Source organism: Oncorhynchus clarkii, chromosome 7 (assembly GCF_045791955.1).
Source record: "Oncorhynchus clarkii lewisi isolate Uvic-CL-2024 chromosome 7, UVic_Ocla_1.0, whole genome shotgun sequence".
NCBI lineage: Eukaryota > Metazoa > Chordata > Actinopteri > Salmoniformes > Salmonidae > Oncorhynchus > Oncorhynchus clarkii.
This window is the reverse complement of record NC_092153.1, coordinates 62,611,701-62,683,581: the sequence shown is the minus strand read 5'-3', so window position 1 is coordinate 62,683,581 and position 71,881 is coordinate 62,611,701. Positions and strand designations below refer to the sequence as shown.

General features: G+C 41.9%; 3 protein-coding genes across 10 annotated transcripts; 1 reads left to right on the top strand and 2 right to left on the bottom strand.

The window, feature by feature from the left end:
* Window positions 1-7,335: 7,335 nt before the first annotated feature.
* On the bottom strand, window positions 7,336-19,860 carry LOC139413644 (E3 ubiquitin-protein ligase NRDP1-like). Of its 5 annotated transcripts, none has more exons than XM_071161271.1 (8): window positions 19,719-19,860; window positions 19,214-19,344; window positions 16,332-16,414; window positions 14,973-15,088; window positions 11,276-11,547; window positions 10,820-10,955; window positions 10,548-10,651; window positions 7,336-9,999 (listed from the first exon to the last, which is right to left on the bottom strand). In XM_071161271.1, exons 2-8 carry the CDS (start codon window positions 19,258-19,260, stop codon window positions 9,645-9,647), a joined length of 1,113 nt encoding a protein of 370 aa, XP_071017372.1. In that variant the 5' UTR covers window positions 19,261-19,344; window positions 19,719-19,860; the 3' UTR covers window positions 7,336-9,644. The 5 variants fall into 5 exon arrangements, with proteins under 5 accessions (XP_071017372.1, XP_071017371.1, XP_071017373.1 ...); XM_071161270.1 differs by having other exon boundaries at window positions 19,762-19,833; XM_071161272.1 differs by lacking the exon at window positions 16,332-16,414 and having other exon boundaries at window positions 19,762-19,853.
* A 184-nt stretch (window positions 19,861-20,044) lies between these two features.
* Window positions 20,045-22,800, top strand: LOC139413646 (SOSS complex subunit B1-like). 2 transcript variants are annotated; one of them, XM_071161276.1, is made up of 7 exons: window positions 20,045-20,208; window positions 20,446-20,585; window positions 20,963-21,101; window positions 21,310-21,381; window positions 21,470-21,554; window positions 21,676-21,718; window positions 22,062-22,800. In XM_071161276.1, exons 2-7 carry the CDS (start codon window positions 20,507-20,509, stop codon window positions 22,223-22,225), a joined length of 582 nt encoding a protein of 193 aa, XP_071017377.1. In that variant the 5' UTR covers window positions 20,045-20,208; window positions 20,446-20,506; the 3' UTR covers window positions 22,226-22,800. The 2 variants fall into 2 exon arrangements, with proteins under 2 accessions (XP_071017377.1, XP_071017376.1); XM_071161275.1 differs by having other exon boundaries at window positions 20,050-20,208; window positions 20,446-20,591.
* Window positions 22,801-33,806: 11,006 nt separating this feature from the next.
* LOC139413642 (serine/threonine-protein phosphatase 6 regulatory ankyrin repeat subunit C-like) lies at window positions 33,807-65,906 on the bottom strand. 3 transcript variants are annotated; one of them, XM_071161267.1, is made up of 28 exons: window positions 65,738-65,906; window positions 64,624-64,707; window positions 62,666-62,744; window positions 62,287-62,357; window positions 61,876-62,076; window positions 61,572-61,659; window positions 59,096-59,238; window positions 58,700-58,912; window positions 53,129-53,207; window positions 52,721-52,835; window positions 50,345-50,427; window positions 49,992-50,109; window positions 49,824-49,892; window positions 49,552-49,692; window positions 49,407-49,466; window positions 48,820-48,931; window positions 48,226-48,297; window positions 47,703-47,904; window positions 47,446-47,533; window positions 47,152-47,269; window positions 46,699-46,918; window positions 46,470-46,557; window positions 44,483-44,566; window positions 44,200-44,345; window positions 43,868-43,950; window positions 38,732-38,814; window positions 38,342-38,489; window positions 33,807-36,282 (listed from the first exon to the last, which is right to left on the bottom strand). In XM_071161267.1, exons 1-28 carry the CDS (start codon window positions 65,762-65,764, stop codon window positions 36,223-36,225), a joined length of 3,075 nt encoding a protein of 1,024 aa, XP_071017368.1. In that variant the 5' UTR covers window positions 65,765-65,906; the 3' UTR covers window positions 33,807-36,222. The 3 variants fall into 3 exon arrangements, with proteins under 3 accessions (XP_071017368.1, XP_071017369.1, XP_071017367.1); XM_071161268.1 differs by having other exon boundaries at window positions 38,381-38,489; XM_071161266.1 differs by having other exon boundaries at window positions 38,398-38,489.
* Window positions 65,907-71,881: the final 5,975 nt, after the last annotated feature.

The following is a 71,881-nucleotide window of genomic DNA, read 5'->3' as shown; positions in this document are numbered from 1 at the left end:
ACTGGAAGGTAATACAGATTATTGCAAATCCTCTGATGACTGGGTTCTTTCTTGTAAATTGTTACTATGAAGTTGCCGTTCAATTGCTTTGCCATTATTATTGTATGAGGTATTATTGGTGGGGTTACCCCTGTGCTGTGACGTGGGTTGATATGGTGTGTTCTCTTTTCTCTCCACTGGCTATCTGGCAAACAGGCTACACTCTCTAGGCAGTCTCTTCTGCTGATGTGTGTGGGTCTGGTAGTGGTACTCTCTATTCCACTCTTTTCCTTTCGGCATGGTTAATATCTGCCTGGTGCCCGAACAAAATCGTTATAGTTCCGTATACACAGAAATCTTGCTTGTTTGTAGGTGACCAAATACTTATTTTCCACCATATTTTACAAATAAATTCATTAAAAATCCTACAATGTGATTTTCTGGATTTGTTTTCCTAATTTTGTCTGTCATAGTTGAAGTGTACCTATGATGAAAATTACAGGCCACTCATCTTTTTAAGTGGGAGAACTTGCACAATTGGTGGCTGACTAAATACTTTTTTGCCCCACTGTATGTAAAGAAAAAAGTATTTAATAAACATTTCATTCATTCAGATCTAGGATGTGTTATTTTAGTGTTCCCTTTATTTTTTTGAGCAGTGTACATCATATAGAAAGTACATTTCAGTCAAGTTGAAGTCATTTACTGAGCTGTCCAGGAGTCCGTTGCCATCTGTCGTAAAGTTTGAAAGTAACTGAAAGCAAAAGGCTAAGAAATGAGTAAATCGATAACAAATCCTTTGTTTCCACTCTCTGCTCCCTGTCTCTCCTCACTGGTGAAATGAAAGCAGCTAAAATATAAACTTATCGGGGAACACAAACTATCACCAATTACATTGGTGAAAAGACAGTAGGCTACTCAGTACTCACGTTCCAGTTTGTCTGGCGTCTCTTCCTCCTCCATCACAGAGAAGTAACATGACACATCTTTGAGGTAGACTTGACCTGAAAGACAAAGCCAGGAGTTTATTCAGATGTTTAGCAATTGGAATTTTATCCACTTCCTGCCCATATCAATAAAGGAGCCATTTACAGTATGCATCAAAGTATAACATATTGTTGGGCTATCGTAAACTCATGAATGTTCACATCAATGCAGTCACTTTTTAAGAGCAATTGATGGGCATTGAGGGTATACGTAAGATACAGTGCCTAGTGAAGGCAGGCAGGGGTCGATAATCCAGAGTAGTGGGGCAAAGATACAGGACGGCAGGCAGGCTCAGGGTCAATTCAGGCAGAGGTCGGTAATCCAGAGGTGGGGCAAAGGTGCAGGCAGAGTGGTCAGGCGGGCAGGGACAGGGACAGGACAGGCAAGGGTCAAAACCCAGGGAAAGAGACTGGGGAAAAGCAGGAGCTGATACAAAAAACGCTGACAAAGAACACTGGTATAAATACACGGGATAATGGGGAAGATGGGCGACTCCTGGAGAGGGGTGGAGACAAGCACAAAGACAGGTGAAACAGATCAGGGTGTGACAGTACCCCCCCCCCCTCAAGGGGCGCCACTTGGCGTCCTACCTGGGCGCACACCTGGTTGAACGGGGTGACGGCGGTGGACGTCAGCGATGAAGACTGGGTCCAGGATGTCTCTAGCGGGGATCCAGCCCCTCTCCTCCGGGCCATAAATCTCCTAGTCAACCAGGTACTGGAATCCCCTGCCCCGCGGTTGAACACTCTGGAGACGTCTCACCGTGTAAGTCGGTTGGCCGTCGATGAGACGGGGGAGAGGGGTGGGCCTGGAAACAGTAGACAAAGGGCTGTGAGACATGGGTTTAACTCGGGACACATGAAAGGTGGGGTGTATACCAAGGGTACGGGGAAACAGACGAACAGCAGAGGGACTAATCGTTTTGAGATGGGAAACGGGCCAAAAAACCAGGGGGAGAGATTGCGGGATTCCACCCGGAGGGGCAGATCCCGGGTGGATAGCCATACCTTCTGCCCGAGACGATGCCGGAGTCTGATAGCGATCCGCTTGTCGTTGATACCTGAAGGTGGTCTTGAGGAGGGCCGACCTGGCTCTCCTCCAGGTACGACGACAGCGGTGGACAAACATCTGGGCAGAAGGTACGCCGACCTCTACCTCCTGCTCGGTGAAGAGCAGGGGCTGATACCCCGGGGAACATTCAAAGGGTGATAGGCCCGTGGCAGAGCAGGGAAGGGTTGTGTATTCCACCCACACAAGCTGCTGGCTCCAGGTGGTGGGGTTGGCGGAGACCAGGCAGCGCAAAGTTGTCTCAAGGTCCTGGTTGGCTCGCTCCGACCTGCCATTGGACTGGGGGTTGAACCCAGAGGACAGGCTGGCCGACGACCCAATGAGGGTGCAGAACGCCTTCCAGAACCCGGGACGAGAACTGAGGGCTCTGTTCGGAGACCATGTCCATGGGCAGTCCATGGATCCGGAAAACGTGCTGCACCATGAGCTGGGCTGTTTGTGGTTGGTTCATATGAACGCATGTTCTGCCCCTTCCAGCCAGTGTCTCCATTCCTCCAAAGCCATCTTCACTGCGAGAAGCTCACTATTTCCCACATCGTAGTTTTTCTCCATGATGTTGAGGCGATGGGAGAAGGCGCAGGGATGTAGCTTCAGGTCCAGGGCAGAACGCTGTGACAGGACCTTCCCCACTCCTACATTCGACACATCGGCCTCCATCACGAACTGATGGGAAGAGTCAGCATGAACCAGGATGGGAGCAGTGGTGAAGCGGTGTTTGAGGTCCCGGAACACCCGGTCAGCAGCCTTGGGAAAAGTGAGTGTTGACAGGGGGGAAGCCAGGGTGCTGTAACCGCGGATGAAGCGGCAATAGAAGTTGGCGAACCCCAGGAAAAGTTGCAGCTGCACCCTGGACGGGGCCAATCCACCACAGCTCTCACCTTCCCGGGATCCCTCTGGACACTCCCAGCGGAGATGATGTACCCCAGAAAGGGGATGGTGGAGCGATGGAACTCACACTTCTCTGCCATAACAAACAGCTGGTTCTCCAGGAGGCGTTGAAGAACCTGTTGGACGTGGGGCATGTTCTTGGGGGGAGCCGGAGAAGACGAGGATGTAATCGATGTAGACGAAGATGAACCGGTTAAATATGTCACGGGGAACATCATTTACCAGAGTCTGGAACACAGCAGGGGTGTTGGTGAGGCCAAATGGCATGCCCAAATACTCGTAATGGCTGCTGGCCATGTTGAAGGCGGTCTTCCACTCATCCCCCTCCTGTATTCTCACCAGGTGGTAGGCGTTCCGTAGATCCAGCATGGAAAACACGGTGGCCCGCTGGAGCAGCTCGAAAGCCGAGGAGATGAGTGGTAGCGGGTAGCAGTTCTTCACCGTTATGTCATTGAGTCCCCGGTAGTCGATGCACGGGTGCAGGGTCTTGTCCTTTTTCACAAATAAGAACCCTGTGCCGGCGGGAAAGGACATATAAATCCTGCAGTACAGTTGTCACCGGGGCGGAATGGAGCTAGGGAGAAGGTCAATCCAGCAGTCATATGGTCGGTGCGGCGGAAGCGAAGTGGGCCGGGCGTTGTTGAACACCTCCCAAAGGTCCTGATACTCCGCGGGAATAGTGGAGAGGTCTGGGGAACCTTCCGAGCCCCCAGGAAGATGTCCCGGGGCAGGTTGCGCTGACTTCAGACACTGGGCGAGGCAGAACAGACTCCAGCCCATGATGGCACCAGTAGACCAGTTGATGAGGGGATTGTGTCGCTGAAGCAAGGAGAATCCCAATACCAAGGATCATCAAAAGTTGTGCTATAAATTCTCGGACAACCCAAAGATTCCTAGATGCCCTTCCAGACTCCCTTGGCCTACCCAAGCACGTCATAGTACAAAAATCAGTTAACCACCTAACTGAGAAACTCAATTTAACCTTGCGTAATACCCTAGATGCTGTTGCACCCCTAAAACAAAAAAACATTTGTCATAAGAAACTAGCTCCCTGGTATACAGAAAATACACGAGCTCTGAAGCACTCTTCCAGAAAATTGGAACGGAAATGGTGCTACACCAAACTGGAAGTCTTCCGACTAGCTTGGAAAGACGGTACCGTGCAGTATCGACGAGCCCTCACTGTTGCTCGATCATTATATTTTTCCAACTTAATTGAGGAAAATAAGAACAATCCAAAATGTAATTGTTGATACTGTCGCAAAGCTAACTAAAAAGCAGCATTCCCCAAGAGAGGATGGCTTTCACTTCAGCAGTGATAAATTCATGAACTTCTTTGAGGAAAAGATCATGATTATTAGAAAGCAAATTAGATTCTTCTTTAAATCTGAGTACTCCTCCAAAGCTCAGTTGTATTGAGTCTGCACAACTCTGCCAGGACCTAAGATCAAGGGAGACACTCAAGTGTTTTAGTACTATATATCTTGACACATTGATGAAAATAATCATGGACTCTAAACCTTCAAGCTGCATACTGGACCCTATTCCAACTAAACTACTGAAAGAGCTGCTTCCTGTGCTTGGCCCTCCTATGTTGAACACATATCCACCGGATGTGTACCAAACTCACTAAAAGTGGCAGTAACATAGCCTCAGTTTGAAAAAGCCAAACCTTGACCCAGAAAATATAAAAACCTAAATCGGCCTATATCGAATCTCCCATTCCTCTCAATAATTGTAGAAAAAGCTGTTGCACAGCAACTCGCAGCCTTCCTGAAGACGCACAATGTATATGAAACGCTTCAGTCTGGTTTTAGACCCCATCATAGCACTGAGACTGCACTTGAAGGCGTCAGACCGAGGCTCTGCATCTGTCTTCGTGCTCCTAGACCTTAGTGCTGCTTTTGACACCATTGATCACTACATTCTTTTGGAGAGATTGGAAACCCAAATTGTTCTACATGGACAAGTTCTGTCCGTGTACCGACAACTACTGATCACAACTACTGGCCAAAATGACTGACCACAATCACTGACTACAAACAAAAACAACAAAACTACTGACCACAGCTACAGACCAGATCTGACCACAACCACAATTTCTGATCAAAACTACTGACCATAACCACACAAATACTGACCACATAACTACTGACCACAACCACAAGACTTCTGACCACAGCTACTGGCAACAACCACACAACTTCTGACTACAACCACTGATCACAACCACACAACTTCTGACCAAAACCTCAACTACTGAACACAATCACAGAACTACTGCCCACAACCATACAACCACACAACTTCTGATCACAATCACACAAGGTGGCTTATGGTTGAGAAATTAAAATTCAATTCTCTGGCAACAGCTCTGGTGGACATTCTTGCAGACAGAATGCCAATTGCATGCTCCCTCAAAACTTGAGACATCTGAGGCATTGTATTGTGTGATGAAACTGCAGAATTTAGAGAGTGGTCCTTTAAAGTCCCCAAGCACAAGGTGCACCTGTGTAATGATCATGCTGTTTAATCAGCTTCTTGATATGCTACACCTGTCAGGTGGATGGGTTATCTAGGCAAATGAGAAATGCTCACTAACAGCGATGTATTTGTGCAATTTAAACAAAAAACAGAAATACTATTTTTGTGCGTATTTAAATATTTCTGGGATCTTTTATTTCAGCTCATGAAACGAGACCAACACTTTACATGTTGCGTTTACATTTCTGTTCAGTGTAGATCCGTCTCTTTACACTACCATAAGTATCTCTTGGACCTAGTTTGTGTCGTCAAAGTAGTGTAGTGTAAAGACGCCCTTAGATTCAGACTCTATTGTGTTCTATGTAAGCCATTGTTACAAATATTTATACAACTTGAGTTGAGAAAATAAAAATAGATACATTCAACTGAATTATAAGTGAATTGTATATACATTTAAACAGGCATAACAGTCATTATAAGGGAATAATACTTACATGAGTATTAATAACAGCCTACCCATCACCATTATTAACTTGTTTTGGAACATCAAATTACACTGTAGGTTAGTGTCCAAAATCAGTTCTAACCTTGTTAGTCAAACAAGTCCAAGGCGTCGTGTTAGATAGGCGCCATAGCCTACACATTGTGTGTTATCGGCAGATGGTCATAGCTCTTTCACTAGGCCACATTTGATTACAGGTGGAGATTAATCAATTATAAGGGAATGTAAGAACAGCTTACTTTGCATAAATACCTTGAAGTAAGTCCTAATAGATGGCAAAGGTGACGAGGGACAAGTGGACCTGAAAGAAACCCTGTGTCCTGTTGGGGAATAATCAGAATTAGTTGGTAACATAGGTAAGATGTTTTATATTCATCATATGTTTGTAAGTTACTTCTCATCAGAATGTGTTTGTATAATACTGTGGCGGGGTTGCAGTATCTGTTCTATGTCAAGACTAAGTTGCTTGGGCCGGAGAGAGAGGAGAGGTCAAGCGTGTATCTCTTGGCTCCACAATGTCTGTGTGCCAGTCAGTGTGTCTCTGTGATCTTGTCAAGATAGGATGGATTTGATATATGCCTGTTGATATGGAGGATTGGTTTATGGTTCTGAGTTTGAGAAAAGAGCATAGTTTAGGAGACAAAGCTGAACGATATATTATGCCTATGCTGTCTGGCTATGTGTGTCTTTTGCTATTAAAGGATCTCAGTTGCAATGTGTAAGGGACTCTCAGAGAATTCATTGATAGACACGGAATTGATCTGAGAGTCACAGGGTTGTGATAGAGCTCATATAATTAAAGATGGACTTTGTGATAACTAACTCTGACTTGTGTGTGGTTTGCTCTCATGATTTGGTAAATAGAGGAAATTTCCACGACAGTCCACAGCAGAATTCAGCCGAACATGGATGAAGTTAGGTGGCCATAGCAGTAGCGTAGCCGTCCTAAGTGAGTAGATGTTTTTAGTGTATTAGGGCCTTACATAAACGGATTTAGTGGGTGGGGAGGGGTTTGCCGCCAGCTTGCAACAAGTTACACTAGCACCACCTTGGTGACAATATAGGACGGATCCTACGTATATATTTATGCGATAAGGGGTTAAAGTAATCCATTGGGACAGGAGGCCCTTTTTGCAGTTGAATTTGTCTTTTGACAAAGGATAACTGACAGAATACTCCAGATTAAAAATACAAGAGCCACAGAATCACTGTCATCAAGAAGAGTGGATAGGTTAGAAAGGATACAATGTAGCTTCTCAGGGCACAGCAGGTAGAATATTTCCTCATCAATACATGAACAAGTTGAGACATGGTTTAGGCCATTACAATGTAATGTTTTTCATTGGGGAAGATTTCCCCTTGTATTTGGAAATAAAGTGTGTTGTTATAAAACAAATTAACACAATACAACAATCCAAACCACCAGGAATTCTTATCTGCTTTTAATGAAAACATATCTCGCAAAATAAAACTATGGATAGATACTGAACTGGAAGTGCATCAGTATGTGAATATTGATATATGATGGACATTTACAATAAATGTGTAATTCTAACCCAGTTGTGTGGTATTATTATCATCAAGTCAGTATGGCATCATCACAGTAACACACTAGTTCACATGAATAAGCAAAAAAGGTAGACAGGTGCAGCCCAAAACCAATTTAAAATATCAGGGATACTTTCAGTTCGATTAAACGTTTGCTACGGTGTGTGACGGTTTGTCCTCAAAAACCTTCTACTTTCTTGAACCAACTTTGATGTGCGTTTACTCTGATTGGTAGGGTGTGACTTTTTTTTTATTTAACTAGGCAAGTCAGTGAAGAACAAATTCTTATTTTCAATGACGGCCTAGTGGTTTAACTGCCTTGTTTAGGGGCAGAATGACAGATTTTTACCTTGTCAGCTCGGGGATTCGATCTTGCAACCTTTCGGTTACTAGTCCAACGCTCTAATCACTAGGCTACCCTGCCACCCCATGAAGCAATGAGTGACGTATTTAAAAGGGCAGAGGCCATGCTGACTGAGTTCCCCAACCCAATCGCTCCCCGTTTATTCAACTGGTCGTTGAAAAAAACAGCACCATTTCCATTTAATTGAATGTTACACACCATTTCCCCCCGTACTGAATGCAGCCCAGTTCCTGACTAGTCCACACCATCAAACTGTAGCAAAACATTTTGCAACGAAAACTAGCATTTCTTACTGGATAAGTTCAGGTTCGTCCCTTCCAATATTAGGAGAAGCTACATGATATACAGTGATGTGTTAGTGACATGCTAGTTGACAACGATTAAAATAAACCAAACCTAAATAATAAAATAAAACAGAACAGACTTTTGGCTGATGTTATTTTGTACATAAATGCTTTGGTAGCCTCTGAGTCTTTATTTTCATACAAATTGGACCCACTTCAAACCAACTACATAAATATCATAAGAAAAACAGTTCAAACACAGGACTAACTCAGACAAATCATATACAACAATAACATCACAAAAAACACAATGTGTGAAACTCAAACCAAAAGAAAGTTCCAAGTCTTCACTGTCCATCTACTACTCCTACCAGAAGTGACATTCCTGATTAGCTCTGCATCCCGAGGATGAACAAGGGCATTCCTGATTAGCTCTGCATCCCGAGGATGAACAAGGGCATTCCTGATTATTTCCGCATCGCGAGGATGAACAAGGTCTGTTGTTGACAAAGGGGAAGGTGAAACCATATTAAATGTGATACTGTAATGATGGAAAATGTAAATTGGTCCTTCCCCACCAAAATGTGATAAAACACACTGCATTTACATTCAGCGCACCCCCCCCCCCCCCCCCCCCCCCGCATCTATGTGCATACTGGGGCTCACATACAGCAGAGCACATCCAATAGGATTCACTTAACCAATCCAAGCATGCATTCCTTCTCCTGAACAGGAAATAATCCACATTTCTCAGCCCAGGGAGGAGAGAGAGTGCCATGGAAATAGATACAGAGAGCATTGATTATGCAAGAATGGGCTGTCATCAGTCAGGATGTGGCCCAGAAGTTGATTGACAGCATGCCAGGGTGGTTTGCAGAGGTCTTGAAAAAGAAGGGTCAACACTGCAAATATTGACTCTTTGCATCAACTTCATGTAATTGTCAATAAAAGCCTTGGACACTTATGAAATGCTTGTAACTATACTTCAGTATTCCAAAGTAACATCTGAGAAAAATATCTAAAGACACTGAAGCAGCAAACTTTGTGGAAATTAATATTTGTGTCATTCTCAAAACTTTTGGCCACGACTGATTGAGACACGATCACAGCTCTCTTTTTTTATTAGTGGGAATTCAACAGATTTTTATCTGAATTCCTGGTGATTTTAGTATTTTTTGGACCAAAAAACTAAAATCCCCCCAAAATTGCTAAAAGCCCCCCAAAAGCCCCCCCAAATTGCTAAAAACAACACTTGAAGGCTAGTTTTGGCTCGTGGGCCACCTGTTGCCAACCTCCTGCCCTATACCAGTCTACTGGTGATGGTGTCATATCTCCCTAATCCCTGCTTTGTCATTGGCTCTTCCCCTCCTCTTACAGGCACCCTATTCCCTTTATAGTGCACTACTTTTGACCAGGGTCCATAAGGAACAGGGTACCATTTGGGATGCAACCGTAGTGTTACAGCATCCCCTGCTCCCTCCTCTACTCAGTTCAGGTCAGTCAGAAGTCTCCCCTCTGCTCTCCACCACCTTCAGCCGGGTCATAGTATCTCCTCCACCCCGTGGGCGAAGATCATGACCAGGCCTGGCTCCAGGATCATGTCCTCACCCATATGCTGGTTCTCACAGGCCATCACCACCACTGCTTGTTTCCCGGGGATATGCTTGGCCACGTAATTCTCATAGTAGCGCCGGTTCATCTGCCGCGTCTCCAGCGTGGCCAGGCCGGCGGGCCAGTTCCTCTCGTGGGCGTTCTCGATCAGGTCGTTGACGATGGAAGGCGGGCAGCCACTGTCAATGAGTGAGCGCTTGATGACCGCCTGGAGGACAGCGTCCGGTGTCGAGATCATGCCGCCCCAGCGGGTGACGCGCGCTGGCTGGAGGGAGTTCACCCACCTAGGAGGGGAAGTTGAGGAGAGGATGAGGGGGGGGGGGGGGACTGGGATATTATGATGGCTATTTCAATCATGTAATACCAACTAGATGTGTCCTAATACGTAGTTATTATAATCATATAGAAATGGGACGATAAACCGGAAGTGATCAACACCGACCATAAAGAATACTTATCACAGGCCTTTTGCTGATATTGTTCATTACAATAAGTATCCTATACTTGATAAATGTGAAGTTTGAAATGAAATAAGTTGATGGATACCACAACCATCAGACTAATAGCTAGAAATAATTTAAAGGGAAGAAAAACTAAAACTGGTGCACATTAATGTTATAAACTTATTGTTCCATTTATCGTTATCGCATCAATTCAAACAATTTATTACGATAAGGATTTTTGTCTATATCGCCCAGCTCTATAATTATCACTTAAATTAATTATGCCTAAAAAAGGTGGAAAATGATGCAGCGTAGTAAGTTAAACTGTCTGATTGTAAAGTGTTCTGTGCAATTGAGTATTGCACCACAGTGCTTAATAATCCACTCACTCCAGGATCTCATTGTACTCAATAGTCTCTTCGAGGTTCTGCAGGTTGGGGTTGGCACTGCGGATGGCTCTCATGTATGCCTTCAACAGCTGGATGTCCCGTTTCTGGAGGCAGGGAGGAGACATCACACTGGGCTTGCAGACCACGCTGCCGCAACATTACACAAACACTCGGATGTACAAGCACTGACACACACGCGTGAAAGCATACATACGCATACACAAACACACCCTGACGCACACACACGTATAACTGCAGACACACACGCAGACCTGCTCTGCTAGCTGGTGCTTGTGTTCAGCAGCAGTCTTGTCCAGGTCGGTGACCTTGCCCTGCTGTTGCTGCACCACGCTGCGCAGGTGTTTGATGCAGTTGTGGCTGGACACCTCGTCTTTAGGCATCTCCAGTCTGAAGGGACGTAGGGAGGACATAACAGCTGCTCAGCCGACTCACCTACAGCCCCAGTAAACTACAACCTTTAGTCAATACCCTACCCCCACAGCCCTGTTGACCCACTAACCCAGAGCTACTGTCGTAACACCACTCGCCTACAGCAGAGTTTCCCAATCCGATTCTTGCGCCACTCTTGGGGTTGTGCTCATGCTCCCTCATATAGATGAAGTTTACAGTTAAACAGCTTTGCCTACATAATTTATATAAAGGATTAACAAAACATGCTCTAAAATAGAGCCTTGAGGAACCCCTTTGTTGGAGCCAACCCCACTCACCCGCAGCCCTGCTCGCACTGGAAGGGCCTCTTGGGGTTGTGCTGGCAGTCCCTGAGGTGCGACTGCAGCTGGTCGAGGCGCAGCACGGCGGTGCAACCGAAGCCAGCGTTGTCGCAGGTGATCTGCAGCTTGGACAGCATGTTGCGCATGATGCGGGGCACGGGGCGCAGGTGGGCCAGCGTCACCACGCTGCGGTCCACGGGGCATATCTGCTGCTGGGAGAACCACTGGGTGATGCAGGCATTGCAGAAGGCGTGCTCGCAGTGAGGGGCCTAAGGATGGAAGGAGTGTCACACACGTAGGAAGAAAGGGACAGCAAACAAAGACCCGCTCCGGTGAAAAAGCACTGTGTTGTTAGAAATAGATTTTCAGTTGATAATATAAAATGTATAATATGACAATTCTTCTGTTAAAAACATGTTTTGACAGCGAGAGACATGCCGATTCAAATGTCAAATTATTGGAATGACTAGATGTAGGGTTGGGCGATATTGCCTAAAAATCATACAGATTTTTTCAAACTTATGGGCGATTCACGGAATACACTGGGTGTACAAAAAAATAACCTGTCCTTTCCATGACATAGCTTTCACCTTGATTCACCTGGTCAGTCTATGATCCCTTATTGATGTCACTTGTTAAATCCACTTCAATCAGTGTAGATGAAGGAGAGGAGACACGTTAAAGATGGATTTTTAAGCCTTGAGACAATTGAGAGAGAATGGACAACACAAAAGATTTATAAGTGCCATTGAAAGGGGTATAGTAATAGGTGCCAGGCGCTCCGGTTTGAGTGTGTCAAGAACTGCAACACTGCTAGGTTTTTCACGCTCAACAGTTTTCCGTGTGGACTAAAAATGGTCCACCACATAAAGGACACCCCACCAACTTTACACAACTATGGGAAGCTTTGGAGTCAACATGGGCCAGCATTCCTGGGGAATGCTTGACACCTTGTAGAGTCCACGGCCGATGAATTGTGACTGTTCTGTGGGCAAAAGGGGGTGCAATTCAATATTAGGAAGGTGTTCCTAATGTCTTGTACACTCAGAGCAAGCTTTGTTGTACAATTAAAAGGTAAAATACACTGCATTTAAAACAGTCAACAATAATGAATGAATGCAGGGCGTGTGAAATTATTTCTAGACTAAATGTAAGCCTTCCACAACCGTAAGACCCACTAATAATTACATTATTTTATCAAAATAATAAATAAAATAAATCAGCTTTTTTGCAATAGTCACTGATCTGAAAATATATTTTTGTTACAAATTTAACCAGAACCATGAATTATGCGCATTCACCAATAATGACTAACTTCTTGTAGCGGGCATTATAGAAAATTAAAACAGGTCTCATAAACAATCTCAAGCCCACATGCTAGTGAGTTGCCAGGTAATCTTTATGTTTTAAGTCTAGACAACTTGGATCTATGTGCTAGCTAACAAGGTAGGACAGTTCAATTGTTATGAACGCACCCTTCTGTCCGTCTCTAACTGTTTAAATAGCATGCTAGCCTCTTCACTTTGTTCAGATGCTGAAATCAAGTGGCCGACCTTATTTCTCAGAATGAGAACGAGTTAATGGTAGTGGTAAGTGGTACAGCAATGCACGCACAACAAACTAAGTGTTCATTGATACTCCTGTTATAAACATAAAAAGGATATCTTTAGAAATGTTCACTTCTCCTTTCTTACAGTCAAATAATGTCTCCATGTGTTTCGGTGTCCATATGACCCATTCTGTTGGACCAAATCTCAAATGCAAATAGCGAGTTGAAACTGCTTGTCACAGAGGAAGAAGCGATCGCTCCTCTTTGTTATTGTTGTAAGTAGCAGAGGGAGGGGCTTGTTGTGTTTGGGAGGGCCGTGTGTGTGTGTGTGTGTGTGTGTGTGTGTGTGTGTGTGTGCGCGCGCGCGCGTGTGAAAGTAAATGTGCACACAGCACAGAAAGAGTGGAGGAGACGAGACCAAAAAGAAAACATGAGAACAAACTGACATTTTCATAAATAAAAACATAACATTCTTGCAAAACAGGCCTTTGGAATACCGTGCAAAACCATACATTTGAATGAATTCGATATATTTCCCAGCCCTAACCAGAGGCAGAGAGCATGAAGTATAGCAGTTCTGCTGTGGGTGAAGTGCTCATCAACGCAGGGGTGACGGTACTGATGACATCAGTGCGTGACGCTAAGCTAGCGATGGGCAGGCTAGTTCTGCTGGCTACAATTGCCATTCCCACTCCAGTTCCTGGGTGTGTCAGGAAGAAAGCTACTGGTAGCAATGAATCCCCCAGATACTGAACCTTCTTGCCCTCTGTTCGTCATGCAGTCCCTGGGTAAGTTCCAAATGGCATCCTATTCCCTATATAGTGCACTACTTTTGACCAAGGCCCTGGTCAAAAGTAGTGCATTATAGGGAATAGGGTGCCATTACAGACACGGTCCTAGTTCTGGTTCTTCCCATCTCAGTGGGGGGTTCTGTGCTGCAAAGCTGCTGATTCACACTGGGGCCCCAGAGGGAGTATAAATGATCATCACACAGCTGAGTGCAGATGCAAGCAAACTGAATTCCAATTCTTCCCTCTCTCTCAGTATACCATGTCCACATTCCTGTACTGCTGCCAGCATTCTGCACAAAGTCCAAGGACAGCTCTGAATGCATAGGCTACATTGACTGGAAGTGACGCTGAACAGTCACACTAGCTCCTTGCTGAATTAACCTACCAACACATGTTCCCACAGACACAGATGCAATCACTCACTCCTAAACACAGTGCAAAACAAAGAACACTAATAACACTAATTGACCAATCCCTAGGCTGGAAAAAGTGTTTTGTACTATAAAAAGCACAATCCAGCAACCATTTGCTCCAAGGGCAAACATGTAGGAAAACAATGCCATCCTCTTCAAGTGTGTCTATTTAAAGCTACTCACCTCATGGTTGGTCTCGATTTGGGAGATTGTTATGTTAGCAACCCTATGCTTTATTTACATTAACAGGACTAAGCATCGCCACTCACTTATTCTATCCTGATTACTTACACCATCTTTACGCACCATTATAAACATAAGGCTCTTCTCATTCATCTAGAACAAGAATGGACAAACCTTCCTTCAGAGCTCATCTCTCCATATTTCCTTCTTCCCCATATCTTCTGTCCTCTCCCATTGCTGTCACTTCATCCCTCTAAAAGTTGATTATCCTGTAAGCTCTCCTCCCTCTGCCCATACCCTTCCTGGCCAAGACGCGATTTAGCCCATTCTCATATGTCTGTTATCGCTCCCACCCCTCCCATACAAGCATTGGATCTTCATCAATAGAGCTTTATCATAGAGAATTAAATTACAAGTCTAGTGATATAATGTATATAGAAATGCAAGAACAGCTTATCAGCAAGAGCACTTCAGACAAGATGATAACCATCTTTCTAGCATCACAAAATAAATGGCCTGCGCACGGCCTACAGGGCTGAAATGTCCTTTTTTCTCCTTTCTCTACGACAAATCGAACAGCATGTGTGTGGTCAACGTGTTGACAAGAACTGGATCCTATTTGACTGAAATGGAACTGAATTCACAACACGCTGACAATTCCTTATTTTTCAGTGACTGAGGCAGCACTGATTTTTTAAAACATTGAATTGCACTGCTTCTCCAATGGCTGAAATGGTACAGATGTGCACGTCACTGACCTGCACAGGCTCCTCCAGGACTCCACTGCAGATGGGGCACAGCAGGTCCTCATCCACTTCCCCCTGGAACCGGGTAACGTCGTAGCCCATGGCACATCCCCAGATCCAACTACAACCTGCAACACAGGTGAGGAAATGGTAAGCCTACAGAGTACAAACCAACATGACAACCTACATGCCAACCCACGTGCAGGATTATAAAACGACATGGAACACCCTCAAAGAAAAAAGTATAGAATTAAATTTGCCAGAACATACCTTCCCTACCGTTACCCTTGTTTACATGAAGCTGCACTGGGGTCGAAACGCAATCAAGGTTACATTAAGACACTGTGGAGCCGGCGCGAGATATTGATTGGAAAACGTACATCAGTGCAGGGATGGGATATGCCACTTATCCAAATTGTACCTTTATCCACACTGCTCCATCGAGAAGGTGTCTTCATGTACCCATGATTGCCTTCCGACTTCAGTGCAGCTCAGTGTAAACAAGCGTAACAGTAGGGTCGATATCTTATCGCTTAGTTCTCAATCATGTTCAAAATAAACAAACCTGTATATACAGTGCATTGACTTATTCCACATTTTGCTGTGTTACAGCCTGAATTCAAAATAGATTAAATAGGCTTTTGTTTCCTGGTGTTTTTGTGATGGTAGAGTGTGCAAAACAAATACCCACTGGATTGATGAAAATAGTCATGATATCATTCTGCCAGGTATGCATAGTCTACTTAGTAGTTAACATTTAATTGAGGAAGTCTCCATCTACCAGACGACCGTTTTCATTAGCATCATTCTTAACGGCTACATAACGTGGTAGACGTGCATCACACACACAGACAGGGGTATTCTCGTTGCCTCTTCAGAAAGTGGCAGGAAATAAGAAATCACTGATGCATTCTGTTGATGTCTTATGATACATTTGGACAGATTAAATCATTTTCAATAAATGTAGTTTATTAAGATCAATACATTGTTGAATATTGTTGAATTCCGTTTTAATGCCTGGATTCCGTGAGGGCCCTAATTATCATATTTACACCAGAATTAGGCTCTCCACTACCCATTGTTCACAATCTTCATCTAATGTTTTCATAATTTATCTGCAGATAATCGACCCCCAAATCCTAGGCCTACCAGTAGCCTATACAAATTAGGAAGCCAAATGAACAGCTCTCACCAATGCGATTCGGTAGACTACACTGACTGACAAGAGATGGCCGCCTCGCTTCGCGTTCCTAGGAAACTATGCAGTTTTTTTTTTACGTGTTATTTCTTACATTGGTACCTCAGGTAATCTTAGGTTTCATTACATACAGTCGGGAAGAACTACTGAATATAAGAGCAACGTCAACTCACCATCAGTACGACCAGGAATATGACTTTCCCGAAGCGGATCCTGTGTTCTGCCTTTCACCCAGGACAAAGGAATGGATCCCAGCCTGCGACTCAAAACAAAGACGTCGTAAAAGAGGGAAACGAAGCGGTCTTCTGGTCAGGCTCCGGAGACGGGCACATCGCGCACCACTCCCTAGCATACTTCTCGCCAATGTCCAGTCTCTTGACAACAAGGTTGATGAAATCCGAGCAAGGGTAGCATTCCAGAGGGACATCAGAGACTGTAACGTTCTTTGCTTCACGGAAACATGGCTCACTCGAGAGACGCTAACGGAATCGGTGCAGCCAGCTGGTTTCTTCACGCATCGCGCCGACAGAAACAAACATCTTTCTGGTAAGAAGAGGGGCGGGGGCGTATGCCTTATGCTTACGAGACGTGGTGTGGTCACAAAAACATACAGGAACTCAAGTCCTTCTGTTCACCTGATTTAGAATTCCTCACAATCAAACTGTCGATCGCATTATCTACCAAGGGAATTATCTTCGATTATAATCACAGCTGTATATATTCCCCCCAAGCAGACACATCGATGGCTCTGAACAAACTTTATTTGACTCTTTACAAACTGGAAACCACATATCCTGAGGCTGCATTCATTGAAGCTGGGGATTTTAACAAGGCTAATCTGAAAACAAGACTCCCTAAATTGTATCAGCATATCGATTGCGCGACCAGGGCTGGTAAAACCTTGGATCATTGCTATTCTAACTTCCGCGACGCATATAAGGCCCTCCCCCGCCCTCCTTTCGGAAAAGCTGACCACGACTCCATTTTGTTGCTCCCTGCCTATAGACAGAGGTTAAAACAAGAAGCTCCCGCACTAAGGTCTGTTCAACGCTGGTCCGACCAATCTGATTCCACGCTCCAAGACTGCTTCCATCACGTGGACTGGGATATGTTCCGCACTGCGTCCAACAACAACATTGACGAATACGCTGATTCGGTGAGCAAGTTCATTAGAAAGTGTATTGAAGATGTCGTTCCCATAGCAACGATTAAAACATTCCCAAACCAGAAACCGTGGATTGATGGCAGCATTCGCGTGAAAAGGCTCTATTTTTGTCTCATCAGACCACATGACCTTCTCCCATTCCTCCTCTGGATCATCCAGATGTTCATTGGCAAACTTTAGACGGGCCTGGACATGCGCTGGCTTGAGCAGGGGGACCTTGCCTGCGCTGCAGGATTTTAATCCATGACGGCGTAGTGTGTCAGTGACTAACGTAATGTCTGGCAAGCCCGACAAACTAGGAAAGGAAATCCTTTGGTTTAGATATCATGGACATACAGTATAACCAGGTTGCATGATTTAGGAATGGCAAAGGGATTAGGGCTGTCCTTGACAAAAAACAAAACCAAAAAAATCTTGGTCTACTGAGTTGTCTGTTCTTTTCGAGAAATCGATTGGTCAAAAGTTTTAAACGTGAATTTTTCCATATATAGACACACCCTGTTTGAATAAAATCAACAATATGTAGGCAACTGAGCTCATCTGATGCTTTAAGCACTGCGATTAAAAATGAACACACTCAAATTACTAAAAAGGAAACCATAGATCAATATAAAAAAAAACAATAAAAAAAAACAGTTCCCGACCCTCCACCTCCCACTGCTGCTGGCCTTCGCAGTTTCTGCCCATTAAGCTCCTGAAGTTGCCAGTAAAAGGCTACACCAACGGTCGGCGACCTTTTCCATTTGGAGTGACAGGTTGTGCGCCAGTTATGAGTTTCATATGCACATTCTCGTGGAACAGTTTCATTTATAATAAAGTCTTCATCTCAAATCAATGTCATGTGGTTAATCAACATTCTATCTAAATTAAAATGATACAAACCTAAAAGTAACTTCTATTGCCATTGCCAATATGTAAAAATAGCCTACATTAAGCCAACAAATAAAAACACTGCAGCTCTCAGGTAGAGAAAATAGACTGATAATTAAAGAAATATATATAAATCACATTGGCTACACATGGCCTGTCTGCAAGGAACTTGAAACATTATATCAACTATTAACTCTGTCTGGCCTGAAGCTCTAGCTAACAAACTTGCAACATTGTATAAAATATTCTGGGCCCTCAGAGTTTCCTGCCTCAGTGAGCTCCTGACAGACAGACACATTCCTTCTTGGACACTGCTCGGCGATGCAAATGACGACTTCCAAATCAGAACAGTCTATCGATTACAGATATAGGCTTGGATGTGGGAAAAGTTCCACTAGGATCTAGAAACTCTGGGCTAGACACTGAGATGAGAAGTATTTTTAGAATTGAAAGCAAAGGGATGTCATTAATAAACAGAATCTACTGCACACCATCTCTCTGATGTGATTTCATTTTGAGATAGCCACTGTTTATGAAGAGTCAAGACTAACTATAAATACACTTACCCACTATAGTGCAAGTGGGTTTTATTTTTGACTAAGACTAGAGTTAGTATGAACATTTATGGTGTGGATACTTCTTGGGTATCAGTGCACTTTGAAATAACTACCTGGATCTATCAAATGGTACTCCAATGAGTTGGAGCATGGATCAACAAGTAAAAGCCCAACATTCTCAATGAATATGGACAATACAACTAAAACACTGACTTTATAGTAATCAATGATCAAAAGGTCAAATTACAGGGTATTTATGGTCACAACTAGGAATCAGCCATTATTGACAGTAACCCTGGAGCAATCAGGATTAAGTAGCTTGCTCAAGGGCAGATCAACAGATTTTACACCTAGACTGCTCGGGGATTTGAACTAGGAATCTTTCAATTATGGGCCCACGCTCTAAACGCAAGGCTACCAGCCGACCCCAGTACCTGTACATGTGTGTTCAATGGCCACTTACCGGTGTCTTTTCTTCCTTGGGCCAGAATCCACAGCCCTCCTACTCATTGAAATTAAGGACCACTGGGGCAGAATTATGGGAAGGAAATGAGCAACCTGGGGCCTAGGTAATGATGTCCTGGAAAAATGAGTCTGGGGAAAAATAGTAACGTTATGCAACGTTGTTGGGATGAATAAAGTTACTGTCCCTTTAAATTTACTTTATAACCAGTTTACGATATGACTAACGTTAGCGCTGTTTGCTACTCATACACGTAACTCATCATTACTGTTCCAAATGGAATACCGTAACGTTAGCTATGTGGCTAGCTGCAAACAGATGAAAGATACTAATTAGAAAATCTGACGAGCCAGTGTGTACGCAAGTTAGCCACAGCTGACTAACTTACGTGAACAAACCTTAGCTAGCTAATGTACAGCTTAGCTGGCCGGAACAAGGTGGAATCACACAGGAAAACGGAGAGAGAGCAAAGCTAGTGATATTTCGTCGAATTGAGAAACGTTACCTCTTGATATAACAATCAATGGTTAAATGGTATTTTAAATTACGTTTGCGTCAGTATTTGGGTTAGCATGCCAGCACGATATCCATTTTTTTCTTGATTCCCGTGACCACATTTCCACGTCCAGCCCTCACTCCTGCAGCTAAGCAACCAAATTGTCAAATCGTTGATTGACAGTTGACTCCACCTATCTTCGGTACGTTCAGTGTCCCTTCTCAGATAAAGGGCCTACCACATGATTATCTCTAAAGCACATCCTATATAGTCCATTTCCATTGGACACAATTTTGATTGACATTACATTTGACCAACAATGCAGCAGGGGACAAGTCTTCACTACTGTAGTGACATACTGATGCTCACGAAAAACAACTAGCTAACCAGCCCTTTTACAAACAGGAAAACAATACTTATATTTAAACTGACTTGTCCCATGGCTTAAAATCCCTTATATCGGACAACGCAGCTGTGAACGACAATACACACCGTTGAGGTAAAGTTAATGTCATTTGTAGCTAACAACCTGGCACCCAGTTAGCTAGCTATAACTAACGTTAGCTAGATTGCTGCCATAATGCTCATAGGTCATGGTAGTGAGTGGCGTTACTGCAGCTTGGTAAACTAACTACACCAGTTGCCAGATTGGTCCTTCTAACTACTTTACAAGTCACTAGTCAACCTGGGTTACATACTTTCTAATCGTGTATTCATACTCACGTCAACATTTCAGTGCTGCTTTGGTCTAAAGTTGACTTAGCTACAGTTGTGGATGCATGACGAGAATCTGAAAGATGACGACTGAGACCCACGTCAAGGACATCAAGCCAGGACTCAAGAATCTCAACGTTATCTTCATCGTACTGGAAACCGGTGAGGGTGGGCTGTTTCAATTACTAACTCATAACAGTATTATTAGGAATCAAATGTTAATGATCTTGTAATGCACTGGGGTGGCAAAAAAAGTAATGTAAATTCTTACACACAATATAATGGTTCAACAGTGAGTAACATCCTTCTTGTATGCCACTATATAGTCTAATGAGAACTGTTCATTTTGGTTTATTTGAATCATGCCAGGCATCAAATAACTTACCTGTGTTGAACCTTCCCTCTTTTTTTCCACAAGTGAATGTTTACGCTCCTCACAATGAGATATGACACTTTCCTTGTACAACTAGCTTGGTCCCGTCTTTGTAAAAAAAATCAAAAGCTACGGATTTATTTGTCCCTCATAACCCCTCACACAGGACGAGTGACAAAGACGAAGGATGGGCATGAGGTGCGGACCTGTAAGGTGGCCGACAAGACAGGCAGCATCAGCATCTCTGTTTGGGATGAGGTGGGGGGACTGATCCAAACCGGTGACATAATCAGACTCACTAAGGGGTGAGTTATTGAGTCACATCCCAGTCAACACCTCTACTGCATGGACGAAGCTCCAAACCTACTGCTGAGTATAAAATTAATACAGAAATAAGACCACCCAGTCATCATGTTAGCTTTACCTAACCGCATTAAGTTATTCGGATGAATATGTGCCATACGTTATTAGTAGTCTGCAATCTTGTATTGAAATTTCTGCCTTTTTCTCCAGATATGCATCAGTGTTCAAAGGTTGCCTGACTCTGTACACAGGCAGAGGTGGAGAGCTGTTGAAGATTGGAGAGTAAGTCCTGTAGTTGCAGCCATGTAACTGTTGCTGAGAGATGCATGTAATGTCATAAGTTACTAGTCTAAACTAATGTCCACTTCAGGTTCTGCATGGTGTACTCCGAGGTGCCAAATTTCAGTGAGCCTAACCCAGAGTATTCTAACATGGACCAGATGAAAAACAAGACGGTAAGGGGTGTTCTGAACTTAAGGATGTCTTACTACAGGATGCTTTACAGAAGGATAGGGGGGAAATATTGTTAAGTACCTTTTTCTTGTACTGTTTGTGAACAGATTATTTCATTCCCAGGTACTCAGTGACCAAGGAAACATACTGAACAATAATTCAGCTGGTAAGTCCACTATCAGAGACCAACAAAAGTAGTGACATCAAATGGAAGTGTTTCGGCAACTACTTTTGTTCGTGTTTTTCAACAAAAGTAATTTTGACCTCTGCGGCTTAAGGTGCTATATGCAACAATTCCACCTGCATGTCTCCCTAAATGTCAATGGCATGTCTGTAGCAGTAAACTAAATTGCTGCTTGAAGCTGTAAAGTTGCTTATTTTACCTGTGAGTGGCTGGTTCAGCCACCTTCAGTGTATAAGCAGTAGTCTTCATTTTAATGGTGAACACTAACAACTTTTCCTTATCACTTTATGAACATTAATTTGTACATTACAATTTCTTATTCTAGGAAATGACACTACCAATGGGAACGGTGTAAATTCACAAGGTTCTGGGAGCTCAACTACCCCTCCGCAGGGAGGTCGGGCTGGCAGTGGTGTCGGCAGCAGGGCAAACAATCCAGGAGGGACCACTGTCAATGGAAAGGAGACCAGACGTTCTACCAAAAGATGATTAGAGAAGAGAGAAGCAAAGTCCATCACGTGCCAGAAATTTCAAATGAGAGACTCTACCACTGAAGACTCATGTTTCTTTTACAAACTGTGTAATCAGTCTTTATATATTTGTATTATTTAGTTTTGTTGAAATTACCATGACCATTATTTACTTGTCTTTGTAAAGTGGGTTAAGAATTAGCATCTTAATTAGGTTTGTTTAAGGAACACGGTTCACAAAAGCTGTAACAAGAGTTTCCCTTACATTTTTTTTTTTTTTACAATTAAGGTGTTTAATGGGAAGTCATGTTTTTCAAATGAAGACAGGCAGGGATGTTACCATCCCTTTGTTTAAAATGTGATACTTTTTTTTAAACAATGTTTTTCTTGAATTTTCTGCACTCAATGTTATGTCTAAAATATAAAATTACTCTTAGTTAATGTGCTGTGTAGGCTCTGTGTTCAAAAAGTAGCCTAAGGCTGACAGATGGGTGTGTAGTTGGATTTTGGCAATCAAACACAAGCATATACAGTTGAAGTCGGAAGTTTACATTACACTTATGTTGGAGTCATTAAAACTTGATTTTCAACCACTCCACAATTTTCTTGTTAAACTATAGTCTTGGCAAGTCTGTTAGGACATTACTTTGTGCATGACAAGTCATTTTTCCAACAATTGTTTACAGATTTCACTTATACTTCACTGTATCACAGTTCCAGTAGGTCAGAAGTTTATACACTAAGTTGACTATGCCTTTTAACACCTCCAGAAAATGAGGTCATGGCTTTAAATGTCAATTAGCCTATCAGAAGTTTCTGAGTCAATTGGAGGTGTACCTGTGAATGTATTTCAAGGCCTTACCTTCAAACTCAGTGCCTCTTTGCTTGACATCAAAAGAAATCAGCCAAGACTTCAGAAAAAAAACTGTAGACCTCCAAGTCTGGTTCATCCTTGGGAGTAATTTCCAAACACCTGAAGGTACCATGTTCATCTGTACAAACAATAGTATGCAAGTATAAACACCATAAGACCACGCAGCCGTGGTACCGTCTCCTAGAGATGAACGTAATATGGTATCTATATCCACAGTAAAATTAGTCCTATATCAACATAGGAAGAAAGGAAGAAGCCATTGCTCCAAAACCACCATAAAAAATAAAAATCAGATTACGGTTTGCAACTGCACATCGGAACGAACATCGTACTTTTTGGAGAAATGTCCTCTGGTCTGATGAAACAAAAATAGAACTGTTTGGCCATAATGACGATTGTTGTTTGGAGGAAAAAGAGGCTTGCAAGCCGAAGAACACCTTCCCAACCGTGAAGCACGGTGGTGGCAGCATCATGTTGTAGGGGTGCTTTGCTGCAGGAGGGACTGGTGCACTTCACAAAATAGAGGGCATCATGAGGAAAGGAAAATTATGTGGATATATTGAAGCAACATCTCAAGACATCAGTCAAGAAGTTAAAGCTTGGTCGCAAATGGGTCTTCCAAATGGACAATGACCCCAGCATACATCCAAAGTTGTGGCAAAATGGCTTAAGGACAACAAAGTCAAGGTATTGGAGTGGCCATCACAAAGCCCTGACCTCAAGCCTATAGAAAATTTGTGGGCAGAACTGAAAAAGCGTGTGTGATCAAGGAGGCCTACAAACCTGACTCAGTTACACCAGCTCTGTTAGAAGGAATGGGCCAAAATTCACCCAACTTATTGTGGGAAGCATGTGGAAGGCTACCCAAAACGTTTGACCCAAGTTAAACAATTTAAAGGCAACGCTACCAACTACTAACCCACTGGGAATGTGATGAAAGAAAATAAAGCTGAAAAAAAATCACTACTATTATTCTGACATTTCACATTCTTAAAATAAAGTGGTGATCCTAACTAACCTAAGACAGGACATTTTTACTAGGATTAAATGTCAGGAATTGTGAAAAACTGAGTTTAAATGTATTTGTCTAAGGTGTATGTAAACTTCCAACTTAAGCTGTATAAAAGTGAACAAAAAACAAAGTAGATATTAAGCAATAGCACTTTATTTAAACAACCAATCCTAAGCCACAACACTGAATGACAAGACTCATAGGCTGCGGCATACATTGTATAAAATTGATAAGGTTTCAATGCCTTGGTTTGTTAAGTTTCTCCTGTAATGTCAAAGGTCAATGCAGATTACGTTGTTTGATTCACTCAAATCATTATGCATGTAAAAAATTTGTAACAAATAACCATTCACTAGCACACTTAATGATATACCAAGGCAAAGTGCTTTCAAGGATTGCATTATCATGACAGTTGGATATTTGTTCAGGAGTGGGAGGGGGGGGGGGGGGGTTGTATGTCTCTTTTAGGGCATCTCTTAACCCCTAATGCTGCATCGCACATTCCTCTGCTTCAGTCAAAATCTCAAAGGTCGGGGGGGGGGGGGGGGGGGTAGTATGACAAATGATTCATTTATTTTATTTTGAATGCTTAAGGCTGGATACGATAACATTTACCTTCACACGTAAACACCACATTCATAATCAGACTTCAGTAAGAGCCTTAGTTATTTGTTGCTTTTGTAATGAAGTTAGATGCACACACATTCTCCCAATCTCTCGTAGTTTCACACAGTTACAACAGTAAACTTGATGTTTAGACATATGGCTCAACTTACAAACGTACAGTAAAAACCTGGATGATTACTGGTGGTTAAAGGATACTTTCAGGGGGTTAAATAAAAGCAATCATAAAGTACCTTGTTGCGACAAGTATCTGAAGGATAGCAAACATGTACCACAGACGAGGTTCACATGTGTATGCTACAACAGACCTTAAAGAGATTTCATTCTGATCATAATACAGTTTGGCTTCACATTCCAGTGGCTGTTGTGATATATTATTTTTCCTTTCATTTTACATGCTCGTACACACACACACACAAAATCACATTTGATTTGTCTTTTAGATTAAAAGTGATTAATATGCACTCATATTTTTGAGACACAAGTATAGGTGGTTATGAGCTAAGAAGACAAAGATGAGTTGTGCATCAAGGAGGTAGGCAAAACATGATCATAGCAATTACATTAGTAGCAAAAGTAAAATTTACTTTCAGAATAGCATGGACTTTGTATCTTGCCAATGAGATTCCATTTTGGATGAGAGACCGTTTTTCCCCATTTCAATTCTTTAATTGTAATTGATATATTTTCTGAGGTAATATGATTTTAATATCGCACAATGTCATGCTAGTAAAACCTATATAAGATGTTTTTTTTGTTGCTGTAAGCAACTGAAGGCTCTAGAAAATACACAATACTGAATGCAGGCATGCTCAAACTCTCCACCAGGCAGCAGTAGCCGTAACTTACTTCAAAACAGAGCCTAAGGTGCAAGAGAAAAGAGTGAAAAGTTGATAAAAGGCCTGAAAAAGCATTTTATGCATTTTCACTTGCTCACATTGCACCACCTGAATTTATAATTAGGCCTAAATGAAGCTCAATAAACACTTTCATGATCACCTACAGTTCACACTGAAGTCACATGAGAGGTTAACATGCTGTCCTAAACATTGGCTTGGCATATCCTATCCATTCTAAGGACCACAACCAGATATGCAATTTTTTTTAACGAACTTGTCCCTGACATGAAATTCTTGACCAATTCATAACTTTAACCCGCAACTTCCGAGATGGTGAAAAGAATTGCAGCGAAACAAGGATCCAATGAAATTCTAGCAGAAGCAATATGGACAGGACACTGCTAGCCAATCAAAGCACATAATAATTGAAGGTCATAGCCCATAGACATGGCCTGTTATATTTTGCCTGGCTGGTCTATGGAGTAAACAAATCCCTGCATCATACAAAGCAATGTCCAATGACTGAATCAAAACAAGATGCCTCTGCCCTCCTGAATAAGAGCTTAAATATATCCAGAACCAAAATAAAAAAGGGGGGCTGTTAAGGCAAAGGACACAGCCAACCACCAACCTCAAGCTTTCAATTACACTAGAGTTTTACATTTTATTCAAAGGGTCAGTTAATGCATATTAGGCTAACACACATACTACGTAGGATACTGTACCAGAAACCAGTAGACCTAACCTTACATATTATAATCTTCAAATATGCTCAAATTAAAATAATCTAATTTATGGACTCAAACCAAAAACTATTACAGACCATAGCACCAGAATCTTACAAACATCACTTGTGTTTCAAAGGGAATGTACTTCGTGTTACCAATTAGAAACAAAATAACAATATTCTTTATGGTATTTGTAAACCAGGAAAGTGTGTAAAGTAGTACAATAGCCATCAACGAAGACACACTTTTTCTTTGCCCTTTTGCTGATAGCAGTTCATATTGCCATCTCACACTCACATTCTTGACATCATACTCACTAATGAAGACATGACATCTAACTGCCCAAATCATCACACAAAACACAGAACTCTATGCCTACTCACTGTACTATAAAAGTAATCACTACATCCTTAAATTCTATGGCATAGCAATCCATTGTCTTTCTTGTCCACAAAATACAATCTTCTACCACCACCTCAACCGAACCCAGTGCCTTGATGTTACCTTGAAGATTACATATATTATACTTAGAACATATCCAATACAGAGAACAATTTATAGAAAACGCAAACATAGATGCCCAAATAAAGGGGTTGCATACAAACTAGCTATTAAAATGTTTAAGCTTCAACTTTTAAGTCTTGATTATCTTAAGTGTGTTCTTTTTTGCCTTCAAATACTTGAAATACGGTTAGAAGGGGTTGTACAGACACCAACTAAAACTACATCCCGATCAAATCAACATATACACTGCTAAAATGGTACTTCAAATGTAAAATATTAAATCTCTCTCTCAGCTTTATAATAATTCACCATGTTGATTTCAATACCATTTAGTTGAGTAAGTAAATCAACAATCTCTACACACTACTGTCTGCAGTGCATTTTTAGTGATGTGCTTAGAACATCCAACAAAGTGCACTTGCCAATATTGCTTTTGTTATGAATTCACACTAAAACTTCAGTATTATCACTACAGTGATCCAAAACTATTTCACTGTGTGGTTTTTCAGGTCCCTTAAGAAAGGCTGTTCATTGAAAAATATGGCAAGCCAAGCAAGACTAAGGCAAGAATCAAACAATAGCTAAATAAACTAGTCAAGTTGTACATCCAGGTGTTTGGATTTATGACAACAAGATTATGACAAATCTTTGGATTTGTGCTTTGAAAAATGTATCCAGCCAATTAACATTTTCTCCAGGATTCAAGCCACAGTGGACCACATGGATGATGAGATTGGGAAGCACTATAGCATAGCATCATGTTTTGTATTATGAATGAACAATGGCTCACTGACTTCACCCAGTCTGTGATTGTGAGTAGTTGTGCGACCTCAACTTTTATCAACAATAAGGCTTTCAGTTGGCATGAATGGAAGACCAATTTCGTGATGCATGAAAAATAAAAATCAGACTTCACTATTTGCTCAATTGTTTTCTAATGACACAGTTTAGTATACCTGTTTGTATCAGGACAAAGTGTCAGTCAGGATTGTATTGACAGTAAGAGAGGATCTGAGTTTTGCCGTTTACAAGTTAAAATAATATTCTTTAACCATCTTCAATTTTCTACGAGATCAAAATAGATTCCAACCCCATAATTTTGAGCAGCCATGTGACATACAGTATAACAATGCACACAACTCTCATAAATAAGGTACTTTATGATGGATCTAAAACCAGTGCCATTCTGAGACATCTCTCTTTTGCCTACTAAGGCATTCCTTTAATGGAAATATCATGATTTAATATCCTTATTCACCTATTTGCATTGTCCATCCTATGGGTAGTTGTCAAGAAGCAGTCAAGTCATGAAGAAACCATCAAATCAAAGAGAAAAAAGTTAAATGTTTTCATGTTGCATAATATGTATCAGATAACATTTACTCTCCAATGAGGTTCAATACATTAACAAAATGCACTGGCTTGGATAAACATCATTGCGAGATATAACATCTTGAGGTAAGCTGTTCAATGTCTGATTATGGCTAATCAAGTAATACATGAAGTCACACAATAGAAAGTGTCAACATTACTCTCCACTAAGACAAAACCATTGCATCCCTTTAAAGAGTAACGTTACTCTTAGATAGTATTTTTGGAGTGAGAGGTCAACTCAGTAACTGCCCTTAAAGAGGAAGAGAAAACGGACAAAATAAAAGCAATTGGTGTGTCGACATTTTGTCCCTGAAGTTTTTCAAAGCAGCCAACTACTGGGTTGAATAAAGTGAATCCAAGGATCAGTATGCTTTGTTTTGATCATAGGTATATGTTGCTAAGCCTTAACTACAGAGGCACAAGAGAGACAAACTTATTCAACCAGTTCCCTCTAGTTAATTCAGGACCAAACTTTGGACAGTACAACAGGCCACACCACCTATGAGGACTATAATGCAGAAAAGAGCACTAGCTACATGCGTGCCAACAAAAAAATTACAGTCTCTGTAAGAAGAAAAGTCCAGAAGTCTGGAGTCAATATATAATTGTTAAATTCTATAACCAGTTTATTGTGTTTGTTTTATTTATTTTCTCCATGACCTAAAGTATATGTGCCACGATATACAGGGGTATGGGCAATCCCACATGAAAATGGAACAAATGTCAATTGTTTCTCAATAATAATGTTAGACACGTGCCAAATTCTGCAAAATTACACTTCTTACTGCTACATTTCAAGACCTTATTTTTTAAGTGGGACCAACAGTTTTGTTCCATTTTAACAAGCATTTGGAAGTTATGATTGAATAAGCATGGAAATCTTTTCCACCTAGTGTAGTTTGACAAATTAACAATGAAAGCATAAACATACTATGCAATCAAAGAATCTGAACATCTCAAATAAATATGTTGTGTACATAGACATAGGACAGACATGCAGCAGTTAGAATCATGGAAGAACTTAAAGGGGATACTTCGGGATTTTTGCAATGAGGCCCTTTATCTACTTCTCCAGTCAGATGAACTCGTGGATACCATTTGTATGTGTCTGCGTACAGTTTGAAGGAAGTTGCTAACCAGCGTTAGCACAATGACTGGAAATCTATGGGTCTCATTGGGCCTCATTGCCAAAACCACGAAGTATCCCTTTAATATTGAGCTTCACTCATGGATCTATACTTAAGACACAATTCCATCCATATCAAGAGGTGTTTGTTTTGGTGATCAAATGTACATTTATGACGGACTATAACATGAGATGTATTATTTTTAACTTCTTGTTAAAATCCACTTAAATATAACTTACCGCATCTTACATGTTAATTTATTCACTATTTTTGTGAATTGTAGCCATTTTGAAGAATTCTTTGATAACACTACACCGATGACAAATAGAGATCTAATTCAGCAGTTTAATTATGCTTGGAGAAGAGAAAACATTTGTGTACTCTTGATTCAAAATAATATTTTAAATGGAAATAAAAGAAAAACACAATGGTATCTGCCTAACTATTGCCTTCACCCAATGAGTTTTCAAGTAATGAAGGACACCGATGTCCTCGAGGTACAGTCATTGGCAGATATCCCAGAGGAATACGCTATGGACAGCATCACCATGGGGATCACTGGCATAACCAAAAGAAACCAACAGCCTCTTTGTTTCTAACTTTATCCCTTCCACACCTAATTTAGGAGGTTATTTAAAATCAGCATGACATAAGTGTTCGTTCTCCGATGAATGCTTCCTCACTTGAAGGACAAGTGTCAAAAGCAATAAAGTTTTTCCTATTCTCCAATTTCAACATGACCCTACTTAGTCTTTCTTTCCACTCACATATCTGATGGCAACATTTTACAAGTTGCCCAAAATCAATAAGTACCCTGAATTTTTCTCAAAAGAAAAATGGAAGGAAACAAAGATGTTGAATATGCTTCCTTTCAATAGTTATTCCCCCAACTTAACATGTAACTCAGTTTACAGTATTCTGACTCAACTACTTTTGTGCAATTTTACCGTCTTCTACTCTACTAGCCACCCTGCCATATTGTGTTTTCGATCACGCTCACAAATAAAATTTGGACTTGATCAGTCTTGCATCATGCAAAATACAATTACCTAATGCTATGCATTTCACTCCTCCCCTTGCCCAAAGCTCCCATATCACTTATTCCTACAATCTGAAGCATTTTGAGAAAGTTGTCCATTTTTGCAATTTCAGCCATTGTAAGGTATTATTGTCATTTGTCAAAGTTGACCTTTACTTTTTTAATCTCCATAGACACTTCCTTTTTCCATAGGCAGACAAACAGGGATTTCTACGGCACTTGTGGGTCTAGGTAACAGCATGGGGTGTTTTTAAGGACGACTGTTTTGATATGGTATTGATGTAAGACAAAAAGGGACACATTCCCAAATGCAAATCAGATACGGGCCACAAAAAAAATGGAGTAACAAAACAACGATTCATAATTTGAGAGATATTGTAAGGCAATCTTGATAGAAAAAATGGCGAGTACATGATTAACAGGAGGGATAGCTCCTGTGCCAACTGTTGACAAAATAAAACTTGAGGAAATAAAATAATCCCGTGATTACAAGAGTCACAATGATTATATTGGAGTGAGGTTTGTATTGATAGACATAAGGCAGTGCCTTCAGAAAGCAACAAAAAAAATAATCACATTTTGTCCTGAATACAAAGTGTTATGTTTGGGGCAAATCTAACACAGCACATTACTGAATACCACTCTCCATATTTCCAAGCATAGTGGTGGCTGCATCATGTTATGGGTATGCTTGTAAGCCAGCAGCATACCACCCTGCATCTCACTGCTGGCTTGCTTCTGAAGCTAAGCAGGGTTGGTCCTGGTAGAGAGACCAGATGCTGCTGGAAATGGTGGTGGAAGGCCAGTAGGAGGCACCCTTTCCTCTGATCTAAATAAAATATCCCAATGCCCCAGGGCAGTGATTGGGGACATTGCGCTGTGTAGGGTGCCGTATTTCGGATGGGACGTGACTCTCTGTTGTCACTAAAGATCCCATGGCACTTATCGTAAGAGTAGGGGTATTAACCCTGGTGTCCTGGCTAAATTCCCAATCTGGCCTTCATACCATCATGGCCCTCTAATCAGCCACAGCTTACAATTGGCTCATTCCTCTCCCCTGTAACTATTCCCCAGGTCATTGCTGTAAATGAGAATGTGTTCTCAGTCAACTTACCTAATAAAATATGGGTTTAAAAAAAGGACTGGAGAGTTTCAGGATAAACACAATAAATGGATTGGAGCAAAGCACAGACAAAATCCTAGAGAAAAACCTGGTTCCATCTGCTTTCCACCAGACACTGGGAGATTAATTCACTTTTCAGCAGGACAATTACTTAAAACACAAGGCCAAATCCACACGAGTTGTTTACCAGGAATACAGTGAGTGTTCCTGAGTGTTACAGTTGACTTGATTCGGCTTGAAAATCTATGGCAAGACGTGAAAATGGTTGTCTAGCAATGATCAACAACCAATTTGAAAGAGCTTTAAGAATTTTAGAAAATATTAAATGGGCAAATTTTGCACAATCGAGGTGTGCAAAGCTCTTAGAGACTCACAGCTGTAATCGCTGCCAAAGGTGCTTCAAACAAAGTATTGAGTCAGGTATGTGAATACTTAAGCAAATTAGGTATTTCTGCATTTTATTTTCAATACATTTGCAAAAATGTCAATAAAAATGTTTTCACATTGCCATTATGGGGCATTGTGTGTAGATTGGTGAGAAAAAAAGTCATATTTAATACAGCCTGAATTCAAAATGTAACACCAAAATGTGGAATAAGTCAAGGGTATAAATACTTTCTGAAGGCACTGTATGCACCACATTGTTGGGCAATAGACTAACCCATCCGCTGAATGCAATAATACCCTTCAATGGCTCAAGATAAAACACAATCCTTCTGCATCGATGCACGAGGAGAAGGCAGAGGTAAAGATGTTGCTTTAGTTCATTTTTCATTATTGTCCCCATCATTTCTATGACTTTTTTCTTAGTTAAACAGTGCAGCAAAAATGTCAGTTATTCAACAACCAAAACCCCTGCTTTAATTTAGACATACATTTAAAAAAAATCAGCAATTGACTAATATGGCTCAGTGGAGACGTCTGCAAATGTACGTAATATCTTACATTTCTGCACTTAATCAAACATGTTGAGTTTCATCCCGTTTTTTTTTAATTTTTAAATTTTTTTTAAAGGCAGTGCAAGTATACTTTCCGTTTGAAATGTATTTTGGGCTGCGTACGTGTGCACACCAAGGTGTGACCCTCAACTCTTCACTGCTCCCTTATGCTGATCCCAAAGAGAACCATGACCCTCCAATTAAACCGTGTCTCTCATACAAGCAACCACACATCACACATGATCGTGAAGATCAGTCACCAGTTCATCTACTCTCATCTCTCCATTGAAGGTATTGTCTTCACTAAATATAAGTTCATATCTACATAGGTAACCTATGTAAACACACACATACATATGTAAAAATGTGCTTATTCTTGAAATAAGTGCTTTGGGTCAGGACTGAGTGAAAATAGAGTTGCTTGTTGTTGCATTACTGAAAATCGAAAAATGCTTTCCATTGTTCTATTGCCCTTAAAATCACAATACTAGGGTAAACCTTGTCCACAGTGTAAACGGAATGGTTAAATAGGGAGGGAGGAAATAAAAACATAAAAAAGGGTATTGGTGGTATATCATGATCCTATTTAGGCTTCTAACCTCCACACACTCGACTTATGCTTTCTTCAGTCCCACATGAAACTTGTTCCAAAAGGGGATTTTTGTTTTCAATGTCGTATCTAACCAGCCTAACAAAACCATAGGCTAAACCAAATCTACGGTCAATGAAATGTCACACAATATAAGATAAACAATGGATGGGACCTAGTTGTGAGAAGTTGTTATTTAAACCAACCCAAAAAATTCTAACATAGCAAGTCACCCTTGAACATAATAAGAACATTATTTAATGGCTTACTATTCGATGTGATCTCACGTCATTGAACTAAACCTTCTCTGACATCATATAAAAAGGCTTATGTAAAATGCCACAAAAAGTTCAGGTAGCTTAATACAATCATTTTTTTCAGCATATTAGTATAAATGTGAGGAACAACGACGACACTGGTTTTGGCATTTGCTATTCCTACATGTAAGGGATAGACTTCGTCATCTTGTTTTTTTCTTAAACGCTTTGACATGAAATACCTTGTAGAATACCAGTACTGGCCACGGAACAGATAAGCTGTTTTTTCTCTCTGTTGATCTATTTTTTTCCTACATTCTTTTTTGAAACAGTTCCTTCCCAGCCATATGGTTGAATGCACCAGGAACTGACAATGAATCTCAGTCTGCAAAATGATTCAGAAATTGATGCAATGTTTTTTTCTTCTATAAATAATAGTATGTACATCTAAAGGGATGTGCTAAATGGTTTCGATATTCCATTCACAGAGAACAATTCTAGGGGTAACATTAGGTTACACAAGTGATGATAGGACTGAGGCATGTCGAGAAAAAAACAACAATTCAACTGAGGAAGGTGGATGAGGTTGTCAGTGTATCACACGATAGAGGTATTGGTACCAGACATGCCTACATGGTGTTCTTGTTGACGCAAAAGAGAAACGGGAGCACACATACTTGAAAATGGGTGTAAAAGAAATCAATCACTTTTGGTATTCTTTGAAATTCAAATAAATAAAATACTCTAAGACACTTCTTAAACAACTTCCGAGATGCAGTCACTTATATATAAAAGCCATTGTGACGCTGATAATCATACATTTAAAAAAGCTACAAAAAAAGTAGCTGTCCATACATAACCATAGCAACGTAATGCAGATATTTTAGTTTTCAGTGTTAGCCATATGTTGTGAAGAGTAAAGATACCGGTACATTACCACTACTTTCACAATTTCACTATCTAAGCCAAACTACATTTATGTAATATTGAAAATACATTAACAAAATAGGATAATGCTTAATATTACAGTACACCATGGATTTGAAATGTTCCTGAATTCCAATTAGTTTATGGAAGTGTGAGTAGGGTCAAATACTGATAGATTTTGTAATCTGAATTTTTTTCAGATCGCTACAACCACATGAAAACAATTACAACAGAGTGAACATAATTTGAATTATGTTCTAATTAACATAACTAACAATCTTCATAAATAGCTTAATCAAGTGAAACACAAAAAACTAAATTGATTCAACTAATGTGCAAAAGAAAACAGAAGCAAACAAGTATGGCTGTTTGGCATGAATAGATAAATAGGTTAAAAAAAGGGAAAATTACATGAACCTTTCCACTATAGCAAACAGCAGGGAAATAAAAATGCTATAAGAGTTTGAAGGCTGTCTGTGACTGAATATTGCTTCCAATTCCAAATAACGTAAAGAGTCAAATTAAACATTACATGTAGATCCGCATTGACGAAAACCGTGAACACAATCCATGGAAAAGGCAGCAATATTTTAGCAGCTATATTAAAAACACGTATTTTCTCATGGCTCTGTTGTGCAAACATATTTGACTGACAATTCACAAGTAAATGTGACGTCGGTTTACATTGTGTAAACAAGTGTTAATACAACAATAGCTTATACCACAATCAGTATGTGTGCTAAACCCATCTTTCTTTTAAAAAAAAAACAACAGAATTTCATCCTTTAAAAATGTCCCACTAGAATTGTTCTCTTTTTAAGTCTCAAATAATCAGGGATAAGGTGGGAGATCAGAGGGCGTAAACTAGTTGGGGATGAGGGGGTGGGGTCATCTCTCAGTAATTCTCAGTGTTCCATAGGCACAACATTGTTTAAATATCCAGAAACGCCTACGACAGTGACAAGCAGTAGTGGGGTTCAGGCAAGAACCACAACTTCTTCCTTTAGTATGGACTCCTTGAGAGGTGGGCTAATGCAGAAACCCCCAGTGTCTGGACCCGTTGGATGGTGTCACTCAGACGGCCTTAGCCATTAGGAAGTGCTTGTTGTCGGATGTCTAGGGGAGTAGACACCAGCTTGTAACCGCTTATTTTAAAATCTATGGGGTTTCTGTGCAGAGCTTTCAACTCTCTCTCTCTCTTCAGAGACACACAGCACGGGAAATACCCACACATGCTGCATATTGCACCAGTTTAAGTCAGAGGAGAAGTTGGAGGCACCGTTCTCCTTCTACTAGGTCATCGCTTTCACTGGGATTTGCGAGGTTAGTTTATTCGTTGTTGAAGTGCAATATCAAAAATTCACCAAAAATGGAAATTTAATTTAGAACTAAAATGAAACTATCTGTAACTTGTCACACATGCTTGCGAATCTGTTAATTCAACAAAAACATCCATGATAATATCGTAAGGGGTAAAAATCATCACTGCTGGTAGGATTTAGAGGGACTCTGTGACGAGCTCTGTCCTGGACACTGGACAGAGGGTGTCTTACCTAAGCCCAGGCTAGTGACGACAGACAAATAAACAATGAAAATGATGCCAGAGGAGAGAGGCAAATAATTGCATATAGGTTTGACAACACCCATTAGGGATTTCGTTTTTCTTCAAACAGACAGACACACGCACACACATCCAAACACACACACGTGAAACTAAGTATATTCCTGCTCTTGTTGTGTGTTAGAAAGGGGGGGGTTGTAACCCGGATCATAGTGGATTAAAGAGGGGCGATCCGGCTAGTTAGAGATACAACGGGACAGGGGCACCTAGGGTATGGCGGTCTGAGGGGGAGCAGGTTTGGGGGGGGGGGGTTTCATCTCACTCGGTGAAGCAGCCGTCCAGGCCGATGGTGCCATGACGGTCCTTGGCGTAGGTGTGGCGCAGGTTGCCGTTGGGCAGGGGCCCGCAGGCGGCGATGCCACAGTGCTTCAGCAGGTTGAGGCCAAAGGAGGAGGCGGCGCTGGCGTCTTTGGGAGGGAAAGGCTTCATGGTGGAGAGGATCAGGGCCAGGCAGTCCGCCACATCCTTGTTAGGGGCACAGGCCAGGGCCGGGGTGTGGCCTGATGAGAGGAGAAAGAAACAAAAACACACAATTGATTAAAAGACAATTCACATTTAGGAAGAACAAATTCTCTTTTATAAAATTATCAATAACAACCTGGTGAGTCAAGAGGGCTAAGCACTTTTACTCAGATACATATACACACCAAAACGAGATAAGCAAATGGCCACCTCACCCCAGTGGCATAGGCAGAAATGGATGTGTGGCTGGGCCTGAGTAAGTGAATACGGCAAAAAAAAAACGTCATATTTAAGTGAAAATTTGTTCAATCATATTGTATAATTGAAAACACAAAAAATGGTACATTTGACAAATAAACACTACAAACTGGGGATGTGCACGGTTATTTGAATATCTGAATGGACGTTAGTAGTCGAATAATGGTGAGTATTCATTTTTGGGACCCAAAAAATGTATAGGCCAAATTTAACATTTCTACTTTTCTAAATGACATCAAATCAAATGTTATTGATCACATACACATGGTTAGCAGATGTTAATGCGAGTGTAGCAAAATGCTTGTGCTTCAGGTTCCGACAGTACAGTAATATCTAACAATTCCACAACAACTACCTAATACACAAATGTAAAGGGATGGAATAAGAATATATACATATAAATATATGGATGAGCGATGGCCGAGCGGCATAGGCAAGATGCAATAGATGGTATATACACACATATGAGATGAGTAATGTAAGATATGTAAACTTTATTAAAGTGGCATTATTTAAAGTGACTAGTGATCCATTTATTAAAGTGGTCAATGATTTGAGTCTGTCTGTATGTAGGCAGCAGCCTCTCTGTGTTAGTGATGGCTGTTTAACAGTCTGATGGCCTTGAGATAGAAGCTGTTTTTCAGTCTCTCGGTCCCAGCTTTGATGCACCTGTACTGACCTCGCCTTCTGGATGGTAGCGGGGTGAACAGGCAAAAAATCTAAAAACATATTTTCACTATGTCATTATGGGGCATTGAGTGTTGATGTTTGAGAAAGAAAATACATTTCATGAATGTTGAATTCAGGCTGTAACACAACAAATGTAGAATAAGTCAAGGGGTATGAATTCTTTCTGAAGACACTGTATATATTTTAAGCCAGCCTGATTGGTTGGGCCAGTATTCAATCTGGCAGAGCATCAACCCAGCCAGGCCCTGCAGTGGCTTTGACTATGCCTCACCCAGAGGGGTATACTACAATTGAAGCAAGGGTTTTCTAAAGCCAGCCAGCTTCAGTTAGCTTCACATTCCAGCTCAGGCGGGCAGGTAGCCTAGTGGATATAGCGTTGGACTTGCAAGCGAAAGGTTGCAAGATTGAATCTCCGAGCTGAAAAGGTACAAATCTGTCGTCCTGCCCCTGAACAAGGCAGTTAACTCACTGGTCCTAGGCCACCATTGAAAATAAGAATATGTTTGTAACTGACTTGCCTAGTTAAATAAATGGAAAATAAAAAATATCAATAAAATCCATACTACGACGGTAAATATTGCTCCTCCGCCTGCCGCTAATCTAGCAGGCTTGTAGGTGCTCATGCATGTGGCTAGTCGAATGCCAAACTCTTCATTGAGACAATGCTGAAACATCCATCCATGGTCGAGTCAGTGCCACATTGTCATTTGTGCCAAAATCAAAATGAAAGAAAAGTTATGGTGTGAAATAAGCTTGAAATTACTTATCATTAATGGTGTGCTCATCAATCCACGTGCACCTTTTTTTTTACCCAAATAATTGTATTAAGTCATACACAAGTTTTACTGTGTGAAGTTTCAAATGCATTCCGTTATTATTAAATGTGCTAGGTATTTTAACATTTTTTTTAGCACACAAACCATTTGATTAACAAAATATTGAAATCCGTAGTCTTCCTCAAATGAAGGGCATGGTGACGGTCCTCAACTCACACTTCATTTCAGGGAAAATTGAGTTAGTCATGAGTTAGCATGCCCTGGAGCGGGTTAGTTCTGAAGGATTCATTGCCATAGAAATGTACCTGGCTAAAAGGTGAGCCACTTTCGTGGTACCGGTTATCCCGAGTTGAACTCAGTTAACGAAAGTTACCTCGTACGTAGGATAGGGCTCTGGTCTTTTTTCACTAACCGACACTGGTGACTCACCCTCCTCATCAACAGCCATCACGGCTGCCCCCCGGCTGAGCAGCACCTGCACCACCGTTGCCAGACCATTCCTCGCAGCGATATGAAGGGGCCTGAGGAGGAAGAGGGGAGAGATAAGGGATAGACAGTCAATAGACCACCTGGATAAACAAGTCGCTAGGTTATTACGGTGTTAAACAGCCCCAGCTTCAACTCTAACTTGTCCCAACTCCTGGAGTTAGGAGTCACACCGTTTGAGAGTTGGAAAGAGCTGAGTGAGAGCTGAAGCTGGGGTTTTCTACAGTGTTGAACAGTGTCATTAATGAAAGGCTGAGTAGCTGAGATGATGGCTCACATTTGCAGTGCACCGTTTGTTGCATTGATGAGGGAGGGGTCGCTGATCTCTCCCAGGATTAACAGGGCACACATCTCATGAGCCTGCCGGAGAAAACACATTAAGTAAGTAAGCCTTGTCCAAACCAGAAAGGCTCCTGCTCTATGGGCCAATCTTCTGTCCCTGTAGCGTGAGACAGCTTGATGTACCAGTTCCCCCTGGACACTACACCAGTCTGTCGCCGGGAAACAATAGGATTGGAAGATCTAGTACTCTGATGGTTAAACTCAGATGGAAACACACATGCCATTTCCCTGCCACCTAATTTGTGCATTGTGGTATCAACAGAAATACAAATGGGCAATCTAACGGATAAAGCACTTTTTCCAATGATATGTGGATCTATCATGACTTTGACTGATGGTTTCCTGTAGAGTTGATAGAGGCCAGTTTTTAGATAACTTGTTGTGTATTTGGCTACAGTGGGTCAGAATTCTAAATAACATAGTGTTGTGTGTCAGCTAGATATATGATGGAGTGTCTTGCCTTGCTGCGGGACTTGAGTGACCGAGTGAGTGACCGAGTGAGTGAGTAGGGATGGGCATTTTAAATGTTTTTATTATTTGAGTACTTGCAATTTTTTTTGGAGCACCAGATTGAGTATTATTTTTAGAACACAAGACCTGCACCGGAAAACAATGTGTGCATTTATCTACAGGTAACTGACAAATAATGGAAACACTTGAGTAAATGAGGGATACAAAGTATACTGAGAGCAGGTGCTTCCACACAGGTGTGGTTCTTGAGTTAATTAAGCAATTAAAATCCCATCATTCTTAGGGTCATCACAGATTATCCATTATATTGACTAGATATTCAAGTGGCCACTCTAACAATAAAAATAAATGTCTTCAAAAATGTAAGGGAATCGGGAGGATGTAAGATCAGGTGGGACCACTCAAGCCAATGACAGAACAGATACACGTGTGATCAACAGGCATGTTATAAAAGCTGCGTTTCAAACACAAAATACACTCCCTCCTCTACTTACCCTTGCCTTAAGCCCTTGGGGGAATCCCCGCGGCCATCTTTGCCGTCGGTCCAAACAATTAGCTAAGCAAGGGAAATTGGCAACGTAAGCCCCTCAACCCTCGTTTGTGATCGAGTGTGCAAGTGTACAATAAAGTTCACTACGGGGCCTGAAACTCCACATATTTCAATTCGCAATGATTGTAAATCCGCTAAGAAAAGGTTGCCAAAACTTAAAACCAACATCAATATGGAGAAGTCAACATACCACTAAGTAAAAAATTATGTAAATAAGTTAGAAATTGTGGTAAAACACGTGTCAAAAAGTAATGTTTATGTTTGGTTAGCTTGCACATACAACTTTCCCTGACATTACACTTATACATGGATATGTCCCCATAGGATGACAATGCCCCCATCCACAGGGCACAAGTGGTCACTAAATGGTTTGATGAGCATGAAAATGACATAAACCATAAGCCATGACTGTCTCAGTCACTTATGGGAGATTCTGGAACAGCGTCTTAGACACCATTTTCCACCATCGCTCAACAACACACCAAATAATGGAATTTCTCGGGGATCAATAGTGTTGCATCTTGTGATGGGAAGAAAAATTGATAGTTACATATCTGGATATAATTTTTGGACAAAATCACAATATTATTTTTTACACTAGTTGACTGTACCTCCACCAAAACGTCAAAGTTTGTTCTCCATCTTTTTTTTAAATAGGGAGCCAATTGTTTTCAGCACTTTTATTTCCATGACTGATCAAAACTATTTTTATCATGGCTCTCTCTTGTCCCTCTGTAGCAGAGCAATGTTTAGAACATCGAATCACAATAAAATCACAGTATCGAATCGCAATACATATCGTAACGTGACGTCCTTGGCAATTCCCAGCCCAAGTCTTTTCCCTCCAATTGTTACTGACATATGTAGAATCTATGCCAAGGTGCATTGAGGCCGTTCTGGCTTGTGGTGGCCTAACGCCCCATTAAGACACTCTGTTGGTGTTCCTTTATATTTGACCTGTATATGCTAACTACGCTACTGGGTTTTTCACGCTCAATAGTTTCCCGTTTGTAAAGAAGGATCCACCACCTAAAGAACATCAGGCCAACTTGACAACTGTGGGAAGCATTGGAGTCAACATGGGCCAGCATCCCTGTGGAACGCTTTCCACACCTTGTAGTCCATGCCCTGACGAATTGAGGCTATTCTGAGGGAAAGGGGTGGGGGGGTTTGGTATACTCAGTGTAAATTCGTCAATTAAAAATACAAGTGCCATTTAAGATTTATTATTTAACCCATAAGTTTAAGATGGGGGAGTTGGGTACTACTAAGCCATATGGTTTTGAGTTTAGCCCATACAAAGGCATTGAATAACAGATTCACTCCATGGAGCAACAGATAGTCCCCCACCCCCAAAAAAATCTAAAGGAAGTTTGTTTTTAAGTGTCTATCCTATATCTGAGATATAAGATCAGGAGACATTAATATATATATATATATATATATATATATATTTTTTTTTTACATGTATTTAACCCCTCTCCATATATACAGTACTTCCATAAATGTTTGACTGGTACCGGGGGACCCCCAGACGAGTCTTGCGAGGCTTGTGGCTGTCCTAGATCAAAACAACCGACATGTACAGTACATGTTCACCTTTACACAGATGGGTCATATCAGTGTGAAGGCTAAACTGTTCGGACGCTACAGACAATTTTGTGAGAAGACCGATTTTCTCATGGTCTGACAAACACCGTTCCAGCTCTGTCACCTTTCACCGCAGAGGTAGAAGTATTGCATAGGTGGCGGATTCACACCTATCCAATGCAAAAAAAAATGATATCTCTAGCTTAAACTGACAGATTTAATGGGGATATTTGTATTATGTTAATTCGATTTCTGCGGGGGCAGAAAACAAGTCAGTATCTGGTGTGACCAACACTTGCCTCATGCAGCGCGACACATCTCCTTCGCATTGAGTTGATCAGGCTGTTGATTGTGGCCTGTGGAATGCGGTCTCCCTCCTCTTCAATGGCCTACTGGTTAGAGCGTTGGGCTAGTAACCAGAAGGTTGCTGGATCGAATCCCCAAGCTGACAAGGTAACAATCTGTCGTTCTGCCCCTGAATAAGGCAGTTAACCCATTGTTCCCTGATAGGCCGTCGTTGTAATTAAGCATTTTTTCTTAACTGACTTGCCTAGTTAAATAAAATAAAAAATAGCTGTGAAGTTGTTGGATCTTGGCGGGAACTGGAACACGCTGTCATACACATCAATCCAGAGCATCCCAAACATGCTCAAAAGGTGACATGTCTGGTGAGTATGCAGGCCATGGAAGAACTGGGACATTTCCAGGAATTGAGTACAGATCCTTGCGATATGGGGTAGTGCATTATCATGCTGAAATATGTGATGGCAGCAGGTGAATGGTACAACATTGGGCCTCAGGATCTCATCATGTATCTTTGTGCAATCAAATTGCCATTGATAAAATGGAATTGTGTTTGTTGTCCATCAGTGTTTGTTGTCCAACGTTGACATCAGCAAACCGCTCACCCACACGACGCCATACACGTGGGTATGCAGTTAGACTTACTGCCAAATTCTATAAAACGAAGATGGAGGCAGCTTATGGTAGAGAAATTAACATTAAATTCTCTGGCAACAGCTCTGGTGGGCATTCCTGCAGTCAGCATGCCAATTGCACACTCCCTCATAACATGAGGCATCTGTGACATTGTGTTGCGTGACAAAACTGAACATTGTAGTGGCCTTTTAAGTAACATGCCGTTTAATCAGCTTCTTGACATCTCACACCTGTCAGGTGGATGGATTATCTTGGCAAATGAGAAATGCTCGTTAATAGGGATGTAATCAAAGTTGTGCCCAAAATTGTGACGTAAACTTTTTGTGTGTATGGAACATTTCTGGGATCTTTTATTTCAGATCATGAAACATGGGACCAACACTTTACACTTTATATTTTTGTTCAGTGTATAAAGTTAGTGAAAACCATTTCTAAGATGCATACTAAGTTTTTCCAAACGCACTTCACTCGTGCATAAGAGAGGGAGGCTTGTGCTGCCAGTGCTGGCACATGCGCAGATCAAATACACCGCTGAGATGCCGATTAAGCTATTTACATGTCCTAATCATTTGAAAGTTTGCTCAGAAACTCAGGTTTTGTTATTATTGGCGTATGCTTACTTCCTTTATCACCTGTCGTCGATTCAGATAAGCAGAGTAAGGTGCTTACATTCAAAGACTCAATCATGGACAAGGAGAGTTGAGGCTGCTTCGCGTGATGTATTGTCGTCTTCCTTCTTGGCTGTGTGCGGTTGTCTGTGCCAAATAATGTTTGTACCATGTTTTGTGCTGCTACTATGTTGTGCTGCTACCATGTTGTGTTGTCATGTGTTGCTGCCATGCTGTTGTCATAGGTCTCTCTTTATGTAGTGTTGTCTCTCGTCGTGATGGGTGTTTTGTTCTCTATTTTTATTTGAAATCCCAGCCCTCGTCCCCGCAGGAGGCCTTTTTCTAGGCCGTCATTGTAAATAAGAATTTGTTCTTAACTTACTTGCCTAGTTAATTAAAGGTAAAAAAATGAATAATGCCATACTTGGCCTTCTGCCATAATCAGTTTAATATTGAATAATTAGTGTGCATACTCAATTATTCCAACACGGCAGCTCGTTGTTGGAACACATATTTCCCTACTTCAATCAACCAGAGAATGTAGCTTGAGTATGTATCCCATCCGTTAGATAAGTTGTTAATAGGCATTTATTTCTGAGCGCAAGTGAGAGAGACACGGAGGGGAAAGGGAATTTATGGAGAAGAACTGTGTGACGCTTGGCTTGGTTTCATTTTTGTTGTGTCCCGGAAATGCACTTGTAAAAATGAAAACACCAGGGTCAAAGCAAATGAACTTTGTCTTAAAGACCAAAAAATAAATAAATTCGGGAAAAAATGTCATTTGCACATTACACCAAATTGTAAAAATAATAAAAATATAATCTCTGGTTAAAGATTGAGTTTTGACATGCGTTTGAGTACTCATGCCTATGAGTGAGTGAGTGAGCGAGCGATCAAGTATGCGTGCTCCCACCTTGCTGCAGGCCAGGTGAAGGGCGGTGTTGTCGTTGACATCCAGCAGGGTCAGGTCTGCCTTGGCCTGGTGCAGCAGGACCTCTGTTGGGTTAACACATCTCTAACAATTACACAATCATCAGTATCATCATCATCATCATCATCGTCGTTAAGCTGCAGAACAGTCCACAACAAGCTTCCTCCAGTTGCTATAGTCACTATCAGTTCATAAATACATGTAATAAATTAATATAAAATAAAACAAATGACATATCAAACGAATAAGACTAAACGTTCAGTTTTCATATTTACTGGATCAATGTTCACATTTCCTCATCTCTGGTCACTCACCGACGGCTGCAGTCTGTCCGTTGTTGGCGGCAACCATCAACGCGGAGTGTCCGGTGGTGTCCACCGCATTGACCTCTGCCCCCTGAACCAGGGCCAGCTGCAGCCCGGCCACACTCTCTGAATAGGCAGCTGCGTGCAACGGGGTCCTTCAGGCACAGCCCAGGTCAGCCACAACCAGGCAGACAGACAGGTAAGCAACAGTGGCAAGCTGCAATACACTAGACTAGAAAGATCACCGTACGAAAATGCATAGGAAGAAACTCAAAATAGAGATGACACGCACCTTCCTTTGGCATCTCTGATGTTCACCATCTGAGTTCCAACGGTCTCCACCAGTAGTTCAGCAGCACCATCATGGCCATTTATTCTGGAAAGGAGCAAGAAAACATCCTCCAGCTCTCTTATCAAAAAGGAGAGCAACATTCGGATGGATTCAATGCCAGAGCTGATCAACTGATAGAAGAATACAGAAACCAGAAGTAGTGCTGTTTGATTATAAATGCACTATGCATTATGTGGGTTGAATTCTGTAACACAGAATAAAACAATAAATAAAAGTCCAATGATGGTAGTGACTGCCCATTACTACTGATCACTTACTTACCATAATTTATTCACATGACTTTAATAAAATATTTCAGTTGTGTATATTACATTTATTTTACAAGATGATTATTATTTAATTCCATGTCATCATCTCATCTCTATAGAGCTGCAGTATATGCTGTCTGACAAAATCTTATTTGAGTAGTTCTTCAAAGTAAATAAGGCATACTTTTGAGACTGCTGAATACCAACGTTCAATCACCTACAGTTTCCCAACTCCGGTCCTCCAGTACCCCCAAAAGTACACATCCAAATCTCGAGCTTTGATAACAAAATAGATCAGTTGGTGAAGCACTTGCGAGGCACAGCTGAGCATAAATTAAAATAATTAGCTTTTTTATTTGACTGGACTGATGGTACCTGCATCTCATGGTCATGGTGCTTTCAAAACAACTGGGAACTCTGAAAAAAGGAGGCCAAATCAAGATGTCTGTGAACTTCAGGTCAGAAAGTCGGAGTTCTAGAAAGATGCCAGAGTTTCCGAGTTGGATGACCATTCAAAGCGATTTTTCCCAGTCGGATCTCGTTTTTCCCCCTATAGTTCCCAGTTGTCTTTAAAACACTTAAGTCGGAAATGTCAGAATTCACAGTTGTTTTGAACAGGCATTAGTCTCAGTGGAGTGAGGGAGAGAACAGCAGAGGGTCCACCTCTCACGGTCCCTGCTCTTTCTTCTTTTCCTCTGGGTGAGACTGATCAGAGAGAGGGGACACCGTCTACCACCTGATGTTCAAACTGAAGTCGCACTGCATCTGCCTCATGCACAAATTCATATTATTCCTATGACCAGGGAAAGTGGAATTCTCCTCCATATTAAAATAGTTGCTAATAATAATAAAAATGCAGGGCTATCGATAGACTTGGCTACTCATTCATTGCAGTGCGAGTTGCAGTAGAGAGAGAAGCATGCTGTGTTTGTAATAGTGTTGAATACAAAGTGCTGACAGTGATGAATACAAACTTAAACATGAACTCACACATAAAAACAGCAGCTCTTTGCTGTAATCTTTGACAGTCATTCTGTGGTCATGGTTTTAAAAGTTATTAAATCTTACGTAGGCTAGTATCAAACTTTGCTGTGGCCGTGGAAACTGCAGGTAGCTCAAATCACTATGCCCTTCCGATTGAGTAGGTGCACTCAATCTAGCCACAGATCTCCCGGTCATCCAGGTAGGCGGAGTTTGTCTTTTCAGACAAATCAAATAGTTCAAAATGGGAACACTTTGCCTACCCGGTGCACAGGGCTTCTGATTGAAATACACCTCCAGCCAACATCGCAACACGGAAAAGAGAAGGGAAAAAAGAGCTGATGGCTTTATCGTCGGCTTTTCTACACAAATGTTTGGTGATTGACCGTGATTGACTAGGAATGCCTTGAAGATCGACCAGTCTATCGTGATTGATTAGGAATGCCTTGAAGATCGACCAGTCTATCGTGTTGAATACTGGCCTGTTGGAAACTACAACTCCCTACTACTGTGCACAGTCCAGGTTTGATCTGATTTCTAAAAGAGAAACTGCAGTGAGAAAATGCGCGTTGAGCTCACAGAAAAAAACTAAATGGAATTAAAATAATTGAACAGATGTTGGTCGATAAATTAGCAACATTTCAGTTAATCACTCAGCACTACCTAGAAAGGCAGGAGGAACCAGTCGTGGTACTCACAGAGCACAGTGCAATGGGGTGAAGGGGTTTCCTTCCTGTATGCTAAAAGGTTTGTGGTCAAGAAAAACATCCAAACAGTCCTCGTGCCCTGAAAGAGAAAAAAGATGAGTCAAACAACGGTTCACAGTTTAGGAGCAACGAGTTCTCTCCATGACAGAAAGCCAAATCCTATACTTTGTGAGTTATTCACCAGGGTTATTTGTAGCCCCTCCATGAAGGCGTGTCTCACCGTGGTAGGCTGCCCAGTGGGCGGGGGTGTATCCGCTGTAGTCCAACAAGGAGTCCAGGGGGTCGGTGCTTGTGGCACCCTGCAGCAGGCTGCGCAGGAGCTCCATGTGGCCGCAGGAGGAGGCCAGGTGCAGGGGTGTGCGTCCCCGGGACTCCCTGCACAGAGCAGAGGCCCCGTGCTCGAGCAGGGCCGACACACAGTCCTCACAGCCCATCGCCGCCTGGAGGAAGAGACAACAGTTACAGAGGATGAACCCATCACTGCCAAGAGGAAGGAAGGACAGAAGGAGAAAAGAGAAAGGAAAGAGAAGAGAGAGAGCGCCGCGAGACGGAGAGAGTGCCGCGAGACGGAGAGAGCGAAAGAGAAGAACAGATGAAAGGCATAAGTGTTTTCGAACCACCACAGTAGGTTGGGCAAGGTAAGACATTATATACACATGGTGGAGAAACTCACAGCTCTGTGTAGAGCAGTGCGGCCTCTCTTGTCAGCGGTGTCAGCCCCGGCTCCCTTCTCCAGCAAGATGTGGACACAGTCAGTGTGACTACCCAGAGCTGCCAGCATCAGAGCCGTCCTGCACACGCGCACACACACACACACACACAAGGTTAAACAGGGAACACTCTACTAGAGCATTGTTGTAAAAAAAGAAAAGAAAAGAAAAGCTGACATTGTAGGAAACTAGAAAATCCTCTGTCCTTCCATTCTAGTGGGTGCACATAATGTTCAATAAATTAATGAGTCACTCACTGTCCCTGTATGTCGACGATATCGATGACGTCAGCCTTCTCTCCTCGGTTGACCAGCATGAGCAGACAGTCTGTTTGGCCGTTGGAAGCTGGAGGAGGTGACGGAGACAGTCAAATTTTGAGACAAGCACATACAATGAAGAGCAGAGAATGCAACACAGAGAGGAGTGAAAATATGAACATGTGCTCAAACATATACAAACACCAAGAGGATCAGAATCTAACAACCACCCAATAGAGTGCACCATACACACACACCTGCGACATGAAGCGGGGTCCACTTGCGGCGGCGCTCCTTGAGGTGGCAGGAGGCCCCGTGGGACAGCAGTACCTCCACGCACTGAGCATGTCCCCGCTGCGCTGCCAGGTAGAGGGCGGTGTGCCCCCCCGCGTCCCGAACATCCAGACTCACCAGCGTCTCAGACAACACCCCCAAAGCCTCACAGTGACCATTATACGCCTGGATGAGGGAAAAGGGAAGGGAATACAAGACTGTGAGAATGGCAGTGGGTCACTGTGGGATATTTATTTCACTCCGACTTCAAAACCAGCACCTCATAACAGTGTGAGAATGGGGGTCATGCGGATAAATGTGTCAATGAATTGGGTGTCTGTGTTAAATGTATAGTTCACTCCAACTTTGAACTGGCACTGTAGAACAAAGAGAGGGCCGTAATAAAACGAATGTAACAGGCTAATCAGAAGTTAAACCAATAGACAGTACAATGAAACGGAACGTCGGGCCAGAGGAAACGAGGCTAAGCGGGTGTACTGTACTCACGGCTAAGTGCAAAGGGCTAACTGGAACACTGCTCTCCACGTCTCCCAGACAGTTGAAAGACATCTCCAAGAGCTGGGGAACAGAGGGACAAAGGGAGGAGTTTGCAACCTGTACATACCATTTACTAAGATCACTGCACTTCCCAAAGGAAGCCAGAAAACGGTACACATTCATCTGAGTTTATCCCTCTGAAGAGGAAGCAACAGTAAATGCTGTACCGACACTTTACCAACAGCCAATCTCAACTCTTAAAAAGGGGTGGCTGAAAAGACAACTTAATTACAAAGGCCATTACCAGTTCCAAAGCCTTACATTTCAGAACCATTTTGAAGTACAACTTTGGATGCATCTCAATACTCTAAATTGATGTCTTTTCCTCTTCTTTATCTGCACTGATCTGAAATCAACAGCCTAGTGAACGCAATATGGTTGGATGTCTACTAGGACTTTGCAGTCACTTGTCCTGTTGTTTCATAGTGCAGACGAAGACGAGGAGGGTAAGCCCCTATTGAAAAGACACCATGATTCGGTCTCATCTTTCCCGGTATGTCTGTAGCACGCACACACTGATAGTCCCTCCTCCTACTGACTCACCAGCTCCAGGTTCTGCTTGTTTCCGTGGGCTGCTGCATAGTGGACTGCGCTGTAACCCTTGGTGTTCCTCAGAGCTGGGTCAGCCCCATTATCCAGCAGATACTCTAAACAACTACACATACAAAGGGGGAGAGGACAGACATGTTGGTTATGTCAACCAACAAACTGTTGGATACACAACTACATTAACACAGAGAATAACGGTGAAAGGTCAATCAACAAGCCGTCAAATACATGGGCAGGTTAACCTTAACTGCAAACCATTGCCAAATATAATACATTTCTAAATGGTTCCCATCTTCTGAGAAAGCAAAATGTTAGGGCTTGGTTAGATTGTTTCTATCAAACATAAGACATGCAGACTAAATTATTATTATTATTTTTTTAACCTTTTTTACCTTTAACTAGGCAAGTCAGTTAAAAACAAATTCTTATTTTCAATAACAGCCTGTTCAGGGGCAGAACGACAGATTTGTACCTTGTCCGCTCGGGGATTTGAACGCAACCGGAAGGTTACGCAAGTAACCTTCCGGTTACTAGTCCAACGCTCTAACCACTAGGCTACCCTGTCATGGTATGGGACTTACAAAAAGGCCTCCTTGGCCCTCTCCTCACTATGGTGTCCAACTGAGTAATGTCTGTCCACTCTGAAACAAAAACAAAATGTCAGTCAAATTTTGGTCTGGTATCGTTTAGCCCCCCCTGTGTGTGTTATCTATCTGTGTGTCTCACCGGCGGAAGGTCTGCGAGGCAGCGGCATAGTGCAGGGGGCTGCAGCCTTTCTGGTCCAGCTCGTTCACCTCGGCACCAGCACTCACCAGGGAAACCGTGCACTGGTAGCTCCCATTCGCCGCAGCGTAGTGCAAAGGAGCTCTGCCATGTGAGACGGGAGAGAGAGAGGAGAAGTCACACTCACAGGAGAAGAAAATTAAATATAATTCAAAAAAATGACAAAAACATTACGGGGAAAAACACATTTGTTGAATTCTAGAATGAGACCACACCTTCCCAATGTGTCCTTGTTACTCAAGTCGGCACCACTGCTCAACAGCAAGTTAAGACATTCAACGTTTCTGCCATCAAAGAGAGAACAGAAATACAAATGAAACGATTTTACAACCACTACCAAAAAGCTCACTCTTCATTCAAAATGTGTGTGCACGCGCGCTCACCCTCCAGAGGCAGCAGCGTGCAGGCAGGTCCTCCCTGAGCTGTCTGGGGTGTTTATGTCAAACCCGGCTGACAGCACGTGCTCGTTGCTCAGAGATGATACAATGCTGTACAGCTGACCTGCAGAAAGCACAACACAAAACGGGAAGTGATGTCATACGTGGTGACCACATTGGTCTGTTTCCTAACATGACACTGAATGAAGAAAAGCAAGAAGTTAAAGAATGTGTTGTATGTAAATGCCCTCTCACATTCTATCTGATAGAGCACTACTTAGGTCAATTTGAATGTACACCTCCATGAAACTTGATTAGTTTCAATCATACAGTTTCCATGGCTGTGTCTAAAGGCTTACCTGAGGAGAGTAACTTGCGACAACAGTCTGAAAACCCGTAGAGCACAGCCAAATGCAATGGAAACATCCCATTAATCCCTTGCCTAGAGAGAGCAAGGAGAGCGATAGAGGAATATATGAGACCGGGAAGGAGATAGTGCTGACAGCAGCTTCTCAAATATGTAACACACAATGAACAAAAACACAGTTCCTTTGGAAAGTATTCAGACCCCTTGACTTTTCCCACATTTTGTTACGTTACAGCCTTATTCTAAAATTGATTAAATACAACCATTTCCTCAGCAATCTACACACAATACTCCATAATGCGAAAACAGGTACAGAAATTTTAGCATACATGTAAACAAAAAAACAGAAATACCGTATTTACATAACTATTCAGACCCTTTGCTATGAGATTTGAAACTGAGCTCGGGTGCATCCTGTTTCCAGTGATCATCCTTGAGATGCTTCTACAACTTGATTGGAGTCCATCTGTGGTAAATTCAAATGATTGGACATGATTTGGAAAGGCACACACCTGTCTATATAAGGTCCCACAGTTGACAATCCATGTCAGAGCAAAAAACAAGCCATGAGGTCGAAGGAATTGTCTGTAGAGCTCCGAGACAGGTTTGAACCAATCAGGCCTTTATGGAAGAGTGGCCAGACGAAAGCCACTCCTCAGTAAAAGGCACATGACAGCCCGCTTGTTTGCCAAAAGGACGCAGAACATGAGAAACAAGATTCTCTGGTCTGATGAAACCAAGATTGAACTCCTTGGCCTGAATGCGAAGCTTCCCGTCTGGAGGAAACCTGGCACAATCCCTACAGTTAAGCATGGTGGTGGCAGCCTCATGCTGTGGGGATGTGTTTCAGAGACTGGGAGACTAGTCAGAATCAAGTACAGAGAGATCCTTGATGAAAACCTGCTCCAGAGCACTCCAGACCTCAGACTGGGGAGAAGGTTCACCTTCCAAAAGGACAACAACCCTAAGCTCACAGCCAAGACAACGCAGGAGTGGCTTCGGGACAAGTCCTTGAGTGGCCAGAACCAAGACTTGAACCCGATCTAACAACTCGAGAGACCTGAAAATAGATGTGCAGTAACGCTCCCCATCCAACCTGACAGAGCTTGAGAGAATCTTCAGAGAAGAATGTGAGAAACTCCCCAAATACAGGTGTGCCAAGCTTGTAGTATCGTCATACCCAAGAAGACACGAGGCTGTAATTGCCGTCAAAGGTGCTTCAAGAAAGTTATCAGTAAAGGGTCTGAATACTTATGTAAATGTGAAATTACATGTTTTTATTTTATATATTAGCAAGAAAAATATAAAGAACAGTTTTTTCTTTGTAATGATGGGGTATTTTATGTAGCTTGAGAGAGAAAAATTATTTAATCAATTTTAGAATAAGGCTGTAACCTAACAAAATATGGAAAAAGTCAAGGGGTCTGAATACTTTCCAGAGACGCTGTATAAACGAAACATGCAATAATTACAAAGATTTTACTGCGTTTAAGTTCATATGAGGAAATCAGTCAATAGAAATCAATTCATTAGGCCCGAATCTATGGATTTCACGACTGGGAATACAGATATGCTCCTGTTGGACACAGAAACCTTAAAGGAAATGGACCTCACAATGGGCCTTAGGATCTCGTCACAATATTTCTGTGCATTTAAATTGCCATCGATAAAATGTAATTGTGTTTGTTGTCAGTAGCTTATGCCTGCCTGCCCATACCATAACCCCACCACAGGGCACTCTTGACAACGTGGACATCAGTAAACCACTCGCCCACATGCCGCCATACACGTGGTCTGCGGTTGTGAGGCTGGTTGGACGTGCTGCCATAGTCTCTAAAATTATGTTGGTGGCAACTTACAGTAGAGAAATTAACATTCAATTTTCTGGCAACAGGTCTGATGGACATTCCTGCTGTCAGCATGCCAACTGCACGCTCCCTCCAAACTTGAGACATCTATGGCATTGTGTTGTGACAAAACGGCACATTATAGAGTGACCTTTAATCATGTTGTTTAATCAGCTTTTTGATATTCCACACCTGTCAGGTGGATGGATTCGCTTGGCAAAGGAGAAATGCTCACTAACATGTATGTAAACAAAAGTTGTGCACAACATTTTTGAGAAAAACTCATCAAAAGTGGGGCCAACAATTTACATGCGTTTACATTTTTGTTCAGTGTAGGAGAGATTTGAGTTTTGCTGCTAGTTTTGTTGAGAGGTACATTATGTTGCATAAGTAATGTGAGAGCTGATCCTCTGACATTCAGAAGAGACATTCTGCTTTTGCCATAAAGAACGTCTACAGTGGAGTTCTGTGTCTGTTCCGTCACTCACCTGATTGTGTGTGTGCGTGTGTGTGTCTCTCACCTGGCCGTGTCAGCACCATTAGTCATCAGGGTGCTGATCAGCAGCTCGTGGCCGTGCTTAGCAGCAACGTGAAGAGGAGTATTGCCATATTTATCTACACAGTCGATCTCCCCACCTGCACACAGAGGAGAGAGGGGATGTGGTCGGGACAGAGAGGAGAATTGCACAATACTGTTTTTGACACAGCTATGAGAAGCTATGTGGCTGTTGGAGTTGGTGGTTGCTATGGGCTGGTGGGGATGAGTGTTGGGTATGTTTGGGTGGTGCACTTCAATAAAAGTTTGTTACCCAAAATACTGCAGGCACTTTTCACAAACACCCTATCACTGTGTAGTGTGTGATACTTTTGTATTCATTTTTATAATATTGCAAATATTACTATTATTTTGGATGTGTGTGTGTGGTTACCGTTTTGGATAAGGATTTGGGAGCGAGTGAAGCGCCCGTGAATAGCGGCCATGTGCAAAGGACTCTTCCCTTCTTTACTCTGTGAGAGAAAAACAGAACACACAAAAGCAGTTCATTGTTAGGTAAATAATTAAGTTATCTTAAACCTCTGTTGACTAAGACCGCGTCCCAAACGGCATTCCATATACACACATATAATGTACTAATATTGAGTTGCACCCCCTTTTGCTCTCAGAAGAGCCTCATTTTGTTGGGGCATGGATTCTACAAGGTGTCAAAAGTGTTCCACAGGGATGCTGGCCCATGTTGATTCCAATGCTTCCCACAATTGTGTCAAGTAGGCTGGAGGACATTTGGGACAGTGGACCATTCTTGATACACACGGGAAACTGTTGAGCGTGAAAAAAAACCTGTTGTGCCTTGCTGACACCTACTACCCTACAAAGTTCTATGGCACTTAAATCTTGTCTTGCCCATTCACCCTCTGAATGGCACCCATACATGTCTCATCGCTGAAAAATCATTTTTAAACTTGTCTCCCCATCATCTACATTGATTGAAGAGGATTTAACAAGTGACATCAATAAGGGATCTTAGCTTTCAAATGGTTAGTCCATGTCATAGTAAGAGCAGGTGTTCCTAATGTTTTGTACACATTGTGCTTGTGCATATACACTACCGGCGTACAGAGACCCATTACCTGTGTTCCAATGGTACGTTGTGTTAGCTAATCCAAGTTTATCATTTTAAAAAGGCTAATTGAAAGCCCTTTTGCAATTATGTTATCATAGCTGACAACTGTTGTGCTAATTAAAGAAGCAATAAAACTGGCCTTCTTTAGACTAGTTGAGTATCTGGAGCGTCAGCATTTGTGGGTTCGAGTAAAGGCTCAAAATGGCCAGAAACAAAGAACTTTCTTCTTAAACTCGTCAGTCCATTCTTGTTCTGAGAAATGAAGGCTATTCCATGTTAGAAATTGCCAAGAAACTGAAGATCTCGTACAACGCTGTGTACTACTCCCTTCACAGAACAGCGCAAACTGGCTCTAACCAGAATAGAAAGGAGTGGGAGACCCTGGTTCACAACTGAGCAAGAGAACAAGTACATTAGAGTGTCTAGTTTGAGAAACAGATGCCTCACAAGTCCTCAACTAGCAGCTTCATTAAATTGTACTCGCAAAACACCAGTCTCAACGTCAACGGCGAAGAGGTGACCCCGGGATGCTGGCCTTTTGCCCCCCAGGATGGGGAGGAGGACGGGGAGAGAAACAACAAAATCCCCAAGAATCACTGTGAAATAATTGCAGGCCTTGGTGGAGTCTTTGGGTCACCAGGTTTCAAAAAGCACCATCAGACGCTACCTCCACATCCAAAGGCTCTTTGGAAGGGTTGCCAGAAGAAAGCCCTTAATGACCCCAAGACAAAGACGCAAGCGCTTGGAGTTTGCCAAACATCGTTTAAAATATGACTGGAAGAAGGTGCTCTGGTCAGATGAGACCAAAATTGAACGTTTTTGTCAGATACAGATTTGATTTTGGTTGTTTCCATTGAAACATTAATAAAGTACAGTATTTCTCACGTTGTTATTTTGAGTTTCTCTATAATTATATTGTTTATGTTTTTTTAAGTATTGTTTGTGCATTGCCAGTAATTTTGGAGCCCACTGTACATACACACACATGGTGCATTCAGAAAGTATTCAGACCCTTGACTTTAACATTTTGTTTCGTTACAGCCTTATTCGGAAATTCATTTAAACGACAAAGCAGAAACAGGTTTAGACATTTTTGCAAATGTAAAATACTACATTTACATAAGTAATCAGACTTTTTACTCAGTACTTTGTTTAAGCACCTTTGGCTGTGATTACAGCTGAGTCTTCTTGGGTATGACGCTACAAGCTTGGCACACCTGTATTTGGGGAGTTTCTCCCATTTATCTCTGCAGATCCCCTCAAGCTCTGTCAGGTTGGATAAGGAGCGTCGCTGAACAGCTATTTTCAGGTCTCTCCAGAGATGTTACATCGGGTTCAAGTCCGGGCCACTCAAGGACATTTAGAGACTTGCCCCAAAGCCACTCCTGCATTGTCTTAGCTGTGTGCTTAGGGTCGTTGTCCTGTTGGAAGATGAACCTTAGCCCCAGTCTGAGGTCCTGAGTGCCCTGGAGCAGGTTTTCATCAAGGATCTTTCTGTATTGCACACTGTTCATCTTTTCCTCATTCCTGACGAGTCTCCTAGTCCCTGCCACTGAAAAGCAACCTCACAGCATGATGCTGCCACCACCACGCTTCACCATAGGGATGGTGCCAGGTTTCCTCCTGGTGACGCTTGACATTCAGGCCAAAGACTTCAATCTTGGTTTCATCAAACTAGAGAATTTTGTTTCTCATCGTGTGAGTCTTTAGGTGCCTTTTGGCTAACTCCAAGATGGTTGTCCTTCTGGAAGGTTCTCTAATCTCCACAGAGGAACTCCGGAGCTCTGTCAGAATGACCATCGGGTTCTTGGTCACCTCCCTGACAAAGTCTCTTCTCCCCGATTGCTCAGTTTGGCCGGGAAGCCGGCTCTTGGAAGAGTCTTGGTGGTTTCAAACTTCTTCCATTTGAGAATGATGGAGGCCACTGAGTTCTTGGGGACCTTCAATGCTGCAGAAATGTTTTGGTACCTTTCCCCAGATCTGTGCCACGACACAATCCTGTCTCGGAGCTCTACGGACAATTCCTTTGACCTCATGGCTTGGTTTTTGCTCTGACATAAACTGTCAACAGTGGGACCTTACATAGACAGGTGTGTGCCATTCCAAATCATGTCCAATCAATTGAATTTACCACAGGTCAAATCCAATCAAGCTGTCGAAACATCAAGGATGATCAATGGAAACAGGATGCACCTGAGCTCAATTTCGAGTCTCATAATAAAGGGTCTGAATACTTAATACAGTTAATTTGTAATAGATTTGCTCAAATTAACAAAAACCTTTTTTCGCAATGTCATTATTATAGTATTGTGTAGATTGGTAAGAATAAAAAAATATATATTTTAGAATAAGGCTGTAACGTAACAAAATGTGGAAAAGGGGAATGGGTCTGAATGCTTTCCGAATGCACTGTATATACAGTACCAGTCAAAAGTATGGACACACCTACTCATTCAAGGGGTTTTCTTTATTTTTTACTATTGTCTACATTGTAGAATAACAGTAAGGACATCAAAACTTTGAAATAACACGAAATTAAGAGGTAACCAAAAACGTGCTACAAATCTAAAGATATGTTATATTTGAAATTATTCAAAGTAGCCTCCCTTTGCCTTGATGACAGCTTTGCACACTGTGGCATTCTCTCAGCCAGCTTCATGAGGTAGTCACCTGGAATGCATTTCAATTAACAGGTGTGCCTTGTTAAAGGTCCATTTGTGGAATTTCTTTCCTTCTTAATTCGTTTGGGCCAATCAATTGTGTTGTGACAAGATAGGGAGGGGTGGTATACAGAAGATAGCCCTATTATATATATATATATAAAATACCAAGTCCATATCATGGCAACTCTAATAAGCAAAGAGAAATGACAGTCCATCATTACTTTAAGACATGAAGGTCAGTAAATACAGAACATTTCAAGAACTTTGAAAGTTTCTTCAAGAGCAGTTGCAAAAACCATCAAGCGCTATGATGCAACTGGCTCATGAGTACTGCCACAGGAAAGGAAGCCTCTGCTGCAGGGGTTAAGTTCATTAGAGTTAACTTCACTTCAGATTGCAGCTCAAATAAATGCTTCGCAGTTCAAGTAACAGACACATTTCTACATCAACTGTTCAGAGGACACTGCGTGAATCAGGCCTTTGTGGTCAAATTGCTGCAAAGAAACCGCTACCAAAGAACTCCAATAAGAAGAGACTTGCTTGGGCCAAGAAACACGAGCAATGGCCATTAGACTGGTGGAACTCTGTCCGTTGGTCTGATGAGTTCGAATGAGATTTTTAGTTTCAACTGCCGTCTTTGTGAGACGCAGAGTTGGTGAACGGATGATCTCGGCATGTGTGGTTCCCACCGTGAAGCATGGAGGAGATGTGATGGTGCATTGCTGGTGACACTGCCAGTGATTTATTTAGAATTCAAGACACACTTAACCAGCATGGCTACCACAGCATGCGCATCCCATCTGGTTTGCGCTTGGTGGAACTATTATTTGGTTTTCAACAGGGCAATGACCCAACACACCTACAGGCAAAGTAAGGACTATTTCACCAAAGAGATTCATACAACAGATTCTCAATTGGATTGAGGTCTGGGATTCGACTAGGCCATTCCAAGACATTTAAATGTTTCCCCTTAAACCACTTGAGTGCTGCTTTAGCAGTATGCTTAGGGTCATTGTCCTGCTGGAAGGTGAACCTCCGTCACAGTCTCAAATCTCTGGAACACTGAAACAGGTTTCCCTCAAGAATTTCCCTGTATTTAGCGCCATCCATCATTCATTCAATTCAGACCAGTTTCCCAGTCTCTGCAGATGAAAAACATCCTCACAGCATGATGCTGCCACCACCATGTTTCACTGTGGGGATGCTGTTCCCAGGGTGATGGGAGGTGTTGGGTTTGCGCCAGACATAGCGTTTTCCTTGATGGCCAAAAAGCTACAATTTAGTCTCATCTAACCAGAGTACCTTCTTCCATATGTTTGGGGAGTCTCCCACATGCCTTTTGGCGAACACCAAATGTGTTTGCTTATTTTTTTCTTTAAGCAATGGCTTTTTTCTGGCCACTCATCTGTAAAGCCCAGCTCTATGGCATGTACGGCTTAAAGTGGTCCTATGGACAGATAAGTGGTCCTATGGACAGATACTCCAATCTCCGCTGTGGAGCTTTACAGCTCCTTCAGGGTTCTCTTTGTTGCTCCTCTGATTAATGCCCTCCTTGCCTGGTCCATGAGTTTTGGTGTGCGGCCTTCTCTTTGGCAGGTTTGTTATGGTGACATAGTCTTTCAATTTTTTAAATAATGGATTAAATGGTGCTCCGTGGGATGTTCAAAGTTTCAGATTTTTTTTTTCTTCACCCAACCCTGATCTGTACTTCTCCACAACTTTGTCCCTGACCTGTTTGGAGAGCTCCTTGGTCTTCATGGTGCCGCTTGCTTGATGGTGCCCCTTGCTTAGTGGTGTTGCAGACTCTGGGACCTTTCAGAACTGGTGTATATACTGCGATCATGTGACACTTAGATTGCACACAGGTGGACTTTATTTAACTAATTATGTGACTTCTGAATGTAATTGGTTGCACCAGATCTTATTTAGAGGCTTAATAGCAAAGGGGGTGAATGCAAGCACCACTTTTCCGTTTAAAATTTTAGGAATTTTTTGAAACTTTCACTTCACCAATTTGGACTATTTTGTATATGTCCATTACATGAAACCCAAATAAAAATATATTTAAATTACAGGTTGTAATGCAACAAAATATAAAAAAAAGCCAAGGGGGTGAATACTTTTGCAAGGCACTGTATATACACATTTGTGCACTATATAAGGAATAGGGTGCCATTTGCGGTGCAACCTTTTTTCCCAGCCTACTCGAACTGACCTGCATGTTGACATCAGCACCGTTGTTAACTAGCAGCTCGAGGCAAAGCGCCCCGTTGGTGGAGACAGCGGCCAGGTGCAGCGGCGTGCAGCCGCGCTGGTTTGGCTGGTTGACGTTGGCGCCTCGGTTCACCAGCTCGTTGGCAACCGCCTCCTGGCCTGTGTAGCACGCCATGTGGAGCGCTGTGTTCCCAAAAGTGTTGGGCTCGTCAATCTGACGCAGAGATAAAGAGAAGGTAGAAATTACACAACAACTAGAGATGATTGTGGGGTTTGGGGATGTTATATGGCCTGGAGATAAAAAACAACAAGCACATTTCAACAATAGGAAACCACCTGACACATGGAGTGACCATATGATGGTGACCTGATGGAGCCTCACTCCCTGACCCCTCACCTCTGACCCCAGCCGCAGCAGGTACTTGACCACCTCGATCTGGCCGCTGGCAGCTGCGGCGTGGAGCGGGGTATAACCTCGCTTGTCCCTGCACATGGCGTCCGCACTCCGCGACACCAGTAGCTTCACGATCTCCAGATGCCCTGAGGGAAGAGGAGACAACCATACAATCATGGAACATATACAGACACACACGGATAGGTTAATGAAATCCAAGTCAATCTTCTGCTTGTGTGTGAGGATATGTGAATCAAAGATTCTCTTATCTTTGTACAGTGTATTTGGAAAGTATTCAGACCCCTTGACTTTTTCCACATTTGGTTACATTACAGCCTTATTCTAAAATTGATTAAATAAATAAAAAAATCCCTCAATACCCCATTATGACAAACCGAAAACAGGTTTTCGTACATTTTTCCAAATGTATTAAAAATAAACAGAAATACCTTATTTACATAAGTATTCAGACCCTTTGCTATGAGACTCGAAATTGAGCTCAGGTGTATCCTGTTTCCATTGATCATCCTTGAGAAGTTTCTACAACTTGGAGTCCACCTGTGGTAAATTCAATTGATTGGACATGATTTGGAAAGGCACACACATGTTGATAGTGCATGTTAGATCAAAAACCAAGCGATGAGGTCAAAGAAATTGTCCGTAGAGCTCCGAGACAAGATTGTGTTGAGGCACAGATCTGGGGAAGGGTACCAAAAATTGTCTGCAGCATTGAAGGTCCCCAACAACACAGGGGCCTCCATCATTCTTAAAATGGAAGAATTTTGGAACCATCAAGACTATTCCTAGAGCTAGCAGCCAAAAGGCACCTAAAGGACACAGACCATGAGAACCAAGATTCTCTGGTCTGATGATTCAACTCTTTGGCCTGAATGCCAAGACTAACATCAGGAATAAGCCTGGCACCATCCCTACGGTGAAGGATGGAGATGGCAGCATCATGCTGTGGGGATGTTTTTCAGCGGCAGGGACTGGGAGACTAGTCAGGATCAAGGGAAAAATTAACAGAGCAAAGTACAGAGTGATCCTTGATGAAAACCTGCTCCAGGGTGCTCAGGACCTCAGACTGGGGCGAATGTTCACCTTCCAACAGGACAACAACCGTAAGCACACAGCCAAGACAGACCAGGAGTGGCTTCGGGACAAGTCTCTGAATGTCCTTGAGTGGCCCAGCCAGAGCCTGGACTTGAATCAGATCGAACATCTCTGGAGAGACCTGAAAATAGCTGTGCAGCGACGCTCCCCATCCAACCTGACAGAGCTCGAGAGGATCTGCAGAGAGGAATGGGAGAAACTCCCCAAATACAGGTGTGCAAAGCTTGTAGCGTCATACCCAAGACTCAAGACTGTAATCGCTACCAAAGGTGCTTCAACCAAGTACGACGTAAAAGGTCTGAATACTGATTTCATTCATTTATTTTTTTAAAAAGCAAACATTTCTAAAAACATGTCTTCTCTTTATCATTATGGGTTATTGTGTGTAGATTGATGGGGAAATGTGTTTTATTTAAATAATTTTAGAATAAGGCTGTAACATAACAAAATGTGGAAAAAGTCAAGGGATCCGAATACTTTCCCAAATGCACTGTATATGAAGATGCCTTGATGGGAAGTCTAAAATGCAAGTTGATTTGTAGATCAGTGAGTCTGCTCAGTGCCCTGTGCCTTTGCTCAGACCAATGAGAGAAGTGTCAGTAACCTCCTTTAATGCGGCTGAATTACCTGACGCATGAAAAAAAGTGAAGACCGGACTTATGGAAACATAAAATGCCGGTACAATTTTATAAACGCCGACAGACAATTTGTTTGTTCAATCTTTTTGTATCTGTAAAATTAATAATGCTAGAAATTGTGGTGGAAATGCCTTTATGCGCAAATATTAATATAATAACCATCAAAATGAAGTAAACTTGGAGTCACGCAATATGTTCTGTGGTCCTCCCACTACGACTCGGGAAAGCATGCAGTTTATTAGGCTACAGATGACTACAGATGAAATAAGTTATGATGAACTTCACAGAAGGTGAGTGCAAGGTGATGAAAAAATATTGAGGGTCTTATTCTGGTGACATGATGATCGATGCTTGGATGTCATTTGACAAATAAAAATAATATCGCTCTTATCCATAAGAATATGCGAGCTGTTGGCTAGAGTGCATGTGCCAAGACCAGAGTGGGTACATTTGCTACAGTTCTTGAGAAAATGCGATAGAAATCCATTTAACTTGTATTTTTCCATTCGGTACATGGGAATTTAACAGCAAAAGTTATTTTTATATGCACAATGTCATCACGTACAGCCTTTAATCTGCAAAAAGTCTGTTTGATGGAAACATCTCTGGAGGGAAAATGCCCATATTTTTCTATGCAGATTTCAGAATATTCGCATTCAAATCTGTCGCAAATTGGATGGAAACCAAGCTACTTTCAGGAAATGTGTTCGTTCTAAGGTCCAACCCACCGAGGTATGCGGCCCAGTGGATTGGCTGCCTCTCCTTCTTATCGCTGGCACTCAAGTTTGCCCCTTTGTTGAGGAGCAAATTCACCATCTGGAAACAGACAGGAGATAGTGAGTTAAAACCAGCACACTCAAGACACCTTTCTGAGTAGAGGATGAACAGTTAATCACCTAGGCTACGTCTGAATTGGCACCAAACCCCTATATAGTGGACCCTATGCGGGCCCTGGTCAAAAGTAGTGCACTATATAGGGGATTGGGTGCCATTTCAGTGTTACTCATAACCCTCCACCCTATGACCTCTAACCTCCACGTGGCCACTGTGTGCTGCATGGTGCAGAGCTGTCCTGCCGGAGCGGTCTGCTACGTTCAGGCTGCTCAGCTTGGGGATTAGGGCCTCAGCGCAGCGTGTGGCCCGGTTCGCCGCCGCCACGTGCAACGGCGTCTGCCAAAACTTATCTCGCAGATTGACCTCCGCATCCTGCTTCAGAAGCAGCCCCACAGCCTTCTGGGAAAGACAGAAGGAGAATAAATAAAAAGGATGAGGAGTGTGACTATCACTGACATTCATATAGATACTCATTCAAGAAAGGAGGTGATGGGTTATAAGTATGCAAATTAATTTCAAAAGCTGAGCAATGCTATTAAGACTTATGAGGAATTCAAGTGAAATGACTGTAGAAGGATTTACATATAGTACTTGGCATCATGGTCTTACTTCATTCCGTGAGGCAGCTGCCCGATGCAGGGGTGTCAGCCAGCCTTGATCCTTAGCATTAACACTAGCACCTGAGAGAGAGCGAGAGAAAACTCAGTCAACCATTCTGTAGCTTTCAGCTCAACTGCACATTCAGCTAATCACAATGCCCCTCTGATCTCAGATGGTCAGTGACATTTGCACACGTATCTGGTTTCATTAGCAGTATATTAATTTAGGATAGGGCTTATCAACCTCTGACTATAGGGAAGGGTTTCAATGCTGGTTGATATTCTAACAGATAATGAGATGAACCTTTATTCCATAATATGATAGGGATAATTGAGTGAATAATGCAAATCACTCTGAAAAGTGTCTGTCTCTTGCTGGAGAACATTACCTGAATTAATGAGGAGGTCCATAATGTGAACGTCGCCCAAACACGCAGCAGCATGTAAGGGGGTACGGCGTTCTTGGTCCTGAGGAGAGAGAGCGCAGACAGAGAAAGAGTCAGCAAGAACCCAGATTAAAGCCCACAGTTGGTTTTGATCACATCATTGTATTAAAAACAAACAGCAAGTTGAACGATACACCTCAAAGGCCGAGAATATAAAACGTAATTCCGCTGCTAATAGGTTTGAACTTGAAACCAACTACATAAAATAGCTTTTAATTACAGGATATTGAAAATACAGAAAGAAATAGCCATCCTGCAAAAAACTCAAGTAAAAAGGTATGTCATACATGTTGGCCTGTAGCTCGTCTCCTCAGAATATTCATTATGAACTTTTTTTTCCACAGAAAATGATTAGTTGTGATTAGGTATGCTGTATATACAAATGTGGCAGGGAGCAAGATCAGATGTTTATTTTTATTCATTCTGTAAACCGAAAGGGCTTGAAATCCACCTCAGTGAGTAAAATTGCTCAGGCATCTATAGCCTGTTAATGGACCCTGTCCTCCGTACTGGAATGTGTGTGTGCAGTGTAAACCCACCAGTGAATGACTCATGACAGTGAAAGGAAGGAAGGGAGGCGTGTGGGGAATGAGGGCTCAGGCCCGGTCTCACCCTCGCAGCCCTAGTAAGGAAATTACTGTCTTATTCTCCATACGCATCATTCATTCACTGACTGACTGAAGGAGGAAGCCGTTTGAGGATTTTGGGCCTCCGGGACAAGAGGCTGTTTAAGGACAAGTATCCCTGTGGGTTTTGGGCGTACAAGTCAAAAATGTTATCTTGCACAGCAATAATTCATGTTTGGATGCATGTATGAATCAAAACAATGTTAACCATGTGAAAGTGAAGCAAAGGTAGCTCAACTGCATATTACTTTTGCTGTGGTAGAACAGAATGTCTTCTTTGACTTGAAGCAGTGATTGAATAGCCCCAGGGCTTGTGGCTTCAACTAAGTATTGACAGTGATATAATATTTGACCTCTGCCAAATATTGACTCCATTGTAAATGCAAAATATTTTAATATACAATAGAAACTGATTTAGGTTGTTGTGACATTTAACAAATTGCAGCTACTGATTTTACATATTGGCACCAAGCCATATTTGAACCAATGCTGATTGAAAGCATGCACTCAGCAATTTGCGACCCCTTCCTCTCCACTGTAGAAGTTCCTTTCCACTTTCTACACACCCCTATTCACATTAGGTGGCCTCACCTTGCCCGGTTTCAGCACCTGTGAAACTAAATGTTAAGACTGGCTGTGTGTGTATTAAGTGTACCTAGAGAATGGTGTCAGGGCTCTAACCTGACAGCCAGCTGGTCTGATTACCAGAGGGTTGGACTGAACGAGTGAGGAATCTAGACTGATCGGCCACACACTTGGATGGAAGAAGATACTTTCAATCTCTCAATGCTAAGCTCCCATCGATCCCTCCTCCCATCGATCCCTTAACCGTAAGCTAATATGTTCCTTGTCTTCAAATACATGGAGCATATGCACTTGTGTGCAATGCAACCACACACACACACAAAATACAGCTTTACAGCTTACACTCAAGATGGTTCTTGAAGAGAACAACATGCACAGATACTGTTGAAATCTGCGACCAAGAATCTGAAGTGTGAAATACTGTGGGTATAACATTACTGCTCCACATAGCATTATTTATTTACTCTGTGGCGTTAACTATATCTGATTCACAGTTGACAGGAAGGTCAAATCAAATCCAAGTTTTAGGTCACATGCACAGGAGGTCAAAGCCTGTAGAGGTTTGGAGAGGTAATCCCTTGCTGTTTAACTGGCTGGCCCATTAAGAAAGTGTCTAGTACGTGTACCATAGGAGGTGTGGAGTAAATTGATTCACACAGGGTCATGTTAATGTGTAGCGAGCCATCTTACCAGTGCATTGACTTCTTCATTCTTGTGCAACAAAAACTTCACTTCCTCTGCATTTCGGCTAAATATAGCCTGGACCAGCAAAGTCTGGAAGAGAATAAAGACACATTAAATATTTTCAGATTGATATAGGATGGACCTGCGTTATCTGGTCCAATTTCTTGCAAATTTATTTGCATTGTGCTGCTGCATCATGCAAGTTGATATTATAAGAGGTCATTGTCATAGACAGGTGTGGGATCTGGGCATTACGCTATAAAATGTGTGACGCTTCCCTGATAACACGGGGTGGACATTAGCTAGCTATCCACTTGACTGGGAATTGTTAAACTGACAGACACTACTTGTCATATGTGGCAACGTTAGCTGCGTGCACCCAACACAACATACTTCGCTTGGAATTGGAAAACGCCTCACGCACGCAGTAATTCAATCGTAAATGCTGATTACATTTCTGTAACACATGCAACTATAAAAAGTTAGCGGAATACACAATTATGTCCGGTTAGCTCGAGACTTTACCAACACAGTAGTGACAGCCCAGTCCATAGCTAACTAATGCGGACTGCAGCGACGACGTATCGACCTAGATAGCTAGTTTCCTAGCTGTCAGCTAGTTGGCTAAGAATGTGACCGTCATTACTCCTATATTGTTGGTTATTGACGTCTAAACAAGTTGTTCATACTGAACATCATAAAATCCCAAATGCTTAGCCAGATAGATAGCTGGCTACTATTCTGAATATGTCATCGTCCATACCGATACCAGCTAACTACGTTAGCTATGGGATGATAGCCTGGTTAGGGAAGCTGGTGTGTACATGATATTGCCACATTTAGTAGTTAGGCATTAGCAAGCGAACAAATCAGCGGATATACTTTTATCAAACAATACAGTCCCACGTTATACTTCATTTTATAGGAGCATGTAAAATGTGATTACACTGTATCGTTAAAATGGCCATAAACGAGCTTAGGCCAAGCACCGTACGTAGTTAGCGAGACCTAGCAAGCTAACGTTAGCTAGCTATCTATCAAACCCGCCCTCATAAGGAAACAGTGATAAAGAAAACAACGGTTTCCAAAAGGAATACTAGCTTTAATTCGCGTTACCTACCTGGTCTATTATGTTAAGTATTCCCATCTCCTAGTCAGTCAGGCCGGAGATCCTTCATTAGGATCGGGTGGAGATGTAGCTAATTGCGATATTTTTGTTTTATTGTGGTAATTGTTCGGGGAAGGGTTTGTTCTGCGTCCGTGTGTGCTAGCCGTTGTTTATTGCACTGATAGACACAAGTGGTGCGTACTTGAACGGCGGCCGTCGGTAAAAGCTAGTATGTGCAGTAACTACAAGCAGCGACATACAGTGGTCACTTTGAATATTGCACTAAAATCTATCCATAAAATGTGTAAATGTAATAGTTTTAGTAACGTCGTAACTATATCAGAAACAAAACATCTGTCTGCAATGGATATTATACCCTCTAACGTTATCTGCCTTATTCAATAAAACTAGCTGGACTATTTTTTTGTGTTAGGTAGATATTTCAACTTCTTTTTTGGGGGGTTGAGATAATTCATCTTCTGTAGCAAGATTTACAAAGTGATTAACATATGGCTGAGGGACAGCTATTGGGGAACGGTGGAGGGATCTTGGAGGGTTCGGGTTCACGTTTTTTGGCCTGGTGGGAGACCTGCCAACGTGCCATTGACCCAGGATGCTTCTGTGTGTCGCTCTGAAGGGGAGTCTGTTAGATGACTGGTATGATGTAGCTGTTGAGCGGCTTCACTGCAAGTATACTGTATGTTTCGGATATTCAATAAACAATTAAATATATATATATATAAAATAATAAGAAGGTAAGAAGCTGGCAGACGAAACTGTTTAATACGTAACCAGCTAAAGAGTTATGGCATTTCATTCGATTTAGGCAAGGAGTCGAGCAATGTTAGTTTGCAAGCTGATTATCCTGTTACTAAAATTACATTAAAAATGTAATTCTGATGGAATTAGGCAGTTAGGTAGCACACATGCTTTTCAGAACGTGTGTGTGTGTTGTGAGCAACATTAGCTGAGCAACAATAGTGGAATCGGCGATTCGCCTTGATTTTGGCTCAATAGGCCTGGTATATTCCCACGTTCAAGGAGCTTTACATTTTTATGGGGTTATTTAGCCTAAAAACATGGATGCCTACCTATAAGCTCAGCCTAGCAAGAGTGGCCAAAAGGGTGTTTAGCATCCCCAGCTCTGCAAGTGTGGAGAGCATATTCGCCGCTGGCCTGCTCTTCTGACACCAACGCATGAGCTTGAAGCCACAGACTGTCCAAAGTCCTGTTTCTAAAATGTATTCAAAGGCACTAAAGTAATTTTTCGTTTAGTTTGTATTTAATTGTAAGTCAGTCACAGCCTATACTGGAATGGCCCATACCATAACCCCACCGCCACCATGGGGCACTCAGTTCTCAACGTTGACATCAGCAAACCGCCCCATACACGCTATCTGCCACAGTTGAAGCCAGGATTCATCCGTGAAAAGCACACTTCTCCAGCGACGCCGAACTGCAATCAGGTCAAGATCCTGGTGAGGATAACGAGTTGAGCTTCCCTGATATGGTTTCTGACAGTTTGTGAATAAATTCTTAGGTTTTACAAAACCCCCAGTTTCATCAGCTGTCCAGGTGGCTGGTCTCAGTCTATCCTGCAGGTGAAGAAGCCTGATGTGGATGTCCTAGGCTGGTGTTGTTACACGGTCTGCGGTTGTGAGGCCAGTTGGACATACTACCAGATTCTCGAAAATTATGTTGGTGGTGGTTTATGGTAGAGAAATTAATATGAAATTATCTTGCAACAGCTCTGGTGGACATTTCTGCAGTCAGCATGCCAATTGCATACTCCATTGAAAATTGAGACATCTGTGGCATTGTGTTGTCACAAAACTGCACATTTTAGTGGCCTTTTATTGTCCCCAGCACAATGTGCACCTGTGTATCAGTTTCTTGATATGACACATCTGTCAGGTGGATGGATTGTCTTGGCAATGGAGAAATGCTCACTAACAGGGATGTAATCTAATTTGTGCACAAAATTGGAGAGAAATAAGCTTTTTGTGCATATGACAGTTTTCTGGGATTTTTTATTTCAACTCATGAAACGTGGGACCAACACTTTACATGTTGCATTTATATTTTTGTTCAGTATATTTGGCATTGGTCAAATGGGCAGGTATGTAGGCATGTTCCTCAATCAGTTGTCAAAATGTGGGTTGAGACAAGCATGCATTGGCAGGCAAACTGGAGAAGGGTGAGCAGGTCTGTGTATCAGTGTAATTTTGATGGCCAACTACAAGCTGAAAAAGTTTGTGTTATTTACTATTCCCTCATTAGATTTGAGATCATCTCACTCTGGCTAACAGTTGTTGATGTGCATAGGCAACTGAGTGAGAGAGAGCATACCTTTTAATGGTTGTTTGATCAATTGGACAGTAAAGTTCCCAAATATAAGAGGACTCCCGTGGTAGTTTACCTATTTGCAGAAATCATTGTGGTGTATTGTGGCTTTTGACGAATGCTTTCTAATGATCTAAAGTCACGCTGTTACCACTGCCTGTAAACATAATCTGTCGACCTCTAATCTAGACTGATTTTTCAACACCGATACCGATTATTGGGGGACCAAAAAAGCCAATACCTATTAATCGGCCAATTTCTTTACTTTTTTTGTTGTAATAATGACAATTACAACAATACTGAATGAACACTTATTTTAACTTAATATAATACATCAATACAATCAATTAAGCCTCAAATAAATAATGAAACATGTTCAATTTGGTTTAAATAATGCAAAAACAAAGTGTTGGAGAAGAAAGTAAAAGTGCAATTTGTGCCATGTAAGAAAGCTAACTTTTAAGTTCCTTGCCTAGAACATGAGAACATATGAAAGCTGTTGGTTCCTTTTAACATGAGTCTTCAATATTCACAGGTAAGAAGTTTTAGGTTGTAGTTATAGGAATTATAGGACTATTTCTCTCTATAGCATTTGTATTTCATTAACCTTTGACTATTGGATGTCCTTATAGGCACTTTAGTATTGCCAGTGTAACAGTATAGCTTCCATCCCTCTCCTCACTCCTACCTGGGCTCAAACCAGGAACACATCGACAACAGCCACCCTCGAAGCAGCGTTACCCATGCAGAGCAAGGGGAACAACCCCTCCAAGTCTGAGCGAGTGACGTTTGAAACGCTATTAGCGCGCACCCCGCTAACTAGCTAGCCATTTCACATCGGTTACACCAGCCTAATCTCGGGAGTTGATAGGCTTGAAGTCATAAACAGCGCAATGTTCGAAGCATTGCGAAGAGCTGCTGGCAAAATGCACGAAAGTGCTGTTTGAATGAATGCTTACGAGCCTACTGGTGCCTACCACAGCTCAGTCCGTCTGCTCTATCAAATCAGACTTAGTTATAACATAATAACAGACAGAAATACAAGCCTTAGGTTATTAATATGGTAGAATCCGGAAACTATCATCTCGAAAACAAGACGTTTATTCTTTCAGTGAAATACGGAATCGTTCCGTATTTTATCTAACGGGTGGTATCCATAAATCTAAATATTCCTGTTACATTGCACAACCTTCAATGTTATGTCATAATTACGTAAAATTCTGGCAAATTAGGCAGTCCAAACTGTTGCATATTCACTGACTCTGCGTGCAATGAACGCAAGAGAAGTGACACAATTTAACCTGGTTAATATGGCCTGCTAACCTGGATTTCTTTTAGCTAAATATGCAGGTTTAAAAATATATACTTCTGTGTATTGATTTTTAAGAAAGGCATTGATGTTTATGGTTAGGTACACATTGGAGCAGCAGTCCTTTTTCACAAATACGCACCGCATCGATTATATGCAACACGCTAGATAAACTAGTAACATCAACCATGTGTAGTTAACTAGTGATTATGATTGATTGTTTTTTATAAGATAAGTTTAATGCTAGCTAGCAACTTACCTTGGCTTACTGCATTCCCGTAACAGGCAGGCTCCTCGTGGAGTGCAATGTAATCAGGTGGTTAGCGCGTTGTACTAGTTAACCGTAAGGTTGCAAGATTGAATCCCCGAGCTGACAAGGTAAAAATCTGTCATTCTGCCCCTGAACAAGGCAGTTAACCCACCGTTCCTAGGCCGTCATTGAAAATAAGAATGTGTTCTTAACTGACTTGCCTAGTTAAATAAAGGTGTAAAATACATTTTAAAAATTGGCCAAATTGGTTGTCCAAAAATACCGATTTCCGATTGTTATGAAACCTTGAATCGTCCCTAATTAATCGGCCATTCCGATTAATCGGTCGACCTCTAGTCCAGATCAAGGTTAATGATGGCAGGCCTGTGTGGCAAATGGCTTATTTGCATAAAGGCCTACTGTAGCTCTGATTGGCTATGGCGCACCGGTCTGTGTAGACTCTGATCCTGGACAAGACATGTTTTTTATAGGCTTTATTTACTGCAGTGTCTATTAGTTGTCCAAACACACTGCCGCTTTCCCACTCTATTGCTATAGAAATTTCACAAATGCCTTACTCTACGTCATTCGCAAACATTCTATAAATGTATGAAAACTACCATTATTTAAGTGCTTGCTTGTCATAATCTAAAAAAGGTGTCATTCTTCCTGGGGGTGTATATGGACAGCATTTAATACGATTTCATGTTGCTAAAACAATGTCAGTTCCACTTTAAGTGCACTATTCATGCAAAGGATGAAAACGTGAGGGAACATTATTTAAAATAAGGGTTACATGGAGAAAATCAGACCTCTGAAATGAAAATGGATGGCCCTCCTTTCAGTAAATATATTTTACCTAAACCCTCCCTGAATCCCTTGAAAAAGGTGACCCTCCCCTAAACCCAAAATAATAATTAAAGTGGATAGCACAGAACATGTCTACCGTTTACCCATACTTCATGGGCAGACCAGAGCCTACGATATGCAGTTTTAAAAACTGTTCTTCATTCTGTAAGCATTACATAGCAACGTGTAACTTTTGATAGAGCAAAGTGCTGAGGGTTAGAAGGTTGAGGGTTCGCAGATCACCGTGGACGAGAGTAGGGGTGGATAGATCTCCTTTATAGTAAAAGCATTGCATGAATCTATCATTGTATTTGCAGGTCTGGAAAAAAATTGCCATTTATACACATTTCATGTAATTTTACATATTCATCTTTTTTTTAGTACAACACAAATTACTAATTACTAGGCTAAGAATAGACAGAGGTAGGCCTTGGGTGTTCATTTCTTCATATTTCTCCATTGCCAAATCAGTATGTCTTGTTTGCAACTAAACTGGCCCTGTTTGCGAATAATTAAAACTGTGAGATCATTAGGTATCTGAGCATGGTACTCTCGAAAGTTAGTCCTACCTTTCCACCCCCCAGTCAGAGTATGCCTACCGATGAAGAAAAATGTCAGCTTTAACGGCTGGCTACTCTTTTTCCGTGGCTTAACCCAACCAGAGGTTGTCACAAGTGTTTCCCTAAAAGCTGTCTGTGTTTAAACATCTTCTATTGTACAGAAAGTTAATTGCTTAATCAATTGATAATCAAATTCTGTCTACTTCCCAAGCAAAGTCAGCCTCTGAATGTCAAAGAAACAAAATAATGATATCCCCATGTGCATCGGAGTTACGTCTTTCCCGGGTATTTTACAGCTTGTTTCTAGCTTAAAGCATCACGGACCAAAACTCTGTTATAGAGTACTTTATATATTCTGATCCGTTTTTATTTTCTTCAAGATCTTTAACTAACAAGGGGTAGTGCTTTTTGACATTTTCTTTAATTAAAGGTAAGCCTATTGCATACCCTCTCAATTCGAGTCTTGTTTTTAATTTAACAGCCCTTCACAGAGGTAGGCTATTTAAATTGTGCAATCAATGGATATAGCAGTTTATAGCCTAATTTCGTCTGTCAAACTGGTAGGCCTACCTCTTTCTTAAACAAATAGGCTCCAACAAAATTCCCTCTTCTTGTTAGTAAAGTCTAATTAAAATGGAGACGTTGAAATGAATGTCTACTCTAATTTGTCTACTTTCAGCACGAGCTGTCCATTTCTGATTGATTGTGCCGGCTGCTGCTTTCAGCTTCAGCACCACAATGTACGTTTCTCCAATCTGGCTTATTGTGAGGTCATTAACTCTAATAAATACATAATGGGCAACAAAAATATTGTTTTTTATTAAAATCAATTATAGTAGTAGCAA

Excerpts from the sequence above, each read along its gene's own strand:
- LOC139413644 (XM_071161270.1), bottom strand. The coding sequence starts at position 19,830 with ATGTGGTCACGGGAATCAAGAAAAAAATGGATATCGTGCTGGCATGCT. Across the intron at positions 11,548-14,972 it reads TCCTGGAGGAGCCTGTGCAG|GCCCCTCACTGCGAGCACGC; the intron begins GTCAGTGACGTG and ends TTCCATCCTTAG. Across the intron at positions 10,956-11,275 it reads CAGTGCGAGCAGGGCTGCGG|ACTGGAGATGCCTAAAGACG; the intron begins GTGAGTGGGGTT and ends ACGTCCCTTCAG.
- LOC139413646 (XM_071161275.1), top strand. The coding sequence starts at position 20,507 with ATGACGACTGAGACCCACGTCAAGGACATCAAGCCAGGACTCAAGAAT. Across the intron at positions 20,592-20,962 it reads CGTACTGGAAACCGGTGAGG|GACGAGTGACAAAGACGAAG; the intron begins GTGGGCTGTTTC and ends CCCCTCACACAG. Across the intron at positions 21,555-21,675 it reads ACCAGATGAAAAACAAGACG|GTACTCAGTGACCAAGGAAA; the intron begins GTAAGGGGTGTT and ends TTTCATTCCCAG.
- LOC139413642 (XM_071161266.1), bottom strand. The coding sequence starts at position 65,764 with ATGGGAATACTTAACATAATAGACCAG. Across the intron at positions 62,077-62,286 it reads CAGCTGCCTCACGGAATGAA|AAGGCTGTGGGGCTGCTTCT; the intron begins GTAAGACCATGA and ends TGTCTTTCCCAG. Across the intron at positions 48,298-48,819 it reads ACAAGCAGAACCTGGAGCTG|CTCTTGGAGATGTCTTTCAA; the intron begins GTGAGTCAGTAG and ends TCTGTTCCCCAG.